A 72,089-nucleotide genomic window follows, 5' to 3' on the forward strand; every position below is an offset into this window, starting at 1 on the left:
ATGCCAGCATATCAGGGGAATGACCTGGTAAGTGATATCCGAGTATTGCATCAAGTATTTTGGAGCTATTACCCCTGCATTAGAGCATTCAGGCATTGTAAGCCAGTTGTCCAGGTGGACGGGACTCACTTGTACGGAAAGTATAAGGGTTGCTTGTTAGTAGCGGTCTCGCAGGATGGTAACAACAATATCGTTCCAATTGCATTTGCTATTGTCGAGGGAGAGACTTCTGATGCGTGGCACTTTTTTCTTAGTAACCTGCGTCAACATGTTGTGACTCGGGATGTAGTGGGCTTTATATCAGACCGACATGAGTCGATAAATGCAGCTGTCGAGCGCAGTCACGGAGCTTGGTCACCTCCTAGAGCTTTCCACATGTTTTGCATCAGGCATATAGAGTCGAACTTTCTGCGGAAATTCAAGGCACTGTACCTACAAAAGCTTGTCGTCAATATAGGTAACATTGATTACTTCGACGTTTGTTAATAATGAAACTGCGAACAATTTAAACATCGTGAATCACTCACTTTGAATGGTATTTCATATTGTGCAGGATATTCGAGGACGGTTCGCGAGTATGAATTGCGTTACCAATGTTTACGAGAGCGGGGTGAGGCGTACAGTAACTGGTTAGACCGTATTTCCCGTGAACAATATGCATTGGCATTCGATGGTGGTTACCGATGGGGTCACATGACGACTAAGCTAGTGGAATGCATAAACTCAGTCTTGAATGGTGCACGCAATCTCCCCATCACTGCACTTGTGAAGGCAACATTCTACAGACTTAATGAGTTGTTCACACGTGATGAGGAACTCCCTGAACAAAACCAAACTATCGTCTAAACCTGTCGGTGGCATGCCATTCAATACACTCAAAAGATACCAACGGGACCGTTGCACTCCAAATCACCGCGTGCATGTACATGTCAGCGGGAATTATGTCCGGATCAACACGATCAACAGAATATGCAGTCCACAAAAACTGGTAACAATAAAGCAAAGAAATAATTAAAATCCAAACAACTAAATCACTAGACGTGACCCAAATACAACGGTAGTGCAAACACACCTGGCCTTCCTCAAGATCATCAAAGGCCTTCCTAAAATGAGCAAGCTTAAGATATCTATAGACTCGGTCTCCACGCTCCCAATTTCGCCACTTAATATAACGCATCTCATTAACACCATTGGAATCTAAATATGAAATTAAAATATAATTGTAAGATAGTGTTACCTGTTTGCAAGCGGGAAATTGTGGCGTTCCCTAGGAACCGGCGATAGATACGGTAGCCGCATCCAAGCCCAACAAAGTAGAAGTGTTAGCGGTCCATCTATTTCCTTATAGTCATAACGTGATGCCCTGCATAAACTCCTGTATAGGTGTGCCAGGCATGCTGATCCCCAGCTGTACTGTCCAATACTAGAAAAATCACTGAGCAGAGATAGAAACTTCCAGTGCACAGATGCCCCAGTCTTGTCTCCAAATAAGATCGTACCAATCAACAACATGATGTGGCGCTTGACGTACACCTGTATACTGTTTTCATCACTCAAATGTAACCGTTCTTTTAAATCCCATAGCCACGTAAGTCTTATGCCGTTTCCTCGACACTGCAACTTTAATGGTGCGACCCCAAATTGGTTTAGACACTCCGCCTCTAAGGTTTCGAAACTACTCAAAGTCATCCCTGTAACTGGAAGACCGTCGGTTGGAAGACCGAATATCATAGCCACGTCTTCCAGTGTCACGGCACATTCACCAACCGGAAGGTGAAAAGTATATGTCTCCGGGTGCCACCTTTCCACTAAAGCGTTTACCAGTGCTTTTTGACATTGAACAACCCCAATCTGGACGACATGGTAAAAACCAGTAGACCGTAAATACTCCTCCACCCTCTGGTCATACCGATCCGGCGGGACAAGATGATCACATGTCAACATCCGTTTACCCTACACACGCATAGCAAATCCCGGTTGTTATTACACAACTATCATGATTCCACAAAAATTAAAGAACGAAATTGTTACAGTTAACTAATTAATTTTTCTTACTAATATTATTAAACAGAATTTAAAACAAGTCATTTTTATTACTAATCTACTATGTTAAAAATAATTCTCCACAACACTCCATTAATTACAATTAAGCACACTTATTGCTAACTATTATTTAAACATATAATTCTAAATTGTTAAAAATAATTATAACAAGTAAATAAATACTTACTTAACTCTCATTTATAATATTATTACAAAAAATTATAAACAAGTCATTTTTAGGAACTAATCTATTATATTGAAACAAAATTGTAAACAACAATTAATTATACTTAAACACACTTATCTATCTAAGTATCATTCAAATTCTTCTTCCTAAATTTTTTAAAATAATTATTATTCTTAAATAATTAACTATAATTTCTACTATTGTTAAAAATAATTCTAAAAAACTATTTCTTTATTTCTAACCCAATCTATTTACCAACCATTGGCTTACAAGAATAACGCAAATTACACATATACATTTTCAACTACATATATTCCTAAATTTCTACAATTAACTATAACCACTTAATTATAACTTCTAATATTACTCCAATAATTTTCTAAAAATGCTTGTTTTATTTATTTATAACCTATTATATTATAAACCATTTTAAACAAGACTCAAGTACATATACACTTTTTTAAGACATTTATTTTTAAATTTCTATCAATAAAATTATAAACTCAGTCATTCTCAGTTCAACTAGTAATAATAATAAGCTTAACTAAACTTTAAAACTAATAATCACAATTATGAAATATGAAAAAAAATTTAACAAACTGGCTTACATAATCAGAATAGCTGAGATATTTTATAATGTGAAGCTCCGGCCAATCAACCTTTCTTCGCTTTGGTTTTTGGGACTTTTTCCAAATTTTTCCGGTTGCAGACGGATTTGAGGCAACAAGGTTTGAGGTTTCAGGGAGGAGGAATAAGACATGCAAGCCGTTGGGTGGGGAAAGTGACGATGAGAAAAGGGTTTCTTTGGGGTTAAATGGGCCACCGAACTTGGGAGCTACAGGGAGGCGACGCGTGGAGAGATCTGGGACAAATCGGACGGTCCGCGTCCTCACTACAAATCCCTCGGTCTGACTTGTCACTAGGAAGTCCCTGGGTCCGATTTCTCTTAGAGCTGACACCATACGCATGTAAAGCTCTCCTCCTCTCCATAACGCCGTCCAGCACCATCCTTAACTCCATAACGAAATTAATTTCCGCTTTTATTTACCGTGTATCAATGCATATCTGCTTCCATAGTTATACTCTTGTTGCGCATATTAGCCATTTTTTTTTTGTATCAGGGTATCTATCAGGCCGGAAACCCAATAACTAATCCTTCGTGTACTGCAGAGGCACATAAAGTGGATGATCCTCCCAAGCAAGCAAGCTCCATTTCCATCCTCCAATAAGTATCAAACTCGGGAGAGATGGTTAAGGGACACAGACCCTCATCCATCTGTGCCAACTTGCGTTGGTTATTAGCCAGTTTTTTATATAAAGGGGTGTGTGTTTTTTTTTTCTTTTACCTTTATTATTCTTTTGGTTTGTGATTAGTGGATCTAGACTTGTGTTGGAGGCCGAAAGGAATTTATGAGATGGACCATGAAGATGAAGGAGTACAATCTTAAATCATTCAAAGTTCCATGCTCATCCTCAAAATTATTTTTCACATTTATGATTAAATTTTGAGAAAATTTCACTCTCTTTTTCTATGATATGCATAATTTGTAAAATATACATTTTCTTCCCTTATAAATTTTAAAAAATATATTATTTATTTATTTATTTTAAATTTTTTTTGTTTTAACTAATGTTAAATTTATTCATTTAAAAAAAATAAATTATTTTTTACAAAAATACTCTTTAAAAAAAATTTATCCACTAAATTTTGCTTACAAAAATATTTTTTAATAAATTTTTTTATTAATTAAATTATATTTTTACAAAAATATTTTTAAAAAATTTAATAATTAAATTATTTTTTCTATGATATCTTTTAATAATTTTTTGATTAGTAAATTGTTATTTTATCAAAATTTTTGTCAACAATTATTTTTATATTTTACTATTAATTTTTTGATATTAATATATATTATTTTATCATTAAATAAAAAAAATCTTATCATTATTAATATGTATAACAATTAATATATATTAATATCGAAAAATAATCTTAAAAAGAATTTTTTTATTTATTGTTAAAATAATATATATTAATATCAAAAAATTAATAGTAAAAAATAACTAAAATTGTTAACAAAAATTTTAGTGAAATTATAATTTAATAATTAAAAAATTATTGAACGGTATCTTAAAAAAATAATTTAATTATTAAATTTTTTAAAAGATATTTTGATAAAAATATAATTTAATTAATAAAAAATATTTTATTAAAAAATATTTTAGTAAGCAAAATTTAATAATAAAAAAATAAAATTTTTGTTAAAAAGTATTTTTATAAATATAATACGACGTGATTTTTGGGGTTAAGAAAAAAGAACTGGTCTGGGTTTCAAAAACTTGCTAGTGCATCAGTTTTCAACAAAACTAGCTAGGATCGAGCCAATTTTTTTTATCGATTCTTTTCATTTTTCGATTCTGTGCTCAATTCGAACCAATTTTGAGATCGGTTCACTGAGTTTTCAATGAACATCTTTACAACTATGATATAAAGTTATTTGGAAGAAATGATGTATAAATGACTATAAATTTATTTAGAGAATAAAACAATTATAAAAGTTCAATAAAATATTTTCATCTTCTAATAAAATTCGTTTGGTTTTTGTTTATCTCAAAATATCTATCAAACATTATTTGATATAATTAAATGCTTATATAATTGATTGAAGTAAACCATTTGTTTATAATTTTGAAAGAAAAATAATTACTTTTTCACAAATTCCTCTAGTGCGAAATATTATATTTTGTACTTGTTACAAGTCTTTTCTTAGTTTATTTAGTGTAAATAAAAAAATAATGGGTATTTTATGGTATTCGGTCTCAAATTTTGAATTCAAAAGCAGAGATAAATTTGACTAATTGGTGGTCTTTCTATGCAGGGCTGGTGGACAGTTCAAATTCAAAGCGAAGTTTCAATGTATATATAATCAAAGTACCAGGTAGAAAAAGAATTGACACTATTGAAGTTTCTATATTTTGAATTGACAAATTTATTGTTCCTAATTATAAATATCATAACACAACATTAACTTGGGCTTAGAGTAAATCCAAGTCAAGGATTTCATTAGTTATATGCTAATCAAATGACAATCATCACAAGGCTCAGAAATGGAAGGCATTGCAACTCTTTTCTAGCAAAGAAGAAAGAAAAGATAAAAAGGAATTTTGCTGTCTAGCTTCAAAAATAACATGCAGAGTGAGACACAAAAGTTATGATTTTTTTTAAAATTTATAAACACAAGAGTACAATTTAATGAGACACAATTTACACTCGGGCCTTACTAATGATGCATACACTAGACCTTAATTGTTCTTGCTCTCTATACATCTCACACCTGCACTTGACTTACTCACTCACTCACTCACTCCTACTCTTTGATTATCACTCTCCCCTTCACACTTCACAATTCACCTCGTACACACAATTCAAAGCTCCTAGTAGTATTTTATTTATAGGAACTTCAAGTCAACGACATAACCTCCTATAGCAACTAGAACTTTCTAGCCTATACACTACATAATGAATATAAGGTTTTCACAATCCTATAGCAAGAAGCTTCGATGTCGAATCTCATCTAATAAGATGTATAAAGTTAATACTTCTAGAATTAGTGGAGTTTAAAGATATGTTGGAAATTACATACAATAGAAGAGTGGCATTATCAATTACAGTGCGAAATGTCCACTCCCCTCTTAAAGTACTAACATACAAAAGGATGGTGGACGAATTCTAGAATGGATTCCATAATCAAATTCAACCAACCATGATTTTGCATTTTGAGGCATGATGTTCGATGAATAAAGAGCATTTGAGACAGTAGTGATCAAAGGAGATTCACATACTTCAAAGCAAAGAAAAACATACTTGCTGCTTCCCCAAATCCTACCTGACATTTAAAATAATAACTACATTAGACCCAAAAAAAACTCAACACACACAACAATTGGATTGTGCTAGGTTTGAAACTTGGGAGAAATATGTAACAGGTTTTTGTGCTAGCAGGATCCTTCTAAACAATTGCACTACCAAAATATTAGAAAGAGATTTTGAAATACTGAACAAAGATCTTTCTTTAATTAAAATTCTAAAAAGAAACATGAGGACGGAGCTGGAAGAAAAATAACTTTGCAAAGACAAGTTCATAATGTTTCTGAGATAAATAGTAGCCAAGTTTAAGTTTAAGAAGACAGATACTTGGTGTACTATAGTTCCAATTGATGGCCATAATTTATAGTTATTTCTCAAAACCAATTTCAAATTGCTAGCCGCAGAAACAATGCCTATTTCAGTCTCTCATATTTCACTTATTCAACCTTCTGAAATATTGTTCCCTGGAAGATCACTAAAAAATTACTTCTAAGAAATGCTACACTGTCCAAAAGCAAACCAATCATTTGAAAAGCTAAAACAGATCAATATCTACAACCATCTAAGGAACATTTGTTTGTGCAACCAAGAAAGTGAGGATTAAACTTCTCTTAGCCAATGTGAAAGGAAAAAACACACATACACACACACAATGAATAAATTGGAAACCAGGGAATGTTGCTATTACTGTTCAGATTTTTTTAAAAAAATTTCCCATAAAGGTATCACTAGCCAGATTCAAAGTGAAAGAACATGAATGATCATAGTAATTCCAACTACACTCCCTAAATATTCTAAACATAAGAAATTAACCAATGCACAAGGTTATAATAAAATTTGAGGACATAGGAATGTTTAGACTTCAGCAATGATATAGCCATGAATAGTCCATCCTCCTTGACATTAAAGCAATAAACTTTTTCAGCTCACCTAGCTGGTAGGTCATGCTTTGTCAATCCTCAAGTTCCATTCTAAGTTTTTATATATGTTGGTTTGATTTCTACATATTTATACTGCACAATCATGTATAAACCACCTTGTAAGCACTTGGCAGTCTAGGAATTGGTCCTAAGACAGAGCCGAATCAAATCTTACTCTAAACCATAATTTGATGAATAAAAGTCATAATAAAACTTTTCAACATAAAAAGAAATAGTTTTAGTTGAAAAACAATAATGTATTACCTTATTTTATCGCTTCAACAGGCCTATAAAGATTATTTTCCAAAGAAGCTTCTCTGCTTTTTCTTTTTCATTTTTCTCAAGAGCATGAACAGTTGCGAAAGCAGTTACATCATCTAGGGCACAACCATTGTCATCCATTTGATAGCAAGCTTGTTGCTTTGTTGAACAAGCCCTCCTTAGTCCTTACACAGCCCATTGATCATAGCATCAATTGCTTTGACATCTCGCCAACCATTATTATGGAGAAGGTTGAAAACCTCTTTAGCAGTTTTATGTCTCCCGTGATTATAGAATCCATCGATCAGTATGGTGTATGGCATAAGGACCAACCCCCCTTGCCAAAAATTTTCTGAAATAATTCAATCGCAGCATCAAGATGACTACCTTTACACAAACCGGCTAATAAGATATTGTAAGTAATAATATTTGGGGGCTGGCCTCTAGCATACATATCCTCAAGAAGCTTTTGCACATCAGGTATTCTCCCTGATTTGCAAAAGCCATCAATAAGAGAATTATATGTTACAGTACTTGGAACCAAATTTCTCTGGAGCATCTCCTTAAAGAGTGTTACAGCTTCATCCAATCTTTTGTGTTTACAATATCCATTTATCATAATACTATAACTCCAGACACAAGGAGCCAGACCAATTTTCTTCATATCACCAAATAAACTTGCTGCTTCATCCACTTTGCCAGTTAAAATGTATCCATATATTAATGCATTGTATGTGACTACATCAGGCTTGATTCGTCTGTCCATCAACATATCAAACACTTGTTTGGCTTCTATTATTCTTCTTTCTTTACATAATGCATTGACTATAATGTTATAGGTACATACATCTGGGTTAATGTCTTTAACAACCATATCATTCAACAATTGAGTTGCTTCTTTTAAACGACCGGTGCAACACAAACCATGCATCAGAGAATTGTATGAGACAACATCAGGATAAATTCCTCGAGAAATCATCTCTGAGAACAAATTTTGTGCCTCATTTACAAGACCATCTTTACGCAATCCATCAATAATTGTTCTGTACATTACTATGTTAGGCTTAACTGTATAACTCTCTAGCTTTTGCAAAAGCTCCATGGCGACTCTTGCTTGCCCCATTTTACATAGACCACTAATTAAGGTCCCATAACTAACCTCATCAAGCTGAAAACCTAGAGATATTAGCTTGTCATGAAACCCTAGGGCTTCCCTAACCTTGCCATTTATACAGAACCCTTTGATGAGTGTGGTCAGTGTTATAACATTCAATTCATGACCCATCTTGATAATCTTGGCCAATGCAGAGAAAGCAGAGTTCATTTGACCCAAACGGCAAAAACAATTAATCAACATGCTCAGACTAATCATGGAAGGAGCAATACCCTTAAACTCCATTTGTGCAAAAAGAAAAATAGCAGTGGGGTATTCTTTCATGTTAACAACAGACATCAAAATCTTACCAAGTTCGAGTTGAGATGGAGTGTGGTGCTCATTGATGAGGCGAATGAAAAAGGCAACAGCATCATCAATGTTAGTGTGGAACCCAAAAACACTCTTCTTAGCCGTTAATGTTGCTGCCAAATGGGAATCAGGTTTTGCATTTGAGAAAGAGTGAGAAGCATTACGAAGAGAAACAAGTTTGAGAAGGCCACATCTTCTGTTGTTTATCATTGCAATTCGGCATGTTACTTACGGTTCTCTTTCTCTTTCTCTTCGCTTCCCAATAAGGTTTTGCCTGCTATGAAATAAAGAGGATGTGTTAGTTGGTGGTGCACATGATTTATCACATACTAATTGAGTACATAGTTATCTGCATTGCAGAATTGGAAAAGAATTTGACCCTATGCGTTACAAATTATTGTAACATTACTGTCTACAAGAGAAATATATATTGTGTTTATTTTATGTCTAAACTAATGGTATCTTTCTTGGATTGCGTAGGAGGAGTGGCATGAACACAGCATGGCAGAAAGAGAGATATGGTGAAAAATTGAAAATACAAGCATAGCTAACATTGATTAACAAACAGAACTACATATATCAACAAAGACTAACAGCCAACAACATCACAAAATCAAAATCAAATTCATGAAGCAACATAGAATTTTAACACAATTAAATTACATTATCAGAAACATATTATTAATTGGGATAAAATCAAATTCAAGAAGCAAAATGCCAAATCCAAGCAGAAAATCAAAGAGCAGTGAATCTTATTAGGGATGGGGGAAGAAGTGGCCAGAGAGGCGAGGGCTGCCGGCGAAGAGGCAAGAAGAGACGCAAGTGGCAGAGACGCTGGTGGCAACGACACGGAGTAGTGATACAGGAGGAGAAATGGAGAACGGTGATGGCGCAGGAGTTGGACGGACTCAACGGATTAGCAATGCAGAGAGCGGATTGGGTCGCAGCATCAATCTGACATACAGAACGCGTACCTCCAACAGCAGTGGCCTAGCGTTGGAACTTGGCCACTTGGGCACGTATTGGGCAAGTAGGGTCTCATTCTTTGTCTGTTTAAAACTTTAAACGACAACCAACTTGGGTTGGTCAGTCACTCGTCCACTTAAACAAGTGTCGAAGATTCGAATTCCGTCTTATGCATGCAGCAACCCATTAGCTAGCGACAAACCCTTAAATGGAGCTCAGATCCGCAATGGATTCATCCTTATCTTGCCGGGCTGAGAGATACTGTGGGCAACCAAAAACTTTAAACGACATAGTCTAAGTTTGTTTTTTTTTTTTAAATAAAATAAAATAGTTCGCGCATTTCCAGCAGGTTCAATAATTGTTATCTAAGTTATATTAAGAGTAAATATTATTTTTGATCGTTCATTATTTTGCCAAAGGATAAATCGTCTATCCATAAGTCGAAAATCCTTAATTGACCCTCCAACCATCTGATTTAAGCAACTTCTGTAACCGGTTGCCAAATGGTGATATATTAACATGTCAAATAGTAGGTGGATGCCACATAGAAATAACTTTTAAATATAAGGAATAATAAACCCTTTAAAAAATTAAAATTCTCTCTCTCTCTCTTCTCCAACTTAATGTGCCCTTCTCTCTCTCCCCCATTCCTCTCTCTCTACCTTCTTTCCTTAAACTTCTCTCCACCAACAAGTTATTACTTGACCACCAAGTAATGTACCAAAATTAACCATGAAAAATTACAACACTGACAAATCTAAGCATAAAATAATTAAAATTAACTTGTAACCATAAAAGATGAGTTACTCGACAAAACTATTCAAATTCTAAAAAATTATCTAAAATTTCCAAACCACTCTTCTTAACTTATTCTCCCAAATTCTAACACTACTGCACACCTCTCCCAACCATAGTTATCAGAATCAGTCCAGTGATCAAACCAGTAAGTCGGTTGAACCGGTTAACCCGGTCTTATTTAAGTAAAAGTAGTCAAAAACTTAAAATTAAAATTTGAAATATATGTCTTTACTAATATTTGAACAACAATTAAGGCTCAAATTCTAAAATAGACATAAAATTAGTTAGTACTACTTCAATAGTATCTTAATTGACACAATTAAGAATAACAATCCATAAACTATGTCCAAAGAGTAATTTCAAAGTCTAGTTATTTATCTTCATCTGATGTTCTTGGGATGATGATGGCTTTAAAATCCCATAAAAAGAAAAAAATTCAATCAACTAAGTAACTAATAGCAAAACAAACCAGCATCATTACAGCAACACTAATCAACAATCAACTAAATTCATAATCAGTGAAACCAATTCAACAATTAACAAAACCACTGCATATTCAACAATTAAACTATATTCATAATCAGCAAAACCCCTGCATATTCATATTCATAAACCAATTCAACATTTCAATTCAACCACTTCCATATTTATTTCTAATAAGCTCATAAACCAATCAACATTAAAATTCACAGCAATAACATCAATGAATCAACTGGGAAAAAAACTGGAAAAAAATTAAATACTTACCTATTGTTGCAGAGGCAGAAGGTGGACGACGAGCAGCAGTTCAGACAGCAACAACCACGGAAGGAGGCGAGGGAGGGACGGAGCCGCGGGGCGGCGAGACGCGAGCACTCACCAGGAAGCACAGCTGTAGGAAGAGAGGCAAGACACGAGCAGTGGAGCACACTAGGCGTTGGGTACTGTGATGGCGGACGACGATGATGACACACTGCACGGCTGCAGGAAGCACAGCTCGAGCACTCACCGCCAGAGGTGCGGCGAGACGCGAACGGCCGAGCACACAGCACAGACGGAGGAGACAGGCGAGATGCGCCTCGCGAGCACACGATCCAATCGTTTAATTAAACTGCAGTTCAGTTTGGTTCGATTTTTTTTATCGAAATCATCCGAACCAAACCAAACCAATTAAAATCATATTACCATACTATTTTATAAAGTCATAACATTGAAATTGACAAACACAAATACACAATAGCTAACAAAATCTTGATCCAATAAAATTTAACGACAAAAGGAAATACGACAACTAAAGAAGTTTAAAAGTTCAATAGTCAACACAACTGATCTAAAGTTAATCTTTTCAAGCCTATCATGTTATCATGTTGTTTTACTGCTTAAACAGGACAAGACAATAACTTCAGTTCTATACACATGCTTATGTTTTTATTTTATTTATTTATTTTGTGGTTACATACATAAGAATATGAAATCCCAGATATATTAGTAATTAGTTATGGAAAACAATAATAAGTATATTTAAGTAGCTTCATATAACTGAAAATTAGCAGACTTGTAATTATATTACATAGCCAATATAATAATAATAAACACAACAACATTAACAACTAGCTTACATAGGTGATCTATGCCTGGAAAATTTAATATAAGTATTGAAAAATGAGGGGCTATGGAAAATTCGTTTCCTGCTTAGAGTACAAGTAAAACTTTTCATGTTATTCAGGATTATTAAAGTGTCAGTGTTCTTTGCCAAAAAAAATTTATGTTGATACTCTGGTTGATTTTATATCTGACTTTGAAAGGTAGCAAAACATGATACACTTTCTTATACCATCTGTAACTTTTATAGAGAGCATTATTTCATATATGCCCAAATGGGAAGATTATTTATTACTCAGACTCTAACAAACCTACAACGTAATCCATAATGGAACTTATAAGAATAATATGGCTGCTATATTATATTAGTATGTCATATCTAAACTCCAAAAAATTGTCCTCTGTTAAGAATATGCTGCTTGACTCATATTTTATCTATCATTAAATGGGACAAAGATTTCACTTAAATTTGATTCACATCTCATTTAATATTAAACAAAGTGTGAGTCAATACAATGTTCCATGTTTTGTACATAACATAACTCGAGCTCAAAAGTGACTAAGAAATAATCAATGTAATATTATTCATATATAAAGGTAGTTGATATTGAAGTTGTGGAGGGTGACTCACCATGAGATAGAGGAAAGAAGAGGCCATAATTGTGGAATATTTGTGCCAATAAGCATCAGCAATGGGTGCCACCAACAAGGGCACTATGGAAGTGAAGCCACACCAACTATTAACCATTTTTGCAGCAGATGAGTTCCTTAGCTTCACTACATCAGTTAGGTATGTAACCAAATTTGATGCGACCCCTTTATATGCAAACCTCTCTATGCCTGCAATTGCTGCAATACCCAACACCAATTAAACATTAAAACAAAAATGCTTCATAAATAAGAATGACAACTATATATAACCAGAGAGATATTTATAATAATTAAATAATTAAATATACATACCTATGAGGAGAATACATGACTTGCCGTGCTGTGTTGTGGGTGGCTAGAAACGCTGCTGGGTGGTGCTGGGCTGGACTGCTGGGTGGCTCGATGCTGCGGATGGCCAGAAACGGTGCTGTGGGTGGCGCCGGGTGTGGTGCACTGCTGGCTACTGGATGGTGTTGGGTGGTGTAGTGTCGACGACCGCGAGGGTGGTGCTGTCGGCGAGGAGGTCCTGGGAGAAAAGGTTCGGCAGCGCTGGGAGGAAGGCTTCGGCGGCGCTGCGAGGTGGTGGGAGGAAGGGCTTCGCCGGCGCTGGGAGGTGCTGCAGGAAAGTGGGTTCGCCGCCAGTGCAGAGAGCGTCAGAGCGACACTGACAGAAGAGAGCGGCTAGGTTACGTTTGGGGGTGGGGGGGTTAGGCACGTTTGGGGATGGGGGCCTATGGGGGGCAGGGGGGTGTGGGCCTGTGGGGTTGGTTTTTTTAGTATTTTACTTTTTTAATCACGGGATATAATTAGGAAATTGAAAAATAATATTTACTCTTATACCAAAGAGATAAAATTAATCGTTTCAATTAACCACTAATACGGATGAAAAATTTATTAATATTCATTAATTGACTATTAAGGTCCTCTATATTTCCTTGTTAAACCCTAAAAAAACACAACAACGACATAATTTTGGTAGCCTGAATTTAATTTTAATGTTATATAGTGTTAGAAATTTTTTACAAAAATCTAAATGTGTATTATCTATAAAAATAATTAATTCTTAGATCAATTATTTATAAAATTATTTGAATATATAAATTTGATTAGATTTAAAATTTTTGATATTGTAGAATTAAAATTAAATTATTTTAGTATATAATATTAATTTTATTTTATTTCTCTGAAAAATAAAGATTTTGTTTTATTTCTGAAAATTTTCCATATGAACAATCTAAAAATTAATTTGAGAGAAAAAAACAATGCCGGTGGTTTAATTTGGACTTTGGAGGTCTGGGTGGAATGGGGGTCGTGGATCAGTTGAAATTGTAGCAGATTATGTAATATCAGTTCATGAAGATGGATGCCAAAAACAAAACAGAAACAAAAAAATAAAAATTGTAAACAGCGGCGGAAGACGAGCAACGAACGACGATGACAGAAGATGAGTGAACATCGCGGGTGGAGGAACAAAACGACGAAGGAGAGGACTCTTCTGGTGGTCTATGTGTTCTTGCCTATACACCTAGGGGCAAAATAGTCTTTTCGATTTTAGATTACAGTCTCACTTTCTGGCCAGTGGGTTTTGCAGTTGCAGTGAACGAGCAAGACGAAGAAGCTTCGCATTCCATCGTTTCGTTCCAAACTGACGGAATTTTCAAATAGCGAATAATGAGAATCAAGACACGTGGCGGACGTAGAAGGCTTTCGTGCTCTGCAGATCCTCCTTCTCCGATCACCAAGCAGGTTACCTCTCCCTTCAACTTCAACTTCAACTTTTAATTTCCGAACTCGATTTCTCTGTATTATAAGCTCATTTGTTCTAACGGTTGCTGATAGTTTGTCTGTTTTGCAATTCGCAAAATTTCGTTGTCTTGTTAAATGGCATACGCCAATTTTCTTATTGTTGTTATACTTGTTTTTGAGAAGAGAGGAAAGGGAAGGGAAGGGTTTATGAAGTAAAAGTTGTCCCATTATTCATGAATCCCTAGTTATGATGGTAATGTATTTAATTGTTTAGCATTTTGAACAGGATGAATACGTTGCAGCCGAGTTGGAGATATCACATGGGGGTGGTGGTGATGATGCAAAAGATGCTCCAATGGTCGATTGCATTGATCAGCATTACAATGAAAATCACCTTGATGTTCTCAATCATGAACAGGACAAAAACTGTGCAACCGAATTTGAGACATCACATGGGGGTGGTGATGATGATAACGTGAAAGATGTTCCAACAGTTGAATGCATTGATCAACATTACAATGAAAATCCCCTTGATATTCTCGATCATGAGGATATTGATTTTCTCGACAAGAGTATCTGCTTATGCTGCAATAAACGTGGGGGAGTGTTAGTATGTAGTGGAAGTGGTTGCCCTGTGGGGCTCCACCCCAAGTGTATCAACTCCGAACCTAAGTTTGATGATTTGGGTAAGTTCTACTGCCCTTATTGCTGGTACAGTCGGAATGTCAATATGAATCCAGAGTTGAAGGAAAGGATCTTCTCAGCGAAGAATGCTTTGTTAGGCTTGTCGGATAAAGATGTGGTTATGAATGACAGATTGGTGAAGACCAAATCGGCTGATAAGAGGAAAGAACCTGATGATGGAGGTGGGATCCCATTAAGCAGTGATGGTAGGCAGGGAACGGATGAAGTCGGTGCTCAGCTCTTGCAGCCAAAGGTTGACCTACCAATAAAATTGCAAAAAGACGCTAGTGTTCAATGTGATATAGCACTTGAAGATCAAGCTTATTCTGATGGTGATTTCAGATCCTGTGGTGAAGAAGTTATGCCAGTAGATATTAATCTGGTTGAGGGTTCTTTGGACCAGGACAAATTTGATAGACCTGGAAAAGTCGAAACAGATGAGACAAAATCTTTGGAACTGAAAGAAAGCTTTGAAATAGGTGACTCAAGACTAAATAAGGAGGATGTACATGAAAGAATTATTAATGGCAGAGAGGAAGGAGGACATTTGGATGCTTTGCATTTGGGAAAGCATATTGAAGGACATTCAAAGGATATAGCATTTGCCCAAGGGACACAGGAAAGTTCTGTAAAATCTGGAGATAAGGGGAGGAAGACTGGCAAAGAAAAGATGCCCCTTAAAGAAAACGAGGAATCTGCAATAGGTAGTTCTGTGAATGAAACTAATAATTCAGATTCTGATACCATCTCAGGGAGAAGCTGCTGTAGCAAAAGGAAGATCCAAAAGACAGAATATCCTCAGGATGTTTACAAGAAACCATTATTACAGGGGAATAACTTCAAAGAGGAAAAGGGCAGTGACATAAATGAGGAAGTTACCAGCTGCAGATTCCGAAGACGATCACAGAGTTCACAAAAGCAAGAGTGAGTCATTCATTTCTCTGTGTGTGACTAAATGCTTGCTTCATTATTCATTTAAAGTTACCTTCTCAAGAGCATTACCTGTGTGCACTGTTAACTATTTTTTTGGCAAACTTTTGCTCCCTCTTAGTTATGTAGCAGACTTAAATGTGTAGTCTTTCTTGCAGAATAAAAAAATTTCCATTAGCAAGACGAAACATGTTAATTTGGACGGCTGAAGAAGAAAAAATTCTGCAGGTATAAGTTTTTTTTTTTTTTTTCAAGTCATGTGTTTCTATAACCGACTGAGTTATTGTTGCTATGCTCTAACCCTGCCACGGGGTTCAAACCAGAGTCAGTTATGTGCACATGCACGCACACACACCCACCCTGCACCATTTGAATGTTTGGTGGGTGCTTTTCAGAAGTAAAGATGAAGTTCTTACACAACTATAGCTGTTGTATGTGTTAGTATAATGTATGTACATATTTCTGGTGGTTAGGACTTGGGACTAAACATGAGGTTCATTTCAATTAGATGTTTATCTTTTTATTTGTTTTTGGGTTACATTTAAGATTTAGGACTGATACTACTTTAGAGTGGTTTGCTTAGGCTGATTGTCAATTAACGGAAATTAGGCTGATGTAGGGCCAATAAAATGATTGGAAATGATCAAACAATGATTGGAGGAAATGATCAAGGAAATGATTGGAACAGCTTGCCTTACTGAAAGTACAGAGAATTATTTAATAAGAGTGACAAGATAGGTTGTTGAATAAGGGTAATTTCTATAATTGGTAAAAAGAATAAAAAGTGAAATTTTTGAAAGTGGACAATTACTTGATGTGTAATTCTTATATACATCACGAAGGAAGAACGATTCTTCTTTCACATTAATTTATCACAACAAAATGGTTGAAGAAGAAAGAGAACATATAATAATAAATAAAAGATAAATGATTAGTTGTCAAACAATGTGGAGTATAAATTTTGTACTCCATGGAGGATAATTGAAACTCTCTTGATTGATACCCCAGGGGAGTACAATATATGACAAGGCACTATTGCACTGTTAGTCCTTAACTCTTTATAGCTGACCGCCTGACCCCTCCTAGTGAGAAAATTGCAATCAATGTTGTTATGGTTTAGCCAGAACACTGATGCAACTTTGAAGGCAAGGAAGGAGAAAGGAGAGAACAAAGACTGAAACTGACTGGCGGGGCTTTGAAGGGTAGTCGTATGCGATATTAGAACTGATTCAAAGATATGGTGTTATAGGAACTCCTAAATGACCAAAGGCCAACACAAGGCCTCAATTTCTATTACTCACTGTGGAGAGACTGTTTCCAAAATTTTATTCTGTTATGCTCTAGGTCACAATGCAACAACCATCCTCAGATGCAAGGTTTACTCTTCCAAATCATAATTGAATTAATATAAGAAAGAATAAAATCTAAAGAAATATAGATTTTGTTTGTATGAAATAATTTAAGATGCTCTATGATGTTTCCATGATACGAGTAGGTCAATAAAGATATATCTATGATATGCTTTATTTGGTATATCGGATTGCTTAGAACTTTTGACAAGTTCCTGTCGACTAATACTGTTGGTTTGGGAGAAGGACCGAAGCCAAATCTTTGACAAGTTCCTGTTGACTAATACTGTTGGTTTGGGGAGAAGGAATGAAGCCAAATCTTTGTGGCAGTGTAAAATCCACCGTCATGTGCATTTGGCCAACAACAGATATTCAAATATGCTAGTCTTGCAGGATCGGATTTGACATTTGGCTTCTAAATGATGCAAATAGAATGATTTTATAGACGCGATAACAGAAAAAAAATCCAAATTTTGGAGAACTCAGCAATATAAGAGATATCTTTTGATATACTGTTGATATTTAATATTTTTGACACTCCATTACTCAAACAAGTTTCATATCTGTAATCTTCAATAGCATTAATTATGATTCTAACATTGCAGGAAGGAGTGTTAAGGTTCTCAAAGGAAAATCAGAGAATCCCTTGGAATAGAATTCTAGAATTTGGTCGTCATGTTTTTGATAAGACCCGTTCACCTATTGACCTTAAAGACAAGTGGAGAAATATCAAGAAAGGTAAATGACTAATCATACATTTTGGTTAAATCTATTTATTGCTCCTTGCCTCCTTGTACTTTCATTGGCATGTCAAAATGGTCACTATAAGGTAAAAGGGTGCCAAATGCATGAGATTCCTACCTTGTGAGGTCTACAAAAGTATATTTAAAGCACCCATGCCCTTGCGAGTGAAGTGTCTACTTCTAACTGAATCCTTATAATTTTATACATTACACCCTTTGGGTGAAGTGTCTACTTCTAACTGAATCCTTATAATTTTATACATTACACCCTTTGGGTGCGGCCCTTCCCGGGACCCTGTGATAATGCAGGATGCTTGTACACTCGGCTGTTTTTTTTTTTTTTTTTTAATTCCCTGTTCACGTACAAGTGTTGACTGTTAGTATGTTGTGAGGAAATATATGAGAATTAAGATAAACTCTATGGACTCATTCAATTGCATAGTAGGTTCAAATATGTTTATTGAAGATATGATGCTATTAATTTGCCCTTGCAGAACATTAAAATGTTCGTGTAAAATGGTTTATGATATGGTAGTCTCTGTGGTTAAGTTGATTTAGTGCTTAATCATTGTTATCCTCCTTCTTCTAAATAAAATAAGTTGAGTTTCAGCACAAGATAGGTGAGTTGTGCAATGTCTATGTTTCAAGCCCAAAGGATTCTAAGGGTGAAGGTGTGCAATAAGATATAAAGTTTTGAGAAATAGTTTGTGACAATGTATTTATAGTTTAGAAACTTTTGTTTAGTAAAAAATTGTAAGATTTGGAAAAAAGGTAAAATTTGAGGATTTAATTACAATTTTTTAAATTATTAGATTAATTTAACCTACTTTTTCATGATGATTTATGTTTGGCAGATTTATGGTCAATTATTTTGGTAGTTCGTATTCTATCTTTATGCTCTTGAAACTTTTGCTTTTGGGGCAAATAAAATTATAATAATAAAAATAAAAAAGAATTTTGGCAAATTATTTTCACCTGTCTTTATTAGGTGCTATTCCTCCTCTCACTGTTCTCACTGCTAAGATCTCATGCTGCATAGTTAAGCAATGACATTTCTCTGGAACAATCTTGGGTTCTTGAGGAACACTCTGCATGAATTGAAACTTTGGACCACCTGTTGATGGTTCTGCACTTCTGTATCTTTATTAGGAATGGGAAACAGGCCAGCCTATCTTGTCCCGTGCCTCCAGTAAGCACGGTGGGCCAGCCTGCCCCACCAAAATAGGCACTCTAAAAATTATAATCCGCCCCCTTTTTTTGGTGGGCTGCCCCGTCATGTTTTAAAAAAAATTGTAATGGCATTGTCCTACTTGTGCTTATGCACTCATTTTGTTCATTTTGGAGGTGGGGGGCATACTGACAATTTCACAAGGATCTCTGCCTCTAACTTGCTAGGAAAGATCTATGTTTATGAGTTAATGACATTTTTGTTCAGCTAATGCTCTTATCAAATTGTTTCATCTTAGCTCTAATCCATGTAGAGCGATATCACTGCCTTGCTACTTTCTTGAGCATTAATTTTCTAGTTGCATTTATCTTCTAGTTGTCCTCTATACTTCGGTTTTGATGTATTGATGGCAGATTTCCATTTCATATTCTTAAAGAATCACTCACTACTGGGGTGTTGAAATTTGGGAATATAGTTAGACATAAAAACACCATATATTTGCTATTTTATTATTCTGTTGTCTTTGTCCTGTTACAAGGCCAGAAAGAGGTAGAAGATTTATTCCATGATGTACTGAGATAATCCAATAGGATCTTTGCATAATTACGTCAATAACTTCTATGACATCTTTACCATTATAGATTATCTTGGTGCAAACTTTGTTGTGCATTTAAGATTATTTTCAACTATGCATGTAGAATGGACAGGTTGAGTTGTCTTTATGTGACCTCAAGGTCACGAGTTCAAGCTGTAGAAACAGCCACTGATGTAATTATCACTTAGGTTGCATACATTACACCTTTTAGGTGCGATCCTTTTCCAGACCCTGTGTTTAACACGAGATGCTGTGCACCAGGCTGCCTTTTTATGTAGAAGGGACAAGTTGGTGCATACACATTTTTCAACTATGCAAATGTGCATGTAATTAACAAAATAATAGCGATATATGACTAGGACATGGATAACCAAAGAACTGCTTTTAGATTTCTCTGTTAAATAATAAATGGTGTTTTAATATATGCAGGACAAAATAAGAAACAGATGAATGGATAGCCTTAGCAAAGCAACTGTGTAGCTGTGGAAAAACACGGGGTTTTTTTTTATTATTATCAAATGATGGTTTGTTTTTTTGTTACCATTTCGCCAGAAGTTGAAACATGTATAGAACTATATTGAGGTCTGTGTATAATTGTAGGCGCTTCAATAGGCAATAGTTATACTTTAATCAGGTAGTTTCAGATATTTTCAGATATACCAGGTATATGTCGGCCTACTCTGTTCTATCATTATGTCTTGTTATTCATATCCTAATAGTGCTTAGCAATAAGATATTATTTCCCCCATTTAATACTAACTAGAAAGAGAGCTGCTGGTTGAGCAGCATGTACCATGTAGATCAAGCATAAAAAATGAGTTGTTTTGAAGTATACAAAAATGTAAGATGAAAATTTTGTGGAGCAAATTTGATCCCTAAATTTTTATCTTTTAATTAATTTAGTTTTTAAGTTTAAAAATGATCAATTTGGTTCAGAGTTTTTAACTGAGCTAAGTTGATCCTACGGTCACCAATTCAATTAAGTATTTATTTAGGTGTTATTAAGTTCATGAAAAAATATTTTTAAATGAAAAAATTAAAAAAAATTTTAAGTTCACCCAAACAAATCCTAGTGTTGATGTCATTGTTATTCTAATGTTTAACATATGATAAACCGTCCCTAATAGGGATAAAGTGAATTTTAACCAACTAGTTGAAAAACAGCCCTGTTACAAAACAAAAAAATAATAACCCGTCACTATCTTAATATTTCGAATTTCAAAATCAAAAATAAAAAAAAAATGGATTTATTTGGCTTATATTTAGTTGGCTCTCTAGATTTTTTCTATTTTCACCTTCTGGTTCTCTGTTATAGTTAGTATATATATATATATATATAGAGTACACTTCTAGTTGAATAATTAAGGGAATATAGTGGAAAGAAATAGTACTCATATACTAAGAATTCAAAAACTTTTTAGCTGTACAAAGTCTTTGTTTTTTGTTTTCTCTGTCATGATTTATTGCAAAATCAACTTTTCACACGGTATCAAGAGTTTAAATCTTAAATTCATGGCGCTTATTGTTCCTGCTTCTACAACCAACAACAATAAATATACACTCAATCTCATTATAGATAAATTGGATGACACCAATTTTGTGACATGAAAACAAACTCTCTTTAAAATTAAGAGCCAGAATTTAAAAGATTACATTGTTGAAAGAAAAGAACATGCAAAGCATGCCTCTAATGCTGAAAAAGCTATTGGTACCATCTCAAGTAGGTACATTGAATGGATGCAAAATGATTCTAATCTTTATTTTTGGTTTTTTGCATCTGTTGATGGTTCACTCAAGAATCAAATTGTACATTGCAAATCTGCTATTTAAATTTGGCACAAACTTCATCAAATATTTGCTAAATCCACCAAAACAAAGATCAAGCAACTAAGAACTCAGTTCAAGAATGTCAAGAAAAACTCTCTCACCATCAACCAGTATCTTGCTACCATAAAAAGACTTGTTGATTCTCTCACTGCTCTTGGGTATGATGTCCTGAATGAAACACATATAAAAGCCATATGTGATGGTCTTCCTGAAGATTATTCACAATAAATTACACTTATTCAAACCAAACCTAAACTCTTTACCATTGGAGAGGTTGAAACTCTCCTTATTTCTGATGAAGAAACGCTGGAAAAGTTCAAACAACTTTCTATTAGACTAGCACAAGTTCAGTTAGCTCAATCAAATTTTTCCAATCCAAGATTTGCTGGAAGAACCTCTGGAGGACGAAAAGGTGCTTGTGGTGGAAGATTTGCACGTGATGCAAGAAATTCATGGCAAACAACAAATCGTCTTTACTGCCAAGTGTGTAATCGTCCAGGCTATTTCGCTTTATACTTCTTCTATCGATTTGATCAAGTATACAACGGATACTCTTCAAATTTAGCCAATGCTGGTTCATCTAATTCACCACCTCCTCTTTCCTCCTCCTTTCACCAGCCACAGTCCTACCTCACCACCTCTTCCGTTGCACACTGTATGGTACCCCGACACCAACACAAGCCACCACCTCACACATGATTCTGTCAAGCTTATATCTTCAGCTGAATATACTGGCCTGTTCAACTATATATAGCAAATGGATCTAGTATTTTTATCAAACACACTGGTTCTTCTTCTTTGCTTAATCCTCATAGTAATCATCTTTTTACTCTTAAAAATGTTTTACACATTCTTGAAATTGCAAAGAATCTTATCAGTGTATCAAAATTTTGTTTAGATAACAATGTTTTCTTTGAATTTTTTCCCTTCCATTATTTTGTTAAATCTCAGGTCTTTTCAAGGAATTCTTAGACATGGAATTCCTTTGATAATTTGTGTGTGCCACACCATTATATGCTTTTTTAGCTTATTGTAATCTCAATCTTGCTTTGTGGCATAGAAGGCTTGGACATCCTTCTAACTCTATTGTAAAAAGTGTTCTCAAACAATGTAATATTCCTATTAATCAAAATTCAGTCACTAATTCCTTTGTCTGTGATCATTGTTGCATGGCGAAAATGCATGCTCTTTCCTTTCCCCTTTCTCAAACTGATACACTTCTCTTTTGCAACTTGTGTTTATTGACATTTAGGGTCCTCCTCCATCAGTTTTTAGATCCAGGTTTCATTATTATGTGAGTTTTGTTGATGCTTTTATATGCTATACTTGCTTATATTTGATGCAGTCCAAGTCTCAAGTTTTCTCTATTTTTCAGCAGTATAAAAGTATTGATGGAAAGTCAAACTGGCCACCCTCTCAAAGCCATTCAAACTGATAATGGCAAACAATTCCTTTCTAGCACATTTAGGACATTTTTACAAGATCAAGGTATTGTTCATCGCCTATCTTGTCCTTACACGCATGAACAATAAGAGTTGTTGAACGCAAACACAGACATGTGATTGAGATGGGTTTAACTCTCTTAGCTATTGTTTAATTGTCTCTTCTCTATTGGGAAGATGCTTTTTTTATAGCTGTTTTTCTCTTAAATCGGCTACCAACTAAAATCTTAGATTTTAAATCACCTTTTGAGAAGCTTCACAACATTAAACCCAACTATGACATGCTCAAGATTTTTGCTTGTGCATGCTACTCTAACACTAGACATTTCAACCATCATAAACTAGATTTTAGATCTCAACAATGCATCTTCCTTGGCTATGCTCCTCTATCCAAAGGCTTCAAATGTCTTACTCGTGAAGGAAAAATTCTAATTGTAAGAAAGTTATCTTTGATGAAAAACTATTTCCATCTTTCTTTTCATTTAATTCTTTTGCTACATCTGATTCTTCTTCTTTGTCTCATACAATTACCTCTGTGCCTCCTATACCTCTTGTTCCCAATTCTAATTCTAATTCCTTACCTATCACATACTCCACTTCTTCTATTTCTAATTCTACTCTTAATACTAATACACTTAACACATATGATGTTCTTTATTCTGCTTCCACTTCTCCGTCCACTTCTAATATTAATGTATTGAATTCACCCCAACTATCCATATTTAATTTTGTTCCTTCTACTTCCTCGGATCAGCATGCTACTCATGATTCTATAACTATATCTGGTCTTGAAATTCAGTTACCCAAGGCTCTCATTCTTACTTCTTCACCTACTCCTAAATCATCTAATACACATAGAATGGTTACTAGATCTAAATTTGGTGTTCTTAAACCAAAAGCTTTAGCTGCTGTCTCTAACATTGATCTCACTCAATATCCTTCCAAGACTCTTTTTGAGGCTTTATCCTCTACTCATTGGCACCAAGCCATGATTGAGGAATATGATGCTTTGATCAAGAATCATAGATGGCATCTCATTGACCTTCCTTCTAATTCTACTATTATTGGATGTGACGTGTACCCCGTAAACTCGAAAACAAGTTCAATATAAAAACTGACCAAATAATCCGAAGATAATAACACAGAACTCAACCACTTGATTACGGTTTCACACAAGTCAAACATCATCTCTAGTCTGTTATCAACAACAACGACACTCACTATACAACCGAAAAGATCGGAACAAATAAAAGGGAAGTTAACACTTCACTCGTCTATATAAACAAACTAGATAGCCCAGGAGAAGACATGTCACAAACACGTTTCATTTTACACTCATATTGTTTCTTTAATATCTCTTTCTGACTTGAGCGTCGGAGTGCTTTTTGCAGGTGCTCCCGTCGCTGTGTTTTGCATCACCGATGTGTTCCATCATTCTTCGCAGATGACAAATAGCTCTCCTCAGAGCTGAGCGATCATGGAAGGAGTTCCTATACCTTGGTCACGCTCGAACGGAACATTTGGCACTCACCGTAGGGCCCAGAAAGACATTTATCTGACCTTTGCCTAGCTTTCGTATTCTTTTTTTATTCTACAAGATTCCAAGCATGGCCGACAACGGAGTTTAACAACCCATGCAAGCCGAGCTCCTAGCCCAGATTGTTGAACTCCAGGAAGAGGTTCAGAGGAAAGCTGAGATATCCTCTACCGGAAACGGGGGAAAACATGAGGAAGGAAATTCTAAAGGCTCGGCTTAGGACAACAAAGACCTGCTAAGCATCAGTCCGCCAAAGAAAAAGCTGACTTTAGACAACCCTTTCTGCGAAGAGATTACCAAACTTCAGATGCTGAAAAACTTCGTGCTACCTACTGCCCTTGAGCCATACAAGGAAATTGGTGACCCCTGGGCTCGTGTTAAGAAATTTCAATCTATGATATTTTTTAATGGCGCTAACAATGAACCTGTGCTTTGCAGAGATTTTTCTACTTATCTTGATGGCGCTATATTACTTTGGTTTTCTAAATTGTCTGCAGGTTCGATCTCCTCATTTGAGGACCTGGCGAGTTCCTTCATCGATTACTTCGCAGCATCAAGAATATATGTACATGGATCAAACTACCTGGGTACAATCAGACAAGGACAGCACAAAAGTCTAAAGGACTACATAACTCGGCTTGTTGAAGCAACCATGGAAATTCCAGACTTAGATCCAGCAGTCCACTTACACGCCCTTAAGGTCGGCCTCATGTCGGGTAAGTTCTGAGAAACAATCGCGGTGACTAAACCAAAGACGCTGGAAGAGTTTCGAGAAAGGGTCGCAGGTCAAATGGAGATCGAAGAACTCCGAGAAGCACAGAAAGCGGACAGGCAACCCTCTAAGAGAAGAAGATAAGACTATAAGATCGTCGAGCAATAAGGAGCCAAGGAAACCATTCAAGCTAACCCCAAAATTTGATATCTATACTAGATTCAACACAAAGAGAGAAAAAATAATCAAGGAGATTCTCAATGCCAAAATAATAAAACCCCCTGCCCGAGCAGGGAGGTACCAGGACTAATGATTCGTGGACAAGACCAAACATTGTGCCTTCCACCAAAAGTACGAACACACAACAGACGAATGTATAATCGCCAAAGACTTATTAGAGAGATTAGCTCGACAAAGCCTCCTTGACAAATATGTCGAAGAAAGTAGAAGCAAGGAAAATGCTCGAGGTCGAGAAGAGCGTAAAGGAACCTCGGAAGAAAAGGATGACAACAGAAGCTACAACCCTAACCCACCAAAGGGGCTCATAAACTACATATCCGGAGGATTTGTTGGGGGAGGCGAGACAAATGCGGAACGCAAACAAAGCTACCGAGCAATGCTGGTGATCGAAGGAAAAATACCTCAAAGGAGCAAGGACACAACAGACCTAAAAATTACCTTCAGCCAGGCCGACATATCCTTGCTGGGCCCAAACCTAGACGACCCAATGGTGATTTCCATCCAAACAGGTGAACTATTAGTAAGAAAAGTCCTCTTAGACCCAGGTAGCAGTGCAGACGTCCTTTTTTACTCTACCTTCCAAAAAATAAAATTATCTAAAAAAGTCATACAACTCTCATGTGGAGAATTGGTACGATTCTCCAGAGAAAGAGTCCCAATAAAAGGCTATATATGGCTAAAACAATAATAGGGGACACCCATTATCACAGACCATGGATGTCCAGTACCTTATAGTGGACTGCCCAGTCCTTATAATATTATTCTCAGAAGACCTGCTCTAAATATATTCAGAGCAGCAGTGTCTACCTTACATTTATGTGTTAAGTTTCTGGCACAGGCCGGCGAGATAGTGACAGTCCACTCAGACTGCCAACAAGATCGGCATTGTTACAATGCAAGCCTAAAAGGAGCGAACACAAAAAGAAAACATCAACAAGAGGTCAAGGCTATACACAGCACAAATGAAGTATTGTCCCTAGCAAAGCTCGATCCTCGGGAAGATTCTTAAGAAAGACCTCAGCCAGCAGACAAACTCCAAAAAGTCCCCCTAACCTCAAAACCAGAACAATTTACATACATTGGTCGAGCTCTTGAAGGACATGAACAACTAAAACTTATAAAAGTGCTACAAGACAACGCCGATTTATTTGTCTGGACTCCGGCAGACATGCCAGGGATAGACCCAAACATCATTTGCCATAAACTCGCCATTGACAGAGCAATCCGACCTATAGCTCAAAAGAAAAGGAACCTCGGAGTAGAAAAGGCAAATGCAGCCTTGGAAGACATCAAGAAGCTCCTCAGCGCCGACTTCATAAAAGAAATCCGCTTCACCACGTGGCTCTCGAATGTGGTAATGGTAAGGAAAAACTCAGGTAAGTGGCGCATGTGCGTCGACTTTACAAACCTTAACAAGGCATGCCCAAAAGATGCCTATCTACTACCTTGTATTGACAAACTGGTAGATAATACCTCAGGATTCAAAATCTTAAGCTTCATGGACGCATACTCTGGTTATAACCAGATCCTTATGCATCTAGAAGACCAAAGCAAAACAGCTTTCATAACTGAACACGGGAATTTTTTTTTATAGAGTAATACCATTTGGCCTAAAGAATGCAGGTGCAACATATCAGCAACTAATGGATAAGGTGTTCCATCAACAAATAGGTCGGAATATAGAAATCTACGTGGACGACATGGTGGCCAAGACTACACCAAAAAGATCGCACTCCGATGACCTCGAAGAAATATTCAAGCAAATCTGAGCATATAATATGAGACTCAATCCAGAGAAATGTACTTTCGGGGTACAAGGAGAAAGTTCCTCGGCTTCATGCTGACCTCACGAGGAATCGAAGCAAACCCCAAAAAGTGTGAAGTAATACTTAAAATGGCAAGCCCGAAAACAATAAAGGAAGTACAGCAACTGGCAGGGAGAGTAGCCACTCTGTCACAATTTTTGCCCACAGTATCAAACCGATCATATCATTTCTTCTAGACAATCTCCAAGAATAAAAAATTCGAGTGGATAAAAGAATGTGAGACAGCATTCGCCGAACTTAAAGCCATCATGTCCTCGCCACCAGTACTACAAATTCCAGAAATCGGTAAACCTTTGTATTTATATTTATCTGTTTCTAATTATTCTGTAAGCTCGGTTCTTGTCACTGAGGTAGGGAAAGCACAAAAGCCAGTATACTTCGTCAGTAGAGTTATGCAACCAACAGAAAGAATGTATCCCAGAATAGAACAACTGGCCTTGGCACTAGTAACAACAGCAAGGCGGCTAAGACACTATTTCCAGAGTCACACAATAATCGTAAGGACGAACCAACCACTAAGGCAAATACTGACAAAATCGGAATTGGCAGGACGGATGACTAAGTGGTCTATCGAGCTTTCTGATTTCGACATTCAGTTCCAGTCAAGATCGGCTCTGAAATCACAGATCCTGGCAAACTTTGTTTCCGAACTTACATCTGATGAGAAGCACCACAAACAAACTTGGGAATTGCATGTAGATGGAGCATCAAACCGAGAAGGAAGCGGGGCCGGGGTAGTACTAAAGGAAGGAGAAACAATAATGGCCGAACAATCCCTTCAATTCCACTTCTCGACAAGCAATAACCAAGCCGAATACAAGGTGCTCATAGCAGGTATCAAGCTCGCCCTCAGCTTCCAAGTGCAAAGCATGATAGTGCATTGTGACTCCTTCCTAGTGGTTCAACAAATCAAAGGAGATTTTCAGGTAAAAGATCCTATGTTAGAGCAGTATTGACTCATAGCAAAGGATCTTATTTCAAAGTTTGATGAATTTACCATATCACATGTGCATAGAGAGAAGAACACTAGAGCGGATATATTATCAAACTCGCCGCTACTAGAGCAAGTACACACACATCAGCACTATCACAACTTACACTAGAAAAACCTAGCATCGAATCATTGTGCATAATGAACATCACTCATACAAATGACTGGAGAATACCTTTTCTTGAATATATTAATACAGGAATTATCCCCAAAAACGAGACTAATCCTCAGAATTTTAGGCGAAAAGCAAGTTTTTTTCCAACTATGGCAGGAGAACTATACAGACGAGGTTTCTCACACCCATTACTAAAATGCATCGGTAAAAACAAAGTAAACGAAGTCATGATCGAGGTCCACGAGGGCATATGTGGCAACCACATATGAGGACGAGCCCTGGCGGCTAAGATTATCCGAACAGGATATTACTGGCCAACCATGCAAAAGGACTGCATAGCAAAGGTTAAAACATGCGATAATTGTCAAAAGCATGCCGCCATCTCAATGAAACCCGCCGAAGTAATGCATAGTATGGAGGTAAGCTGGCCTTTCTACAGATGGGGGCTCGATATCCTCGGCCCATTCCCAATAGCACCAGGATAGGTAAAATTCCTCTTAGTCTCAATTGATTATTTTTCCAAACAAATAGAGGCACAACTACTAGCAAGAATAACAGCTGAAAAGGTACGCTCTTTCATATGGAAAAATATCATATGTAGATTCGGAATACCTAAACAGATAATATCAGATAATGGTAGGCAATTTACAGACAATAAACTTGCATCATTTTTGAAAAACTTTAACATACAACATCATTTTAGCTCGGTCGAGCACCCACAGACAAATGGACAGGCCGAAGCTGCTAACCGAATACTCTTGCAAGCAATGAGAAAAAAGCTCACTGATGCAAAAGGTGAATGGGCATATTTGATCCCAGAAATACTGTGGAATTATAACACGACAATACAAACTACCACAGGCGAGACCCTATTCAAACTAGTCTACAGAACAGAGGCGCTGATACCGATCGAGGTTGGCATCCCCACATTAAGGGCCGAACTATACAATCAAAATCACAATATCGGTACAAAGAAGGCCGAGCTAGATCTCGTGGAAGAAGACAAAGACGTCGCCGCTATCAAACAAAGAGCGATGAAATAACTAGTAGAAAGAAGACACAATAAAAAGGTAGTACCCAAAATATTTAGCGAAGGAGACCTAGTCCTCAGAAGAACAGACGAAGCAAGACGACCTCCATCACACGGCAAGCTCGCCGCAAATTGGGAAGGACCATTTCGGATTGCAAAAGTGCTCGGAATGGGGGCTTACCAACTACAAACACTACAAGGTGACTCATTATCAGGAAATTGGAATATCTCTTCACTAAAGTTGTATAGATCATAACCTGTACAATCCGCAGATGAAGGTACTCTTTTTCCCCCTTAGAGGTTTTTTCCCAAATAAGAGTTTTACTTAAGGAGGGTTTTAATGAGGCCGGATGCCTAATATGTCAAATCATAAAAGTCATACAATGTACCGATATATGAATGACCGATCTGTTACTTACTTTCTCTCTTCCCCTATTCTACTTTCAAATGCAAAAACATTAAACTAAGCATGCATAGCTATATATATTATCAAAATACTAAAATGTCAAACTGACCCAAACTTGGTCAGCGCAAACAAGAGTCACTTCAATCCGAAAAAGACAAACAAAACAAACTAACTACAGAAATACACATAAGTTAAAAAGGAGGAACGTTCTCATCGTTGTCCTCCACGGTTCCATCCATGACCAGCTTCCCGCCAATAACTATCTTGGTCACATCAAGCTGACCACAATCAAACTCGGGGGCTAACACAGCAATTTGACTGACAGCACGGTCAAACCCGGAGGAAAACATTTCCATCCCCTCTTCCTCCAACTCATGGACCCTAGAGGTCAGCTGCCCTTTAGATATATCACTTTCTTTCGTTTCGGCCTGCAATAGCCGAATCTGATCTCGTAAGCGGGTAACTTCCTCTTCAGACTCCTTCATCTTTGCCGTAACATTCACAATAACATCATCCTTCTCTTTGGACGACTTCTCCAGCTCGGCAACTTTCTCCTTATACGACCTCTCCAGGTCAGAAATCCTATCCACAGCCACTTGCTGTTCAGCACCAAGCAGTTCAGTCGTCCGGCCAACACACATCAATCGCGAAGCAATGATGTACGACCAAATACATGCACTATGTAAGCATAAGACATCAAACAAGACAAGCTACACACACACACACACACACACACACACACACACACACACACACACACACACATAATGCCGACCTGAATAAACTTTCCCATTTCCTCCATACCAATTCGGCAAGTCATGAGCATATCACCAGGATACTGAGAGACCCTATCAGAAAGCTCGGCAAAGAGAAACTGATCGCTCCACAATGAGTGAGGACTTGTAGTAGGGATGAAGCCATGAAGCATTTTCTGCTTGTCAAAGGCAGACTTACTACCACCAACAGCTTCCTTGTCGCCCTCAAAAATAACCTCCAGGGACTTCTCGGTGTCATCCCTTTTCCTCTTAAAAGAGGATGCCGGCTGAGCGGCAGACTAAGCAGCGTCCCCACCACCCTCCTTCAGAGTCCCAGAGCCACCAGCATCCTTCTCATTCTTCTTTTTCAAAAACGACTGAAATCGCGAAAGATCAAGAAGAGAAACTCGCCCACCTACAAACAGAAAGCAAAAAGTGAAGAAAATGAAAACATGATAGCAGAAACAACAACCAGCATTACCTATGTAAGCTTTCAAACCCTCATTGTCACGAGAATCATGAAAACGAAGAACTTTGGGAATGGATAAACACTCCCCATCAGCAAAACTCTCTATCAAAAGGTCTAAGAAATAGTCTTCCTCCTTGTTCCGCTCAGTAGCCTCGAGAATTTGGATCGGCTCCGAGCACCAATAAAGAGGGAACCTTTCCATAAGCTCGTCATCCAAATAGAAGGGATACTCGGTCTATACCGACCGCACTTTAACAAACATAAATTTAGAGTTTTTGAAAGAAGATTTATATAACAGGAAAAGGGAACGCCCAGAAAAACTACTCAAACATACCCATAACCCCTTTCGAATCCCTTTCGATTGAAACAATGAGAAAAACACAGACAGAAAGCAGGGAAAAGAAAGAAACTCCATCAAACATTGAAACGCACGAAGAAATGCCCAAGAGTTTGGATGCAACTACAAAGGCGCGCAGTTGAGTTGGGTCAGAACATCACACTCAAAATTTCTAAAAGAAAATGTTACTCGAAGTTCAGTAAGGCATGGGGTGTACATGTAGAAATACTGCCAATCCCCCCTCCTCTCGTAAACCCTATCCTCACCAGAACAGTGGAGAAGCTCAACAACTACGCCCGAACCCTCTTTGACAATTTTCAAACACTTAAGCTCACCCATTGACTCGATGTCCACATACGACGACGAACGCGTCCTAACATCATCATGTACCCAGTGATACAGGTTGTCTTTTTTCACTTCAACTACCTTCTGCTTTTCTTTCTCTTTCTCTTTTGCCATTTTAAAAACAGAAGCAAAAGTAACTTTAGGAAAAGAAACTAACCTTTAGAAGTCATGATTGGAGTCAACTGGTAAGAGGAATTTGAAACAGCAGAATGTCAATTCCAAAACAACGAACAAATATTATTGCCAGCCCACTAACTTAGTGGGTAACTTAATTGATAACTGCTTAAAGCATCAAAAACCCAAACGATAACGAGGCGTATTAATCGCAGAACATTTCACAAGGAAAAAAGTCTCTTGACCTTCTTTTGATCTCTCCCATATTTCTTTTTATTTCTTTCTTTTACTTAAACGCAACCTATGGAGGGCCAACATTGCAAAAAGAATCGACACATCACAAAACTAAACAAACCCACACGTGCGGTAAAGACATACACAAAGTCTAAGTATATTAAGCTTGCCTGTCATTCTTGAACAAAGCCAGACAAGCTTGGGGGCTATGACGTATACCCCGTAGACTCGGAAACAAGATCAATATCAAAACCGACCAAATAATCCGGAGATAATAACGCAGAACTCAACCACAACTTGATTACAGTTTCACACAAGTCAAACATCATCTCTAGTCCATTATCAACAACAATGGCACTCACTATCCAATCGAAAAGATCGGAACAAATAAAGGGAAGCTAACACTTCACTCGTCTATATAAACAAACCAGATAGCCCAGGAGAAGACATGTCACAAATACGTTTCATTTTACACTCATATTATTTCCTTAATATCTCTTTCTGACTTGAGCGTCGGAGTGCTTTTTGCAGGTGCTTCCACCACTGTGTTTCGTATCACCGAGGTGTTCCATCATTCTTTGTAGACGACAAATAGCTCTCCTCAAAGTCGAGCAGTTGTGGAAGGAGTTCTTATACCTCGGTCACGCTCGAACGGAACAGGCTGTAAATAGGTTTATACTGTTACAAGCGGTCCTAATAATAGTATCAAAAAATATAAAGCCCGCTTGGTGGCCAAAGGGTGTCATCAAGTTGAAGGGATCGATTTTAACCAAATTTATAGACCTGTGATTCGTCCTTCTACAATTCGGATTGTTCTCTCCCTTGCTGTTACATATGGTTGACTGCTTCACCAATTTGAATTTAACAACGCCTTCTTAAACGGTGATTTAACGAGAATGTTTTCATGTTACAACCTCCTGGCTTTGTGTCCAGCAACCCTTTATTAGTGTGCAAGCTTGATAAAGCTATTTATGGCCTCAAGCAAGCTCCAAGGGCTTGGTTTGCTAAATTCAATTATGCTCTCTTCACTTATGATTTTTCTAATACCAAAGCTAGAATCTCTTTGTTTGTTCGACATACTAAACATTCTACTACTTATTTACTCGTCTATGTGGATGATATTTTTATAACTGGCAATAACAAGACTGAAATTGATGCTCTAATCATTGACTTGAACTCTAAATTTTCTCTTAAAGACTTAGGTGGTTTGAATTATTTTCTTAGTTTAGAATTTAATATGCTTAGCACTGGTGAATTTCAGATTTCACAATTAAAATATATTCTTGATCTGTTAAGACGTGCAGGCCTCTCTAGTTCAAGCTGGTCCCCACCCCTATACTATCCTCTCTCAAGTTGATTTCTGACGGGTTTGAACCATATGAAAATCCAACTCTCTATAGGTCTCTTGTTGGAGGGTTGCAATATGCAACCTTAGCTCATTCAAAGATCTCCTCTGTGAATCGCGTTAGTCAGTTCATGAAAAATTCCATGCAATATCATTGGACAGTCTTGAAAAGGATCCTGTGTTATTTTTCAGGTGCGTATCATCATGGATTGTATTTTCAAAAGTCTACTGATCTTCGTGTTCTTGTCTTTGCGGATGCAGATTGAGCAAGTGACATTGAAAATGACAGGTCTAAAATTAGAGAGTTTTAAAAATTTTAGATTAGACACTTTAGTTTTTAACAATTTTTTTATTCTCAAATTTTGAGAATTTAAGGTGGACTGAAGATTATTTAAATACAATTTGGTTTGATTTGTATTAAGTTTTATAAGAAATTTACTTATATGACAATATTCTTTTATATTTGGGTTACATTTATAATTGGATGAAAATTCACGTGTAATTATTTTCATGTGAAGTTAATAGTTGAGAATAGTTAGATGATTTAACATATTTAAGACAATTGCATGTGAGTTTCTATTTTATAAAATATATTCTATTTTGTTAATAAGGTATTTTTTTTTAACCAACTTAGCTCAATAATCCGTTTAAGTAAGTGTTAGAGATTCGAATCATGCCTTATACATGTAGCAATCTATAGTCAGCAACAAGCCCTTAAATAAAATTTAGATCCGTGACAGATTAAATTTTTGTTTATCGGACTAAATTATACCGCAGAAAACCAAAAAATAAAATATTTTTTTATTTAAAAAAAATTGATTTTACAACAGTAGACATCACTTAAAAATGTCTCTTTACAGTTGCGAAGTGATTGGATATTTTTATTATAATATTAATGGCTACACTTAGGACTCATTTGAAAAACTTTAAAAGTTATTTTTTTAACTTTTAACTTATAAAAAGTAGTAGTATTAATGTCGATGTAATTTTTAAAATCAAATTATAGCTTTCTAAGAAATTATTTAAGTGCTCAGAAGTTAAAAAAAACTTCTCTCGTAATAAAAAAATTTTTATCATATTTTTTTTAAATAAATGCTTTTAGAACTTAAAAATCAAATACAAAATAAATTATTTATAAATTAATTTTAACATAAATATTTATTATTTAAACTATTTTAAAAAAAACTTAATTAAGTTATTTATTTAAATTTGGCCTTATTTTCTTTTGAAAGTTTAAAGACAACTATTTTTCTTTGTTTGATCATATTTTTATTGTTTGGATACACAGTATATGTGCATTCTAAGTTTAATTAGATGTAAATAATATAAAATATTTTATGCATAAAAATATAAAATATTTTATATCATCATTCAGTTAAATTTAAAAATTAATTTTAATATAAAATATTTTTTATTTATATATAATTATTTAATGTTAAGTAAAAAAATATTTTTTATATGATCGGATTGGACGGTTATCCATGACTGATTGTAACGTTTTACACGCACTCATTTTCACTCACCAAAGTGACCTACACTCATCTTTCACTGTCCCCCGTCACCACTCCTCCTCACTCTCAAATCTCGGAACCGCGCTCATTCACTCGTCGGAACGATTCGCTCACTCGTTCTCTGTCAGAACAACTCGCTCTCTCTTCTCATTGACGAAGAACGACAAGCTGGCGATGGCGATGGCGAACTGCCTGGAGAACTGAGATGGCAGTGATAGCGAGCTGAGACAGTAGCACCAAACAAAGATGGTGTGTATGGATTTTTTGGTTCTGTGAATTTTTTGGGGTTTTGGGTGTTCTTAATTTTCGGGGTTTACTAATTTTTTGAGTTTCTGGTTCTTGCTTCATTAGGGTTTGCTTTCTGATTTTGCATCTTGCTTTGTTAAGGTTTGTTGATTTTGCATTTTGCTTCTTTGTGATTTTGTTAAAACATTCTAAATTATTGTTTGCCTGTAGTTTAACTGCAATGGTCCTAAAAGAATCTACGATCTATAATAATCGCTTCATATTTGATTAAGTTCCTTGTGAACATTATGATTTCCGGTGCATCCTAGTTTCATTATGGAGAGAGGTGAAAGTCTATGTTATAAAACCATGCTGATCATACAAAACTGTTTGAGCTTCATGATAATGTGTTATTACACATTAGGAATATTAGGTCTCTTGATCAAGTATTTATAATAAATAAAACAATTTGGTTTTTGTAAAACATTAAATCTCACAAGCTATTTGATTTACTTGTAGATGAACAAACTATTATTATATTCTTTAAAATCAAAGTCTCATGAGATATTTTTGCTTGAAACTTTGAAAGTTACATTTATTTTATGATATAATTATTTTTTAGTTTATAATTTGATATCTTTATGTAATATTTTCTCTTGTATTGCCACCCTATTTTGTGCAAATTTGTAATACCTCATACCTCTACCCATGTAGCATAGTTTAGGGAGGATATCAGACATTTATGTCAAATATTGGACCCTGTTCACTCTAAAGAATATCCTTTTCCATGATCACTCTCTTAAAATATTATATTGGGGCTATTCACTCTGAAGAATGTCTCCCCCACAATCCCTCACTTTCAATATGTTTGATGTTTTATCCTTGATTCCTTGTTTACACTGATAGTTGGTGTCTCCAAAAATTGGATAATGTATGAATGGTATTGCTTGTGATAAACCATAGAAATGGATTTTATTAGGCTCTTATAGCTTTGTACAAAATGTTGTTGTATGGAAGTAGCTTTGATGTTGTATTATGTACTTAGTGTATCATATTATGCATTGCTTATAAATCTGTATAAATTTGCAATGCTGATGCACATAACTAAACTATTAAAGAAACTATAAAATCATATAATTATAAGTCACTAGCACCTGATCCAGTGAAGATGGCTCTTGGTAATATGATTTTCAAATTTTATTCTCATCAATCTGAAAACTTGTATTCATCTTTTAAACTGTACTATTAGATTCTTAATTAATGTTTTTCGGATATATTTTTGTTAACTTTTTAATATTGATAAAATTATAGTTATTAATTATAACATGGTTGATAGACTATATATAAATTATATGTTCAATCTTCTTTTTGCATTTTCCTTTTTGAAGGTTTGAAGCTTCAACCGAGTTTAAAGGACTAGCTTGGTTCTACTTCAAAAATGATGGTCTTTCAAGCAAGATCTATACGACATGTAGAAGCCGTTCGACATACGTGTGGATCTAGATGGTCCTTTACACTTTATTCTCATTACTCAGATACACCTCACAAGAAGTCCAAGCTTGCTCCTTTACAGGTTGAATCTCCAATTTATTATTACTATTACTACTAATAATCTCTACTGGCTTAATCCATAAAAAATTAGAGATGTTGATTGTGATATATTTTCTGTTTCTATGCACTGTGTTGGGCTTTGTCCATTTTGGTCTTGTAGGAAAGAAAAATGATAGACAGGGTCAAGATATTTGCGAAAGGCGGAGATGGTGGGCATGGTTGCTCCAGCTTTCGCCGTAGCCGACATGATCGCTTGGGCAGACCTGATGGTGCATTCCCTTTTCTCTTTTTGAAGTCTTAATGTGTAATTGTGTATCTTGGTGATTTCTTTCAAAATACAATGATATTTCCAATTATAGTTTCTATATATGCTTTTTAAGAAAAACATAAACACTACACAGCAGTTGTCATCTATTTATTAAATAGACTACTGTGTAGTAAAACTTGTGTTATCCATGATACTATCAAATTTTTTGGTAGGAAATCTGGATAGAGTACAATGAAACAGATAAGAATGATACTTTGATGTCTGCGTTCAATTAAGGTGGCAATGGTGGCAGAGGTGGAGATGTGATTTTGGAATGCTCTCCTAGAGTTTGGGACTTCAGTGGTTTACAACGTCACCTTGTATGCACTTATTCTTCTAAGATATTTCTCCATAATGATGAAATTTCTTGTATGAAAAGTTAATGGCAGTATTGGTCTCCCTGTAGATAGCTGAGAAAGGAGGACAAGGAACATCGAAGAATAAGATAGGAACAAGGGGTGCAGATAAGGTAATTGGTCTTATCTGTAAAATCTGTTCTCTATGCATGTAACATGTTTCAGAATTTCATTTCCTTTGTTTGACCATCTGTGTGCAATACACAACTCTGATTCCATTCCAAAATCATGTTCTTTTAGTAGGTTGTCCATGTCCCAGTTGGTACTGTACTGCATCTTGTTAGCGGTGATAGTCCTGCTATGGTCAAAATTCAACCCTCAGCCGATGTTGATCCTTGGGAAATTCCTGGTGCACTTGTTGGTGATCTTTCTGACCCTAGCAACGATGATTTAATATCCACTGTTTCTGGTGCGGAAAGAGTCAATGAAATACATGGTAGCTTATCAGAAGCTGTTGAAACAAATGCTCAGAAATCTGTAAAATCAAGACAAGTTGCACCAACAGATGAATTTTCTCAGCTTTCAACTGCTAGCGGAACTTCCGAATCTGATGCAGAGGATATAGGAGAAAAACGAGACATGCTATATAATGTTGCTGAAGTAACAGAAGAAGGTCAACAAATTGTCATTGCTCGTGGAGGAGAGGGTGGTCTGGGCAATGCATCTACTTTCAAAGATTCAAGGAAGACTTCAACTGCAATGACAGGGTCATGTCAAGACATATCTAATGCCGAGGATCATGACGGCGGTCACTCCTCTCCGAGAGCCGGCTTGCCTGGTTCCGAGACTGTTCTTGTATTAGAGCTCAAGAGCATTGCTGATGTTAGCTTTGTAGGAATGCCAAATGCTGGAAAAAGCACTCTGCTTGGAGCTATATCAAGGGCTAAGCCTAGTGTTGGTTCCTATGCTTTCACCACTCTTAGGCCTAATTTGGGAAACCTGAACTTTGATGATTTATCAATAACTGTGGCTGATATTCCTGGTCTTATAAAGGGTGCACACCAAAACCGTGGACTCGGACATGCATTTCTACGCCACATAGAACGTACGAAGGTTCTGGCGTATGTGCTTGACTTGGCTGCTGCTTTAAATGGAAGGAAGGGAATTCCACCATGGGAACAGCTGAGAGACCTGATTCTTGAGCTTGAGTACCATCAGGAAGGTTTATCAAAAAGACCATCGTTGATTGTGGCAAATAAGATTGATGAGGAAGGTGCAGACCAAGTATACGATGAGTTAAAGAGAAGGGTCCATGATGTTCCTATCTTTCCGGTGTGTGCTGTTTTGGAGGAAGGGATACCAGAGCTTAAAGCTGGCCTCAAAATGCTTGTCAATGGTGAAATGTCATGTGGTCTTTGCTTAGATCAAATTTTGCTTGCTTAGATTGATACTCAACTCAAAGTCTAGGGTTTAGGGTGTAAACCAAGATAAACTCTAAAAAGCAATAATCATTATCTAATCAAACCATTTGATATGTCCAATTTTTTTAATGAAATATTTGTTGCTTTCCTCTAATGCAAGTAATAGTAATAATAATAAAACAAAAATTAGACACCGTAGTTCCTCAAGAATCTAACAAGTCAACAATAGAGAATAAATATTACACACCGTAGTTTAAGGCCGTTTAATTTAATCTAACAAGTCAACCACAGAAAACACGTGATTAAAATTTAAGGCGGTTTAATCTTACATTCAGCGGACCCACTCACCCACTAAGTATATTAATAATATTGTGTTGGTTGATTGACTTCTAAAGACCAAAGTTGTTTCTTATACATTGAAAATAAAGTCTCTTTTTGTATGTAAAATTTTAGAAAAAATTTAATATTTCTGTTTTAATGTTTTAGTTTTATGCTTAATATTTTAAATGTTTTAATTACATCTTTGGAGGTTGATGTAAAGTTGCTTATGTGACGATTCTACCATGCCATGTTTGCTGAAATCTATTTCAAAAAATTAGTTAATTAATTTAAAATAATATTCAATATTTAATTTGAGTTGAGATCCCTTTTTTGCAACATGTGTGTAACGTTAGATCCGCCTCTCAAAAAAGTTATATAAGTATATATTTTTTTATAATATTTTTTGGGTAAAAAACCATATTAAGCCAAATGAGTCAAAAAATAACGTAAATACGCCAAAGTAAAAATCGTTTCAGCAATAAGCCAGAAGCTATTTTTATATAATTCGAACCAGCTTGGTTCGAACTCCATTTCTACATAATTCGAACCAGCTTGGTTCGAATTATATACAAACACATACACACACATAATTCGAACCAGCTTGGTTCGAATTACACATAATTCGAACCAGCTTGGTTCGAATTACACACAAACACACGCACACACTAATTCGAACCAGCTTGGTTCGAATTACACACAGTAATTCATGGTATAATTCGAATTATGCTGTTAAAAAATTAATAATTCATTAAAAAAATTTATTAAAAAATTTATTAAAAAAATTAATAATTAAAAAATTAAAAAATATATATTTTTATTTCATACGTTAAAAAAAAGTTAACAAAATATTTAATTACGAGACTTCTTTAAAATATTAATGAGCTATCAATTTGAATTCCATACAATACTTTTCTGTCCATTTTTAATAGTTCATGAATATTTTTTAATAAATTTTTTTAAATTATACTACAAAAAATATTTTATCCTATGCAAAACAATTTAAAAAAAATGGCTTAAAAATGTTAGGAGTACTATAAAAATTTGTAATGTTATAATAACTTAGGTAAATACATGCATGTACTCAAATTTTAAATAAAATACTCTACATAGTCAATAATAATTTAAAAATGAAAGAAAATATTTTATTCCATACAAAATAATTAAAAAATATATTTTATTCTATAACAAATAATTTTAAAAAATGGCTTAAAAGATGTTATGAGTACTATAAAAGTTTGTAATATTCTAGTGATTTAGGTAAATACATGATAAAAATATTTTTTCTTTAATTTCTAAATTATTAGTGACTATGTGGAGTATTTCTTTAATGTCCTAAGTCATTAGGACATTACAAATTTTTATAGTACTTCTAACAGCTTTTAAGCCATTTTTTAAATTATTTTGCATAAAATAAAATATTTTTTTGTGGTATAATTTAAATAAATTTATTAAAAATATTCATGATAATTTTTTAATAAAATTATTTAAATTATATGGTGAGATATTACATGATTCGAATTACGCATAGGGAAGTTCGAATTACTCTGATTCAAATTATATGGTGACCAATTCGAATTCTATACAATACTCTTCTGCCCATTCTTGATAGTTCATAAATATTTTTTAATAAATTTTTTTAAATTATACCACAAAAAAATATTTTATTCTATGCAAAATAATTTAAAAAATGGCTTAAAAGCTGTTAGAAGTACTATAAAAATTTGTAATGTCCTAATGACTTAGGACATTAAAGAAATACTCCACATAGTCACTAATAATTTAGAAATTAAAGAAAAAATATTTTTATCATGTATTTACCTAAATCACTAGAATATTACAAACTTTTATAGTACTCATAACATCTTTTAAGCCATTTTTTAAAATTATTTGTTATAGAATAAAATATATTTTTTAATTATTTTGTATGGAATAAAATATTTTCTTTCATTTTTAAATTATTATTGACTATGTAGAGTATTTTATTTAAAATTTGAGTACATGCATGTATTTACCTAAGTTATTATAACATTACAAATTTTTATAGTACTCCTAACATTTTTAAGCCATTTTTTTTAAATTGTTTTGCATAGGATAAAATATTTTTTGTAGTATAATTTAAAAAAATTTATTAAAAAATATTCATGAACTATTAAAAATGGACAGAAAAGTATTGTATGGAATTCAAATTGATAGCTCATTAATATTTTAAAGAAGTCTCGTAATTAAATATTTTGTTAACTGTTTTTTAACGTATGAAATAAAAATATATATTTTTTAATTTTTTAATTATTAATTTTTTTAATAAATTTTTTAATAAATTTTTTTAATAAATTATTAATTTTTTAACAGCATAATTCGAATTATACCATGAATTACTGTGTGTAATTCGAACCAAGCTGGTTCGAATTAGTGTGTGCATGTGTTTGTGTGTAATTCGAACCAAGCTGGTTCGAATTATGTGTAATTCGAACCAAGCTGGTTCGAATTATGTGTGTATGTGTTTGTATATAATTCGAACCAAGCTGGTTCGAATTATGTAGAAATGGAGTTCGAACCAAGCTGGTTCGAATTATATAAAAATAGCTTCTGGCTTATTGCTGAAACGATTTTTGCTTTGGCGTATTTACGTTATTTTTTGACTCATTTGGCTTAATATGGTTTTTTACCCAAATTTTTTAATTTGAGTTGAGATCACTTTTTACAATATTTAATTTTTTTATAATTTTTTTGCAATATTTAAAAATTATAATTACCGCTCTTAAATTTAGTAGGTTTAAAGTATTTATTATTTATTGAAGAACTTTATGCATTAGAATTTTTTAATAATTTGTTGTTCATTTGCAGTTGATTTTGATATATTCTTAAATATATAAAAATTTGTTGGTGGATTTAGGTATTACTAAATTATTTATGGTCATATTCAATATATATGTCTGATTTATTAAAAAAATAGATTACTAAAATCGGTTAATAACTATTTTAGAGTTAACACAAAAGAAAAAACAAACAATGCATAACTTATTACTTTTTTATTAGTCAAATTATTGTAATTCAAATTAATTTTAACAAAATAACTTAAAATTATAATTTCAATTTTATTACGTGCATGATACGGGTAATTACACTTATTTTTTTTTATTATATATTTGTATAAATTTATAAAAGAAGAATGACATGTCAATGACAATATATATTTCTAAATACAACAATAACAGCAACAACAAAGTCTTGTCTCACTACAATATATATTTTTAAATATTTATTCTTAATATATAAAAGTAGATGGATAAATTTACCCACATTATTTTTAAGATATCTTTCTCTTCCTACTAATGTCATGTCAGCAACATTGCTTTCTTGGCAAAATTTTATAATCAACCACTCAATTTTTGTTAAATCAACTATTATTTCTAAATTAGCAAAAAAATAAAATATACAAAAAAATATACAATTAAAGTATATGCAAATTAGGCTACAAAATTACCAATTACAATCATTATAAATTAATAGTGCTTAACCAAATTTGTAGCATATAAGAATCCATATTCCTACGTTTATTATATTTTACCGTTATAAACAATACAATAAATTTATAACCCCAATAATTAATTTATTTATTTATATAAATAACTCATTAAATGTAATAAACATCTATATTACAAATATCATAATAATCTATTAATCAGAATAAATTACACATTACAAATATTCAAATTTCATACTATTTGAACTACTTATATAAGTCTCTTATCACTATTTTTTCAAATAACATCAAATTTAACACAAAAAATTTGTTTTCGCACTACACAGCATCTCAAACTTACTCAATAGAGCATCATTCTTTGGACAATATCACCAAACAAACACACAATTGGTTTATCAAAGTTCCCATGATTCATTTATGGAAAACATTAACACCCACAAATGAAGAAGAGTCTCATTACTTAGGAATGATTATATTAGATGAAAAGGTATAAAACAAACATATTTATTGTATTTTTAAATTGGATTTACAAAAAAATATTTTAATTATTTTTGCTTTTTATATTATTTTATAATACTTTATATATAATTGTATTTTAATATCGTTAAAATTATACTTCTTTCAACATGCTATTCATTGTTTCTTTTCTAATAACTTAAAAAAAATAAATATAGTCAATTTTTTTAACTAATTATTAACTATAATTTACTCATGTAATTGTGAAGAGAAATTTATGAACAAATTCAAACATTTGTTATAAGAAGAAAAAGTCTATACTATAAAAATTTTAAAAATAAAAGATACAAATGATTTGTATAGACCAATTAAAGGTACCATAAAAGTAAATTTTTTACTCACAACTGTTGTGAAAGAAATTAAAGATTCAATTTTGAATATTTTTTAACATTATTTTGAATTTGCATCACTTGAGACATTGTTTGGAGTTAGTCAAAGAAAAATATTAACAGGTAATTTCACTTTATACTATTTCAATTATTCTTATTAAAATTAACTTATTCAAAAAAAAATCTACACATTTTTATTTTTTTTTATTGTAGATGTCATTGGAAAATTGCATGCACATTAAGAGATTAAGGAGAAAAAAAACTATACAAATTCAAGACACTATCTTCGAAAGAAGAACATATATGCAAAGATGGAACAAACAATACTATAGAAAGTGCTACAACTCAATAATTCATAAAGAACATGCCTTCACAAGAATCTACGACAAAAAGAAGAAAACAACAATTCTAACAATAACCAATAAGAAGAAGGAGGACGAACGGCACAAAATAGGACTAAGTCAATCAACTAAAACAAATACAAAAATCAAAACCATCAAATAAAAATATTACTTTATTCAACTCCAATATTTAAATTTTTTGTACAACAAATTATTTTAAACAAAATATCTTTTAAATTTAATTTTAATTTACTCATATTTAATTTAATTCTCTAAAATATAACTATTTTTAATATTTATTATATATTATTATTAATTTACTGTGCATCGCTCACAGGTCTCGTTATAGTGTATTGTAAATATTAATGACAATAAAGTTTTACAATCTCTCTTTAATTCTCGCAGACGCAGTCTTTTGCCTACTTCTCAACAATGGGTGATAATTTCTGATTCTAAATCTTTTTAGAAACAGAAATTTACTTATTTTTTAAAGTAAGTACTTTTTTTATGAGAAAGGCTAATACGTTTAAAAAAATAAGTTTTTTTTATTCTAAAAGTACAAACACAAGTATAATAATTTTAAAAACGATATTACACAACCAAAATAGTAGAATTAAAATTTTAGACAAAAGTGTTAACGAAATTATACGATAAAAAGTACTGAGCCATACTTATTTATTTAAACGTTAATGATGTTTCCAGCAAAAAAGAGATGATAAAAGTTCTAATTATCTAAACTTTTTCTATAATTTTTTTCAACAAAACTTTTAATAAAATAAAGCACTTTTGAGATAAATACGAATTTTAGATGTCATCCGTACAAGAAAATTCTGTTCTTATTGTGATTCTGAATTTGACTTTTGCCAAAAGAAAATGTCCAAGTTTCTCACCTCCGCGATTTAGAGGTATTTGGCAGAACACAACTGCTGGTAGATGGGTATTGCGATTTTGATGCAAGTAATTAATGGCAAGGAGCAAACACAAAGGTGATTACGCAAGCTAGGACATAAAAGTCTCATTCAATAAGCTTACCTTCTTTTGTTTTGGGTTTGAAAGGCTGCGTTTATTTACAAAGATAGTATTCTGAGATAGTGAGATACAAAATTATGTTTGGTAAAATAGATAATGTATCTAGAGACACTGAATTAGTGTATTTTGTGTCCATCGTGACACTAAGGACACGAAAACATTAACAAGAGACACAACTTATTTTTTATTTTTTCTTTCATTATTTTTATTAATTTTTCATAATTATATTTTTTATTGTTATATTTTTATCTCAAATTTTTTGAATGAAAAAAATGAAAATAAATTGAATTTTCATAATTTGTTCTACTTTATCATCAAACAAAATATAAGAATACAAAATTTTGTATCTATGTCTATCAGTGTCTTATCCTATCCTGTTCTTAAAAACAAACGTAATCTTAATAGACTTTAATTTTGATGCAGTAGTACAATTATATTCATTTTTTTAAATAATTATTCATGCGGTTAACAAAAATAATTATTATTTTTTATATTGTAAGTAACATTACATGGATTTATATTGTGGCACGTATAAAATTATTTTTCACTGCATCAACTTTTAAATTCTTTTAGAAATGTATTAACAAATTGTATTGAATTAATTTTTTATCTCGATAGAATCATGTTAACAGAAAGTCAAAAACCTAATAAACTAAACCTGAACAAAGATCTCATAAAAGAGACTCGCACAAACATCAAATTAGTTCCTCACTCTAAAATTTCAAACATATTACTTCCTAAAAAAATGAAAAGATTTAATTCTACGATTTTTAAAACATGATAAATTGGGTTTCTTATATATAAAAAAGTTATATTACGTGTACATTAAAATAAGCTACCAAAACCAGTCACTAGTATAAAATACATGCTGAAATACAAATACATATTAAAAATAAATTAAACCACACATGTATTTATACATAAATACATTAGTGACTGATTTTAGTAGCTAATTTTAGTGTACAAATAACATTTTTAATAAAAAAAAATCTTAATAAACAAATTAAATTGTCTAAAAATTTAAGTGATAACTGACTAATTCATTTTTTATATTGAGCATTTTAAAATTACAAAGGCTTGTTTATTACATTCCTTATAAGGACTAATTTATATGAAAAAAAATTGATAGTTATCACCTTGGATATTTAATTTTAATATAAATACTCTTTTTATATCTAATAATTTTTAGTTTTCAATTTTATTTAAAAATAGCTGTACGTAAGTTTACCTTTAATTTTATCCTTTTGTCAATTTTGTTAGTTAAATATTAGTCGAAATTTATTTTCACTTTTATCCTTTTCCATCCCCAAACAAATGCCATAAACAAATCCAATGCCATTGCCACCCCAAACACAACTCCAATGCCATAAACAAATCCCCATCTAAAAATTGATGAACATGTTTCTGTCCACACTCCTCTTGTTCTCCTCCACCATTATTTCCGACACCGATCTCGCCTCCAACACATCCACCCTCCTAACCCTACGCAGGATTGTTGGTGGCCACGCCCTCTTGAACCACACACAGCATAATCCCACTGCTCCCTCTGAACAATGCACTTATAATGGCAATATTGGTGCCCAACTTATCTTCTCTCTTCTATCTTTTCCTTTTCTAAATTTATATTTCTTTCATTTTATAAATTTAGGATTTTTTTTCCTGTTGTGTAGTGATGGTGGCAGTGACCGTGATAATGGCAATTACAGATGCAACTGTATTCGATGTTCTCTGGTGATGGTGGTGGTGGAAGTTGTGGCAGTTGTATTTGCTGTTGTGTGGTGGTGTTCTATGTAATTTTAACTCCATGGCTTCATTTGTACAAGTTTTTTCATTGTAATACATCCTAATCCCTAAACTTCAAACACATAAAAACAAAGACACATGGATAGATAGATAGATTAAGAAAATGTGTTTAAATTTCAAGACAATTATACATCTTAGGATCCTGGGATACAAATGTACTTCTCTAAACGCTGCATAGAAGAGACACAAATTTTCTATCTTTCTATCTCTATTATCAAATGCATCCTAGCGTATCCGAAAGAAACGCATGAGCTAGACATGTAGAAATAAGTCAAATAACACAATTTGACTTTGGTATGAAACCTCACAATCCCAACTAGGTCTAATGAGGCAATAGGTTTCATTTACTGCTCAACCCATTATTACTGCAACTTTCAACAACTCAATTATGCACACTTATGCCATACATGGTTTCCACTAAATCGTTCATAACAAATAGCACTGCTTATAAAAGTAGTGATAGAAGAATAACTTATCTTGTAAACTATATGCCTCTGTCCTATGGTGAGAGGTGTGATAAATCCCAAGGTTTCAACACAAAAAAGAGACAATCTATCTTTTCGTTTAGTCCCCAATTGAACTATCAAATATCCAGGTTATAAGAACCTGACTAACCCAACCCGACTACTTGAACGAAGTCCTATGAAGGGGTAGCCAGGTAGGCGTCTCCAAACACAACGTTTTTCCATTTCTGAAACTCGAAGTTGAAACTTCTTATTAACCTACCACTTTGACTGATTTCTATTGGTAACATCTATCCAAGTAGAGGCATGAAATGCCATGCAATATAGGAAAGCAACCAACAGAGGGATAAGCTAATTAACTAATTTAATGTAGACAAAGGGGTAAAACACTAGCATACAGGAAAGAAATGAAATTTAAAAAAAAAAACTCAAAAAAAGATTGTGGTAACCACATTAACAGCTAACGAGGAACAAAGCCTTGTAACTAGTTTCTTTTTCAAGAAATTCCAGTGCGCGAGGAACTTCGAACAACAAAAGTGTCTCATTTCGAGATAAACAGTCACATTGTCATAAATTAAGCCATTAAGATCCTCTTGAGGCCCCATCCAACTCTACGAACTAAACACAATATCCATAACTCCCAAGCAGGAAACAAGGATAGCATAACGCCGGACTTTAACCACAACTAATCGCCACAGGTACCTTAGGAAATATTTGTTGTATGTATATATGTAAAGATATCTGAGCAGCAATGAACACCAAAAGACATGGAATGATGAGTGATGAGTCAGTGCACTGAGCCACGAGGTGCACGAGAACGGACTGGTGTCTTCGATGGACTTACCCTGCATATTAAACATAAAAAAAGTTTAAGTAATATGAAGGGAGATCAAGAGTTTATGGACATGGCTAAAATTAAGAGAAGTCTGTTAATCGAACCTTATCGGCAGCGTACCCAAAATCACACCACTACAGTTCAGAGCAGCAATTGCACTTTCAGCCTGCAAAAATGACGGACAATCTTTAGACAGTCAAATAACAATCCGTATTTGAAAGAAAGGTGTTAATTTTTAGCCGCAACGACATGGAAATACTACTACAATAACAACACCTAAGCATTGTGCCACTGGATGAGACGAATTACATTGATCAAATATTGCTTGTGTCCACATTCAAACCATTATAAAAACCTATCTTCTTTATTAGTTTCATCTATAGTTTTGATGAGTTTTTCTCTACCTCTAGCTATTGGATTACCCTGAACTAATCTACTGGCATCATTGAGATTCCAATCAAGGCAAAATTTGACCACCTTTTTCACAACTGGTGCTTCCCTAAACTACAACATGGAACTATTTAAACCAAGAAATAGAAAAGCAAATCAAGTGATAATTTCAGCCATAAATTTCTTTTCAAAAGGCTGAAGGTATTTGACAGAGAAATATAAATGACTATGTGTTAACATGTTCCCTCAAATAAGAACCCTTTAGGATTCAAGAGTGGACAATGTATAGGCATCCTTATCTTGTGCTGAAATTTATCTTTCTTATTTATAAGAATTAGAGACAACAAAGATTGTACTCTACATCACTTCATCATAGAGACTGCAATACCATGCCATGAATCACTTGTCCAGAAAATTTCAATTGTTAGACACTTAGACTGAAGCACATAAATGATGTTATATACTTACATTTAAACAATATCAGTGATATAAAGCTTACAATCTTTATGCACATACTACATTGACTAGGGACAAATAGGCCAAGAACACCCAAGCGAGAAACAAAATCCAACTCCATAGATGCATCATACGTGGGGGGAAAAAATGTAAGTTGAGCCGTACAAAGCCTAGATGATAAAAGGAACCTAAAGAGAAAGGTAAGAGAAGAACCATTTTGATGAGTGGGAGCTTTAATGCATTTAAATTATTATGGTGCAAGAAGAAAAATTTTGATCATTGTAGAAACAAGATAGGGATGAAACCAAAAAACACCTCATTGGGCAAGCAACAATATCGAACCAATATGCAAGCAACTAAAGATCAGCCCTGACTAAGCAAAACAACAAGACTTAAATATAAGCCTATTCATAAAATAAACTTTATGCAGACCACACTTCCATGAAATCTGTCTGCTCAAATTGGTTCATCCTTTAAAACAGATTCTTGTGAAGTAAGGCTAATTGGCACCATTCTTTCATGGCCCAAAGTTAAATTTCACCAAAGCATCATACTGAAGCACAGTAAACACAGTATAATGAGTAATAAAGCAACACTATGCTTATCTATTTGTTATCTTAGAATAAGGGAAATGCCAGTGACAGACCAGACCATCTATACCTCTTGAAACCTTTTGCATAGCACATTATTAATTTCGCCAACTCCCAATCTCTCTTCTATTCTGTGGTAGCTCTAATGACACCTTACACAGTTACACCACTACTTATGTCGACTGCATGGACATCAAAGGTCTAATTTTCAATCTCTATCACACGTATAGAAAAGCAAGCGGTCACAAACAAGCAATTGACAAAGTCTGTAAGCCTAGATTACAGATAATATGTAGAAAATTGTAACAAAGTTGCACCAATAAATAACTTTATGTGCTTCTCATGAAATCTACTATTGAATCGAAGTTTACATCATATTGATCATTCTCATAAAGTTTCACATTAACTGTCAAAAGAGTGCCAACAAAAATTATATCAATATGATATTGTTCAATACATTTATTATGTATCAAGACAATATATATTTCAAAACATACAAAAACCAAGAGCTAGCCCCCCCCCCCCCCCCCAAAAAAAAAAAAACCGGTTTTCCATTTTTTGACAAAAAAGGTACATGATAGATAATTCTACTTCAAAAATTGGATTGACAAAAAATATATTTGATATAAATTTACTGAGTGGTGTAAGTAATTCAAGTCTTATAATGTTAAGGTTATCATGTATCATATTCATATATATACATATAAAAGCAATGTTAAGTCATTTTAGTCATTCATATGCTGGAAAAATGATTATTTTGAGAAAAAAGAAATTTTGGCAAAGAAATCACGACAGGAGATATCAAATATTGCAGCACAAAGAGAATCCAATTTTAGGGAAAGAGAGAAAAAAGGGTAGCATTCCACTATGATAAATGCAAAGCCAACAACTTTCAATGTTAAGAGTTATAATTTGAATAAAATGTAAAACATAGAAATCAAGAAGTAAATGAGTAATTACTATTGTGAACTCGACAAATGCAATTCGAGTCGAATGATGGTAATCCCCAAGAAGCCTCAAGCGTTGAACCTAGATAAATATACCAAAATCATATAAATCATAAGATAATTGAACCAAAAACAAATAAGCATGTTGCGGTGAAAATCTACAAAGTACAAACCTCTCCACAAAGAGATTCAAAGAAGAGTTTAACGTCAGCTTGAGTAACCTGCATTAATAACAAGAATAGAAAATTCAAGAATTATGAGCCACATTTAAAGCCAGACATGAAAAAGACTGATTAATTGTTCTTATCAAGATAATAAGACAAGGTTAAACCTTAAACTACCTTTTTGTCAATATTTGTGCAATAAATAGTTCTTGAGCACATCTCCCTTTCATCTTCAGACTGAAAAGTATAAAACCATTACAAATCCAATATAGAAAAGGAGAGATTGTTAGCTCATTCGATCATCTTCACATGACTCTCAATATCTTCAATAGCTTTAAATGGCAATCTAAATATCACGTGTTAGTCATTTCAACGAAAAACTTACCCTGGGCAAATATGACGGATTAACAGGTGCAATGGCAGTTTTAGATGGCAGCACTCTCACCGGGTAATATCCAAGCATGGTGCCAGACAAGTTCAAAGCAGCTCTTGCACCATCTGTGGGAATAGGACAGTTAAGTACAGTGAAATGTCTATATTTGCACCATATGAAGCAAACATATTTGTCAATTATGTTTTACCTTCATCCGTAAACTCAATGAAGGCAAAACGAAGAATAGAATTTGGATCCCCGCATACACGGCAATCAACAACCTTCACACAATGAAAAACGAGTTCACTAGCATGGTCCTCCATTATCGCGAATGAAAAAACACATTATACAAAACAAAAATTTACCTGGCCACAGTTAAGAAAGAGAGCTGCCAGTTGCTCTTCAGTGACCTAATTACAAACAACGGGTAAAACAAAGCCATAAAACAACCACCCTCACCCGACAATCATCGCAAGCTAATTAAAACAAGAGAATCCACAAGACAAATAGAGTTCTAATCTCACTTGTTGATCAATATCGGAGACATAAACAGTCCTCCTAATCATCTCTTCCCGTCTCTCCATTTCTATTTTATGATTTGCTCTTTGCTTCCCCTGGTTATTGTAGCCATTCTTTCTCTGCAACATGTTAGTATCTTAATAAACCATAGTGAAACAAACCTCTATGCTAGAAGCATAGTTTCATAACCAATATAATGTTCTAAAGAAACATTACAAAACAACCAAAATTCTATTCATACCCTTCTATTAGGCTGTCCATTAGCATTGCCAAAATTTGCAGGAAGTAGCAAATTGTTAGGGAAACCGAACCCTCCAGCTCCGGGCAAGTACCCATGATTCTTTGCAAGTGAAGAGGGCACAAACTCCTCAGCCATAGGGTTCAACTTTGACAAGAGCTCAGCCAAATCCCTCATTTCGCGTTTGAAGCTCTCGCCGTCCTCTCCTCCATTCATCACTCCATTACCTATCTGATGGCCCATCTTAAAACCACCTCCGCCGCCGCCATTGTTCGCCACAACCTGCTGCCCCTGGACACCACCACCGTTTGTGTCCAAACCATTTTGCATCTGACCCATTTGGGGTTTGTGATTGCCGTTAGGGACTGAGACAGTGGCTGCAACGCCATCAACACCATTGAGATTCTGATCGGTCTCTACACCGTTTCCAACAGAACCATTTCGGGGTTTCGGTTTCTCCAGTTCTTCGTTTGGGGCATTTGAGTCAGATGACACTACACTTTTTTCCAAATCTTCACTTGAAGCACCGATTTTGGCCCCGGCATTCTCAGCAACAGCCATAATCCAATAACAGAAACAACAAAAAACTGGGGAGAGGAATAAAAAAAAAAGAGTTTTATCTTTTTTTATTTATTCTTTATTTTCACCTGTCAGAGTTTCAGGTCTTCAATTTCTTTTTTTCCTCTGAAACCAAAACGGGAACGACAAAAAAGAAAATGATCACATGAGAATTGTCAAGAGATTTAGCTAAACCGAGACCCAAAAAATAAGAAAGTTAACGAATTTTAAATCAGAAAAAAAAATAAAAAATTAAAACAGCATTTGGAACAAAAAGACAAGGGATACCTGGGTTTTGTTCTAGAAGATTCCCATTTATATTAAGATCAAGCTGATCCTGAAGATCGCCGAGTACATAAAATACAAAAACAAGAGAGTGAAAAATAATAAGAAAATAAAAATAATAAAGCGTTATATTTACTGAAGAGAGAAAAGGTTGTGAGAGTGAATTGAAGAGAAAAATGGTGAAATGTAGAAAACGAGGTTTGTCTTACTGATGAGTTATTAGTGAGAAATGGTAGAAGAAGAAGATTATTCTAGAGAGAGAGAGAGAGAGAGAGAGAGAAATGAAAAAGGGTATTCAGTATTCTTCTTCGGATCGTCCGTTTTCGCTGCACTGACTTTTTGGACCGTGTTGCTGAGAACGACTACGTTTGATGATGAATCATGAATGATGCACATATCAATGCATATGTATGTGTGAAACAAAGAGTTATTATGGACCTCAATATTATATTGTATTTTATTTTATTAAATACTCCTTTGCTGTCTGACCTTTTGTTCAAGTGACAAAAAAATCCAACTACCATGAAAATTTATTATTTTTAATCATTAATTAATTATTAATATTTAAAAATATAAAATAAATATATTATTAAATTATTAAAATAAAAAATTAAATTAATAATTAAAAATAATAATTTTTATTATTTCTTTTTAAGTGATAAAACATCTTTTTATAATTCAAAAATCATCTAAATAATTTATGCAAATAGTTTATGTTACTAATTTAAGCTGTCTTTATAAATAATATATTAAAATTATATACTAAAATTAGTTATTAATATAAAATATATATTAAAATATAAAATATATATTAAAAATAAATTAAATAAAATATGTATTTATATATAATTATATAATAATTAATTTTAATATATAAATAATATTTTTATATAAATAATTACTTTTTTATTTACAGGAGGACCAAAGGTTTAAAGACAAAAAAAAAATATATTCTTTTTTTTTTCTTTATAAACACCGAAAATCAATCTATTGAAACCAATAAAAGATTGTCGAAAAAAAGAAGATTTCATCACCAGAAACACAACAAAAGTAAAGATGAATGAGGCTAATTAGTATGAAGATCTATGAAAGACATAAAGAACAAATCTACAGAAACAGAGATGGAGTCAGATGAAGCTCCTATAACCAATCAGCATATTAGGGATACCATTGTCCTGCAAACTGGCCAACAGCCGAACAAATCATATCGTGACATGGTAGTTAATAATGAATTTGAAAAATTAAATCCGGATAAAATTGTTGAACTTGTGGTAGAAGACTATATCAGTGAATTCGACTCCATGGATATGAATAAGGAGAATCAGACTCTTTCAATCCAAAGCCTAATACTGAAGTGTCTCTAGAAAAATATGAAAAATGGTGTCAACCATGGAAGCTCTCTATGATTGTCAAGCTTCTTGAAACACTAATTAATCTCCAAACTATAAACCGATGGGCGCAGTGGGCTAAGAAAGGCTTTATCCGAGTCATGGATCTAGTAGGAAACTTCTTTCTCGTGAGCTTCGGAAGTCAAGAAGACTGTGATCATGCATTGTTTGAGAGGCCATGAATGATCGTGGATTACTATCTTCTTGTGCAAAGATGGAGACGTCTCTTTATGCCAATGGAGACACAAGTGCAGAAAATTGTTGTGTGGGTGCGCATTCCTAATTTGTCAATAGAGTTGTACAACAAATATTTGTTCTGGAAAGTTGAAAAATCTTTGGATACGATGCTTAAGGTTGACAAATTAACCTCCATCCACTCTAGAAGAAAATTTGCTCATATTTGCGTCGAGATTGATCTAAGGAACACGTTAGTGCCCTCTTTCTCAGCTTTAGACAAAGAATTTTACATCGAATACGAGGACCTTCACCAAATCTGTTTTAAGTGCGGGAGATACGGTCACAAGCTTGATCAATATCAGAATCACCAGGTGACAGACCCACAGTGGCAGCGGCAGCGACAGCGGTCGGTGGAGATGGAGGTTTAGTGACAAATGTTAAAAAGGGAAAGGAGCAAAGTCAGAAACCATTAATAGTAAGAATCAACAAAATAGGAAAGAGTAATTAATCATACAAAATCAGAATCTGGACATTAAAATCTCAAAGAATACTTCCAAAAAAGGAGAGAAATCTGCTTTAAATAATGCGACTGTTGCTGTTGGAGCAGAGAATCAGGTAGAAAATTTGTTTGGTCCATGAATGTCAGTTAAGGTTGCATTTGTTTCTGAGAACAGGACAAGACAAGACACTAAGAATAAGACATAAATGACAGAGACATAAAATTTTGTGTTCTTATATCCTGTTTGGTGATAAACTAGAACAAATTATAAAAATCCAATTTATGCTCTTTTTTTCATTCAACAAATTTCAGATGAAAAATATAATAATAAAAACTATAATTATGAAAAATTAACAAAAATAATGAAAGAAAAAATGAAAAATAAGTTGTGTTCTTTGTTAGTATTTTTATGTCCTTCATGTCAGGATAAACACAAAATATATTAATTCAGTGTTTTTGGACATATTGTCTCTATCTATGTCTTTTCTGTCAAATACGATTTTGTATTTCTGTATCAATATTCTATCTCTATAAACAAATACAACTTAAAAAAAATAAAAAATATATAAGTAAAAAATAAAAGATACTCCAAAGAAAAAAATAAAAATACATTCAGATTTCAGATTTTGGCAGAAGAGTATTAAAAAAAAGGATCAACATGCTCACAGCAGAGGAAAAAATAAATAATGGCTTGTTAATATATCAAAATTGCTTAAACTAATAACAAAAATTATTTAAATTTATTATTTAAATAATTAAATTTAATTTAGAATTTCCCAATTGTAAAAAGACGCTTTTTCTTTGGAATAGATGTTAGATGACATGAGATGAGAAAGAATATTTACCTTTTATTTTATTGTTTTTATTTTTCATTTGATAAGTTCCATAATGCCCATTTGATAAGCATACGTTTCAAGAGGAAAAGGGTAACATTATCATAACAACGTTATATTAGGCTACGCCATTCTAAAATATCTATCAAATTAAACATAACGATATAACATTAAAAAATATATATATATATATATATATATATATTTGGATTATACTTTATTAAAAGTTTTGGTAATAAGTGTGTTTATTCCATTTATTTTAATAATAAAGTTATCAATAAATAATTACTATCAAAGTTATAAAATTTAAATTTTTAATATATTTATTAAAAAATACAAAACAATGAATTAATAATAATTTTAATAAATGCTTTGAAACACTTTTTATTTAAATAATTTATTGAATTACAGTTAACAATTTTAGTCTACAAACACTTATGATATTAATAATTTGTTCAATTTTTATGCTCTTTTACTATAAAATAGTTTTATGTAGACACCTAATTAGTATTATTATATTTATAAAAATAATTAATTTTTAAATTTATAATTTCAAAAGTCATTTAAATATATGAATATAATTAGATAGTTGTACAAATTTTTTTATATTGACAATATATCAAAATTAAGTTCTAATAATTTAGCTCTCAATATGTCCATAATTCCTAAAAAATAATAATATTTGAAGAAATATCTAGTTAAATTAACAATAAAATATTTTTTACGATTAAGTGTGTATGTATTATATATTAGATTGTAGGGTAAGTTATAAAGAATACCCATTATGTTTTATTTGTTTAAAATTACAATTTTTTTTAATAATGTTTCTTCATTTCTCTTTCAACAATAGTTATATCTCTCTTTCTCCCCTTTTTTTCTTTGGATTCTTTTAAATAAATAAAATAAATTTTTAAATTACAAAAATATATAATTTATAGCGTTTTTATCGATTTAAATTCTATGTCTTATCTCGTTTATAGTGTAAACGAAATAAAAATGTACGTATTTCGTTTACACTGTAAACGAAATGAGGCACGGCATGAGGTAGTTATATGACGTTAGCACATGTGGTATGTAACATCAATGTAAACGAGATAAGTGATAGCAAGCGTGTTTATATATAGAACTCGTTTTCAGCGTCGTTTGACTTCTATTTCCATTCATTTTTTATACTTTTCTCCCACTTCTAATATTTTCTAATCATATTATCAAAGTATTCGGAGATTATGGTGTACGCAAATACACAGGATGAAGACATCAACCGCATGAACGCAACGTGACATATCATTGAGATAATCAACTTCCAGGTTAGTATTATTATTTGAAGTTAAGTTAAATAAGCATATATTTATAGTCATTGTAAGGATACTTTTATAAATTAATATATGTTAGGTGGTACAATGTATTATTCTTAAGTGTTACTTGATAAGTATGGTTTATGGTTTAGTTAAATTATTTTATAAACTAAATATTTATTGTTTTATGTTATTTATTTAATTTGATTTCTATATTTTTAATTTTAATTTTGAAAAATTGGTAGATATCTTTTTTTAGTCCAATTAATGGATATGTATAATTTTAGTTATTAGTTAGATTATAAGTAAATCGTTATTTCATGTTGTTTTTAATTAATTTAATTTCTATATTTTTAATTTTAATGTTGATAGCGTTATATATCACCTTTTTTAAGTGTTGTTCAATGTTAATTATTTTGTTTCCAACTGAGTTATGAAATGTGGAATACTTGTTTAGTATATTCTTTATTTTTTATTTCAACTTTTAAATGTTTACTTTTGAAATAGATTTCTTATTCCATTTTTTAATTTTTTAACAAAAGCCTCGCCTACTTCTCCTTAGGCGAGTGAGCCACACGCTTGCACCACCGGATCCCATTGTTCCTTACTTGAGGGAGGCTGGGTTTGGCAACACGGTGTTGCTCAAGGACTTCGTGTTTGACAACTCCTTGATCACGACATTCGTTGAGTGCTGGCGTTCGGAGACTCAAACTTTTCACCTGCCATGGGGTGAGTGCACCATCACCCTGCAAGATATTGTGTACCACCTCAGACTACGCATGCATGGAAAGCCAGTGAGTGGATGCTTTCGTGATTTTCAGACGTGGTATAGGCACTCGACCTGGGATTGGATGTAGCAGCTACTTGGTGCCAAGCAACCTCATGGTCAATAGCAGGGTGCGCAGAGGAAAGAGTCTTTCTCCATCAAGCTGGCATGGCTTTGGGATCGAGTTTGGCATATGCCCGATACCGCTGATCCAGCCACCCTACGACAGTACATGAAATGTGACATACTATTGCTGATTGAAGGTTACCTGATGATTGACAAGTTAAATAATCAGGTCCATCTCCGGTGACTGCCATTATTGGATTACTTTCAGAGGTGCCGCGGTCTGTCTTGGGGGTCCGTTGTGCTTGCATTGATGTATCACTCCCTTTACTCTACAACCTATCAAGACACCACAGACATTGCCGGATGCACTCCGCTGATAGTTTCGTGGATATACTATAGATTTTCTCAGTGGTGTCCACCTGAGAGATAGGTTCTGCGTATCCCATGGTTGCAAGGCAACTAGTAGTACTCATGGTTTTCTACTTCTTTATTTGTCTAATTAATTGATCTGTCTTGCCTAAATTAATACATTGTTATTGTTGCATATGTCCACAGGTTGATAGGTATGGCCCAGCAAAGTAGGCACCAGCACAAAGAGTCCTCCAATGGCATCTGGCGTTGGATCAGTTACAGTTACATGAGGTATGTGAAATTCTATTATTCAGTTACAACTAAATACATTACGTATCCGGCGTAAGTAACTAACACTGATGATTATATTACATCTTACGTTGTAGTTTCTATGGATACTGTATGACGACCTTGCACTGCATGCCCTGTGCCCATTATGGCTAAAGGAAGAGGCAAAATAGGAAACATGAATGTCTGTTATTCGCCTCATCTATTTCAACGTTGTCGAGTTTCACCACGTTGATTGGGTGAAATGTCAGTTTGGTGGCGACCAGCCACTGCCTGAGACCCCGGTCAATGTCGACAGGTTCCTAACCACCATTGGATGGGGTGAGGACGTGTAGTGGCCTACTTGTCATCAGGAGTGGTATGATAGCTACAGGGTTCAATTTGAGGATGGACATTGGATCTCTATTCAGCCGTTCACATACTACCGACCGATGCAGGAGTATTGGGCCTAGTTCCGACAGGTTTGCCGCATCAAACATCACAATGCTGTAACCATATTTCTTTGTTAAATCTACCGGCCCAGTCCGCTATCTCACATGACAAACCTCTCAATGCATCCATGTACCACGCATACCCAGCCTTGCTTTGACTATAAGCAGCATTAACGAGATATCGCTTGCCTTGGACAGACTTGAAATGAGACATCACATGAAATTTGCAGCCATGTGCCTGACATAATAAGCATGGAACGCTCTGGGAGGGTGCCAATGCAGCCTTAATTGCCTGACATCTATCAAATATAATCAACAGGCCTTCTTGTAGAGTCACATATCATCTCAAGTTGGTTAGGAAGAACGGCCATAACTCCATACTCTCAGACTCAACAATTACAAACACTACTGGAAGGATATTACTATTCCCGTCTTGTGTCATCCCAATAAGCAACACACTACCGTATTTGCCATATAGATGCGTGCCATCGACGGATACAAAAGACTTGCAATGCTTGAAAGCCTCTACACATGTAGGAAAGGTCGAGAATGCCTTATAAAATTGGCTACAGTCGCGAACCACCAAGTGCCCATCATAGTATGGTACTGTCCTGAAGTCATATATTGTTCTGGGACAGCAACCTTGCAATGCTTGGAGCAACCTCGGCGCCTTATTATATGACTCCTCCCGATCACTAGTATATATGCGCAATTGCCTTTTGCTTCGCCATACATACCTTTCTGTATTAGGGTTTAAAGTGATAGATTTGCCTAACTGCACCTTGTAGAATAGAGATACTGATGGATGGGCTAGACTGTATTAAGGGCATGACGACACTGTAGATGAGATTGTTGTCCAACTGTTGATGGTCCTAAGACATGGTTGGTGCTAAACATGCATGCACACCTCCCTAACGACATAAAATATACATGATAGGTATTTATAACAAATATAATCATGATAAATAAGAAACTACACCCCAATTAAACTTGAACTCACTAATAACCGAGATTCTCTCGGTCAATCTGAAACTACACACCACCGTCCTGGTTGTAATCATCTCCACCCATGTTAGAAATGGAGTTTTCTCATATATCGCGTCCAGATCCAATGCATGATAGTGACTGGGTACAGTTGATAAGGCTGGAATTGGGTATGAGAAAGGCAGAAGATACCGAACTGATGCGTCGACTGGTGTCTCTGGTACAAACTTCTCTTCATCATCATCTTTAGAAGAACAACTATCATTGTTATTGATGGGGAATTTAAAGTCCACAAACTAACCGACAAGTGCATCGCGTCGTACCAAGTAATACCTCAGGTGAGTGAGGGTCGATCCCACAAGGATTGATGGATCAAGCAATAATGGTTGAGTGTTGTACTTAGTCAGACAAGCAGAAAATGGTATTTGAGAGTTTAATAGCATTAAATAGTAAATTCAGAGAATTAGAAAGCAAGCAGTAAATGGGTTGTGATATATATATATATATATATATATATATATATGAGAAAACAGTTAAGGTTTTAGAGTTGTTTATCTTATAGATTTCTATTTCTTACCAACTATTTTAATCATACAAGATTCAATTCATGGTAAACTATATTTGACTAAACCCTAATTCCTTAGTAATTTAGTCTTCTCTAACCTAGTTAACCGCCAATTCCTTGGTCACTTAATTTCAATTAGAGGGTTAAGTCCAATTCTAGTTTATTAGCCACAAAAATCCTAATTACCCAAATATAAGATGATTATATGTCACGTATCCCATTAAGTTCAGATAATTAGTGATTTAGGAGAAATTATTTTCAAGTTGTTGTTCAAGTAATTTGCTTTTCCAAGGATTACAAGAACTCAAATAGAATAAGGGTTATTCTTTCGATCTACCCAAATCCGTAAGATGAAGAACGAAAACAATTCTTGAAAGTGAAATCAATGTACTAATTGAAATATAAGAGTAATAATATCAATCCATACAATAAACAGAGCTCCTACAAAAACTTGATGCGAAATTTAAAGTCCACAAACTAATCGACAAGTGCAACAGATCGTACCAAGTAATACCTTAGGTGAGTGAGGGTCAATCCCACAAGGATTGATGGATCAAGAAACAGTGGTTGAGTGATATACTTAGTCAGACAAGCAGAAAATGGTGTTTGAGAGTTTAATAGCATTAAATAGTAAATTCAGAGAATTCGAATGCAAGCATTAAATGGGTTGTGAAATATATATGAGAAAACAGTTAAGATTTTAGAGTTGTTTATCTTCCAGATTTTTATTTCTTACTAACTATTTTAATCAATGCAAGATTCAATTCATGGCAAACTATATTTAACTAAACCCTAATTCCTTAGTAATTTAGTCTCCTCTAACTTAGTTCGCCGCCAATTTCTTGGTCACTTAATTTCAATTAGAGGATTAAGTCCAATTCTAGTTTATTAGCCACAAAAATCCTAATTACCCAAATATAAGAGGATTATATGTCAGGTATCCCGTTAAGTCCAGATAATTAGCGATTTAGGAGAAATTGTTTTCAAGCTGTTGTTCAGGTAAATTGCTTTTCTAAGGTTTACAAGAACTCAAATAGAATAAGGGTTGTTTTTTCGATCTATCCAAATCCATAAGATGAAGAATGAAATAATTCTTGAAAGTGAAATCAATACATTAATTAAAATAGAAGAGTAATAATATCAATCCATACAATAAACAAAACTCCTACAAAAACTTGATGTGGAATTTAAAATCCACAAACTAATCGGCAAGTGCACTTGGTCGTACCAAGTAATACCTTAGGTGAGTAAGGGTCAATCCCACGAGGATTGATGGATCAAGCAACAATGGTTAAGTGATGTACTTAGTCAGACAAGTAGAAAATGGTGTTTGAGAGTTTAATAGCATTAAATAGTAAATTCAGATAATTAGAAAGCAAGCAGTAAATGGGTTGTGAAATATATATGAGAAAACAGTTAAGGTTTCAGAGTTGTTTATCTTCCGGATTTCTATTTCTTACTAACTATTTTAATCATGCAAGATTCAATTAATGGCAAACTATATTTGACTAAACCCTAATTCCTTAGTAATTTAGTCTCCTATAACCTAGTTAACCCGCCAATTCCTTGGTCACTTAATTTCAATTAGAGAGTTAAGTCCAATTCAAGTTTATTAGCCACAAAAATCCTAATTACCCAAATATAAGAGGATTATATGTCACGTATCCCGTTAAGTTCAGATAATTAGTGATTTAAGAGAAATTATTTTTAAGCTATTGTTCAAGTAAATTACTTTTCCAAGGTTTACAAGAACTCAAATAAAATAAGGGTTATTCTTTCGATATACCCAAATCCATAAGATGAAGAACAAAAACAATTCTTGAAAGTGAAATCAATGCATTAATTAAAATAGAAGAGTAATAATATCAATCCATACAATAAACAGAGCTCCTAACCTTAACAGTGGAGATTTAGTTGCTCACGGCTCAGAAAGAAAACTAGGGTTCTCCAAACTGTAAAGTGCGGAATGAGGTGCGTAAAAAAGAAGAGAGCTCGAAGGGCTGAATCTTTTCCTTTTTATATCTAATCCTAATTAATGTACAATATATTTTCTAAAACTAAATAATATCTTTTTCTATTTACAAATAAAAAATAGTTTAATCAAAATAAATTAATAGATCTCGTGCTGCTCCTTGAGGACGAATGGGGACCACTTATTTTCTTTAGGATGGTGCCATAGTTGAAAAATCCTAAGTTTGGCTTCACTTCAATGCAATGCAATCCCCATGGTTCTTCAGTTTGGTGCCGAACTTGGATAATCCCAAGTTTGGCGCTACCAAAGCAGTATGATTCTTGGAGATTATAGTGACCATGGCGCTAAGGCCATGATTCCATAAGAAATATGTAGACTATTATATATCGTTCGAAAACTCTGGATGTTAGCTTTTCAATGCCATTAAAACCGCGTCAACTGAACTTCTATACCTGAAGTTATGTCTGTTAGAGTGCGAGAAGGTCAGAGTTGACAGCATCATCCACTTTCTTCCTTTTCTTCTACACAAACCCTATCAAATTCATCCGAATGCTACCTGAAATAAACCAAATTGCACACAATTCAAAGTAGCATTCATAGTGGATGAAGAATACTTAAATCTTGATTAAACTTAACAAATTTGAATGCAAATTCACTAGAAAAAGATAGGAAAGATGCTCACACATCAGCTATCGGTAACATACTCCTCATCGGACTCCTCACCATCTACTTCCATGTCTTCCACTGGACTAGCACAGTGTAGTGTTGGTGGTGCAATAGGTAGATCATCTTGCACGAAATTCGAGTTGCCAGATCTACCATCATCGACATCACCAACCTGTGTAGAAAGCTCCATCACTTGTTCTGCCATGATTCTCCTATGGATGTCAAACATGAGGCACACATACTCGTTGCCATGGAGTCAAAACAGACAAAACTAAAAAACTCTATTTTTCATCGGTGCTAGCAACCTATACCCAACTCTTCCAACCTCTTTTCTTCTGCTAGCACAAACGTTCTTCAATATTAGACTCTTTAGCTCAGACAAATAACTTACTCGCCGAGTGCACAATAGAATGAGATTATCACACTCAAATATCACTCCAGTGACACTGTTTCTCATATGACATTGAGATACACACTTACATCTACATATTCACTACTACTATACATTTTTGCTTAATTTTTGGAAGAAAGACGGAAGAGAAGAAGAAGTAAAATGTTTGTGTAGAATACAAATAGTTGCATCTCCTTTTATAGCTGCTAAAAACTTGTCATACCGTATCTTATTCGTAGTGTAAATGTCATAACGTGTTCTTTATCTCGTTTACAATGTAAACGAAATAAAAATGTGCGTATGTCGTTTACACTGTAAACGAGATAAGACATAGAATTTAAATCGGTAAAAATACTACAAATTTTATATTTTCGTAATAAAAAAATTTATTTTATTTATTTAAAAAAATTCTTTTTTCCTTAGCCTCCACCACCAGAACAAAATCACATATTAGATAATCCTTATTTGAGATGCTTAATATTCAAAATAATTGGCTACACATCCAAGCCTTTTTGTATCCAAGTCCAACCAAGCAGGCTCAACGCCAAAAAAATCCACTCTCATTAAAGAGAGTGGTTACAAGTGCCCGAAAACCCCAAACATTACCACTTCAATTTGCACTTTAATATGAAAAATGATTCGTCCCTCAAACTCAAAATTGCAACAAAAAAATTTCTAATTTCCCTCAAAATCTCTTAAAAATCTTTTAAATTCTCTGTGGAAACTACTGCAAAATCTGGTGTTACGTTTGAATTCATAAAAAAATACAAAGAAAAAATAAGAACAAAGATTTTACAAGGTGCTGAGAAAACTATTGTTATTATGTTCAGTTAATTTCACGCAAATCTTGCATTTCTACTAGTTCAATTTAAGGTTTAGTGGATGGAGTTCGTTTATTTAGTAGATCGAATTTCTCTGATTTTATTTTTTCTTGTTTTTCTCCGTAACTAGGACATCGAATGAAACTGTGTTGTTAGTTTATTAGTTCTGATAAATAATTCGGTTCATCCCTTAGTTAAATTGAGTTCATTTACATATAGAAATGACTTTAATGCATTTTTCTTGCTGATTGAATGTTTATGACATTTTCTTCAAATCTGAACCGAATTCGATTCATTTGTGAATTGAGTGAGGTTCTTCACTTGATACTATTGTTAAATATTGACCATATTTGTTATTTCTTAAGAAATTTAGGTTCGTTTATTAGCTTAATTTACGTTCATTTGGTTTGGTTTTGCTTGAATCTGCTGAACTTGTTCATGTGGAGTTGTTTGGTTAGTTTTTGTTCAAATTTTGACAAAATTCGGTTCATTTGTGAATTGAGTGAGGTCTACTTGATGCTGCTATTAAATTAATGAATTTAATATATTTTTCTTACTGATTGACTCTTTATGACTTTTTTGTTCAAATATGAACCAAATTCAGTTCATTTGTGAATTGAGTGAGGTTCACTTGATGCTACTATTAAGTATTAACCCAATTTGTTATTCCTTAAGAAGTTTAGGTTCATTTCTTAGTTTAATTTACGTTTATTTAGTTTGGTTTTGCTTGAATTTGCTGAACTTGTTCATGTGAGGTTGTTTAGTTAGTTTTTGTTCAAATCAGAACCAAATTCGGTTTATTTGTGAATTGACTGAGGTTCACCTGTTAAGTATTGACCAAATTTTTTATTCCTTACAGTAAAAATAAAAAAGATGACTATCTCAAAAAAGGAGAAGCCACATTATAATGAAAGCATATACATATTAAATTAACTCTATTTTGTATTATAAATATATCATAACATATTTTTCAAATCCTTGCAGAAAACTCACGATTTGAGATGCTCAACAAGATCGATAGCTAGGGTGTTCACTGAATTGAGTGAAGAAAAGAAAAATATTGTTGAAGAAATTGGATTCGGTGCACTAAGACGTATCCCAGAATTGAATGTTTCGCACAAGCTCTTGAGGAAATTGATTCTTTGCTTTGATCTCTATCATGGATTCTTGGACACTCACTATGGAAAAATCTACATAATCCCTGCCAAGATAGGAGATGAGTTGGGCCTAAATTTAGGCGGTATTATACTTTCTATCTTTTACATTTGTATTTTTTCTTTTTGATCTTTTTGTTATTTTTATATTAATTTGTTTATATTAAAATATTTCGGTTCATTATTTTAGTATTGACAAAAAATTTTATTTCTTAAGTAATTTCGGTTCATTCTTTAGTTTATTTGAGGTTTATTTGGATATAGAAAATGAATTCCATGTGTTCTTGTTGATGATTGAGCCTTTTTGATTGATTTGTTTATATTAAAATATTGTAGGGGATCATTTTCCTAAAAAAGTTGCGTACAACAAACTGAATGAGCAGCAGAAGGAGATTGTTGACAGCTTCAAAGGTGCTACTTTGGCATCTATGACAAAATTTGTGATTGATATGAGTGTTGAAAGGGAGGAGAACTTGCTGAAATTCAAGATGACTTCATCGTTTTCGTCCAAAAATGCTTCTTATTGCTGACAACAATAAGCACAATCTCCTCAGTCCATAAGCCGCCTGCCCTTCATGTGGAGATAGTCCGACAATGGAATTGGGCATCTCATGCGCTGAGCTTCCTGATCAAGGGGATCAAAGCCAGAGAGTAGGACACAAACTTTTCGTTGATAGTTGCGTCTTTGTGTTAATGTTAATATATTGTCATGAAACAAAGTTCCCTCATCTAGAAGTAGATGATGCTCCCGGGCCACCATGGGTTGCGTACTAGACACGGAGAAGACTGGTCGAGCAGATTGTCCTTGAAACAAATAATAAAATGGTAAATAAACAAATCATTTCCCTTGAAATTTCGGTACAAATGCTTCTAAATTATTGTGCTAACAAAATAAGTTTCTATTTTAGGAATTGTGAAAAGAGCATAATTAAGGAGGGGGGAGATAGAAGAAAAGAAGGGGAAATGAAGGAAAAGAAGAAGAAAGAAAAAAAAGAAACTTGTCACCTTGCATTCATCTTCGGAAGAAGAAACCTTTTCTGAATCTGAGTATACTTCTCACCATCACTTATCGAAAACTATCTATTTATTTAAAGTTTTATATTGTTATATTAACAAAATTTTTGTATGTGTTGCAGAGAAGAAGAAGAAATGGAAAAAACACCACAAAAAAAAAGAAAACAACCACAAAGAGTGGCAAAAAAACAAAGCAAAAAAAGGAAGATTTTTCAGACGGATTCGGAAAGCAAAATTGAATCCGAAGGTGAGTAAGATTTTGAAATGGTTATTTTGTTATTATAAATATATATATTCTATTTTTATTGATTGAGTCTTTTTTACTGCTTGTTCAAATATGAAATAATTTCGGTTTATTTGTGAATTAATTAAGGTTCAGCTGATGATGTGATAAATATTGATAATTTTGGTTCATTTCTAAGTTTATTTGAAGTTCATTTGGTTTAGTTTTACTTGGATTTGCTAAAATTGTTCATGTGTGCTTGTTAAGTTAGTTATATACCTATGCTTCACTTGACTGCTTGTTTCTCTGCTTGTTTCCGAACATGGATTGTATGTTCAAATCATTTAAAAATTTTGGTTTATTTATTTTTCAATTAAGGTTCATCATGATTTTAAAATCAAAACCTTTTGTATGAATTGTTATAAGTGAAGAAGTAGAGGAGAAAAAAAAAAGAATGACGAGAAAAAATGATGGTACTGAAAAAACAAATGTTACTTCGGATTACCATGACTCGACGGACGCACGATATGATTTATCATTGACGTAAGATTGAGTTTCTTATATAAAGTTCTTTTTCTTTCTCTGCTAACTTTTCCTAAAACCTTATGTATTTTCTTTGGTTTTACTAAATAATATTTATTTTTTTGCTTAGACTGTTGACTGTAAATTTGGGCAGTGAACCTGTGTTACAAACACAGACGAGCTTGGCGTGGTCTATAAATGCACCGAGCAATACCAAGTAATTTCTCTTAAAATTTATTTACTTCTTCTACTTTTAATTAGAATATCTTGGTTGATGATTTTAATTTCGTATCTTTTTTATTAGAAAAAATACTCCTAAACCCCCGGTTACAATTTTTAGTAGAAAAAATGGTGTGGAAAAAAGAAAAAACAGAGTTTACAACCTCCAACTACATAAATTGAAATACTTACGTTAGTTATTTAAATTTAGGTAATAATTTTTGTTTAATTATTGATATAGAATTTTTGTTTAATTATCAATAGACCAACACCTGATCCTCAAGAACAAATTCTTGCGATTCGAGAAGAAATTCAGTCTCAACCTTTGGATATGTGAGTTTTTTAATTTATTTCGTATTCTAATCAATGTGCAACTTTCATTTAGTGCAGATTTTCAATTTACTTCCGGATTCTAAACATTCAACAATAATTCCTTTATTGTTTACCTTTATTAAAGTTTCTATTACAATTGCTCTTCCAAGTTCTCTTGTAGAAGAGATAAAACAACAAAAAAACCTTTAACTCTATCCCTTCGAAAATTCAAATAGAAGAAGCTTATGTTAATAAGTAAGTTGTATTTAAAATTTTTTTATTAATTTTGATGGTATATAATACTAATAATTTTGGTTCATTATTGAACACTTTTCTGTTTTATCCAACTACGCTCCAAAACCCCAACAGCAAGCCCCTGTAGAAACTTCGGCAAGGAAATTGGAGTAAGAAGCTCCTCTTAATGTGTAAGTTTTACTTAAATTTTTTTAATTAGTTTTGATAGTATATAATAATAATTTTGGTTCATTATTGAACACTTTTCTGTTTAATCCAGCTGCCCTCCGAAACCCAAATACCAAGCCTACGAAGAAACTCCAACAACGCAATCGGAGCAAGAGGCAACTCTTAATGTGTATATTTTACTTAAAATTCTTTTTATTAGTTTGATAGTATATAATAATAATTTTGGTTCATTACACTTTTCTGTTTAATCCAGTTGCCCTCCGGAACCCCAACACCAAGGCTGCGAAGAAACTTTGGCAAGGCAATCCGAGCATGAAGCTCCACTGAATGTGTAAGTTTTACTTAAAATTCTTTTTATTAGTTTTGATGTTATATCATAATGCTTTTTTATTATTACGTAAAACTTTCCTCTGTTATCTGGTAGTTCTCCCTGTCCTCGGCATTGGGAAGATGATGCACCTTCATTCAGCCTTGACATAAGTTCTCCGACCTCTCAACCAACAATAACACAACTTGAAATATTGGTTGAGGCGGTGATGGATATTGGGGTGACAACATCATTGCAATATGCTGAGGAAACTAGTGCAAAGTCGAGTTTGAGCACCCGTAAAGGGTACAAGACTCCGGTCAAAGAAAAAGAAATAACAAAGGAGTTGAGGAAGAAATATTATCAATGGATGACGCAAATAAAGGTTAACAAAGAAGAGGCAACCAATGAATTTGAAACGATATTCATGTTGGACCACAAAGCGCATTTAGAGGGGGTAGATGCCACTTCTTATCTCTAACACCCGGACAAGACGTAGAAAATACACTAAATTCTTCGGCTATTACATTAACATTAATGATTTTTCTAAAAAGTTATATTCCTATATATCTAATAAATTTTTGTCCTATAGGTGGTCTTTGCAATGTGTATGGTTCTCAACAATAGAAAATGTCGCAAATTTGATGAAGAAATATACTACGTGCTGACAGATATTATGGTAAGCCAAATTTTTTATTCCTTAAGTAATTTTGGTTCATTTCTTAGATTAATTGAGGTTTATTTGAATCTAAAAATAAATATGATGTATTTGGGTTGATGATTGAGTCTTTATGACTGTTTGTTCAAATACAAACTAATTTTGGTTCATTTCTTAGTTTAATTGAGATTCATTTGAATCTAGAAATGAATTTGATGTGTTTTTATTGATGATTGAGTCTTCATGACTGTTTATTCAAATCTAAACTAATTTCGGTTCATTTCTTAGTTTAATTGAGGTTCATTTGAATCCAGAAATAAATTTGATGTATTTTTGTTGATGATAGAGTCTTTATGATTGCTTTTTCAAATCTGAACTAATTTCGATTTATTTGTGATTTAATTGAGGTTCACTTGATACTGTTGATTAGTATTAACTAAATTTGTTATTCCTTAAGAAATTTGGTTCGTTTATTTGTTTATTTTGGTTCATTTTGCATAATTTAATGTTGGGGAAGCACAAAGATAAATACATTGATCCAAACACTAAGAAGGCCTACCGGATCCATGAATTTGAGGACTACCTACCTTTTTTGGACAAAAAAACTAGCATTGTATCCATTTGTAAGTTGTGATTTCTAAAACTTTTTTAATATTTTTGTCGTTTGCTATCATTTAGACTGAAATATTCTATCCTTTTTTCAAACTCCAACTGTTTGCATTAGTTTGCCATGGAGGCTATTGATGTTGTAGATTGGTGATTTAAGAAGAAGGCCTTCCATATGCTTGACGCCGTCAAGAAAAAAGATATATTTGAAGAAAGAATAGCTTTGAACAAATTTGTTGTAAGTTATTTACATAATACATATTTTTGTTGTAAGTTATCTCTTATTTCTAGCCATTATCAATCACTCCTTGTGCCTGATTGAGCAGTGGGATTGGTTTCGTTCAATTATTACTGAATTGAAGTGCACCTTTTGTATTCTTTTCAGGAGTTAATAGTATCCCAAATGAGAGTCTATGCTGGGACAGAACGTTTAGTGGACAACGAAGAGGGCGTTGAAGTACCGTATATTATGATCAACAATCAACGAACATCCTAGAAATCTTTCTTTGCTATAGAACTGTTATTAATATGTTTTACTATAATTTTCTGTGTCTTTCCTATTAATCATATTTTACTTTCTTATTTCTTTCTTAGTTATGATTGCGGTATATATGTGATAAAATGAGTGGAAATAATTGATTCTAAAAAGATCAAAAATAGAAAATATAAATGTAAAAACTGAAAACAGGTAAGTAATTTCTAAATTAATAAATTTTAGTTCATTTCTTATTTCATTTGAGTTCAAATTAAGTAATTTCTTTCAATTGAATTGTAGGAAGAAGTAGATGCCTTCAGGTGGGAATATCGTCCAACCATTCTCTTGGACAAGGTAAATAAATTGAGACAAAGTCATTGAGGCATCTGAAGTAATAAGAATCTCAAAGTTATCCGCTGCCCTCTCAAGTCCTTTTTGTAAATTCTCATCTGCGATATAAAAAGTAAATAGGTTCAATCTTTGACTCGTTGTAAGAAATTATAATTAACACTAATTTGTAAGAAATTATAAAGAGGCAAACACTTCTTTGACTCGTTATAAATGTAATGTATATATTTGAAAATCTTTTCTTAAATTCCTTTTGATTTATTTGTTGGAAATGTCCGCACTGTATTGAAATCACATTAATTGCAATGAATCTAGATTCACACTGAATAGGTTGAATGTATTTATCAAACTTCAAGATTGACAAAAAACACAAATGACCAAAAATTTTTACACGAAATGAACTGAAAAATGAACCCTCGTTATATGACTATGCAATTTAAAAAACACCTAAACTATTTGCCATAACACAATTATTGTATAAGCTAATTTGAAAAATAAAAAAAGTGACTATTCAATAAAACATAACATAAATAAAAAAATTAACTCTCATTATATGACTACAACTCAAATGAATCGAAATTTAGTCATACATGAATCGAAATGTATTCTAATAAACACCGAAACTTCTATAATCCTCTCCGGAATAATTTATATCCTGTGCATGATAAAGATTGGAGCTTGACTGAATCATTGATCCACCATCTAAAAAGTTCAACTGAAAAAAGAAAATAAATCATATATTAGTAAAATATACAACACATTTTTCCCTAATCAAAAGCAAATCAATGTTACCTCGCTTAGAGCTGGTTTTTTCTTTTTCTTTATTGCATTTGCGATCTTTTCTTCCATATTTGATCCTAGTCTATTCTTGGGATGTCCTCTTGTTCTAACACACGGGGGGCTTTGAAGGTCGTTAACATCATTCAACGTAGCGTCTTCGTGAGATAACGAACATTTACCTTTACTTTTTGAAGGATTACCATGTGTTCATAACACGCAGCGGAAGAAAAGAAGGTAATCCTAAAGATCTATTTTGTGCTTAAATTTTATTCTAGAGATAATACACAGACCAGATCTAAATACCTTTAGACGTTTTAGTAAAAATCACTTTCTCCTTTGATGGTACGAAGGCCCTATGCGTATCCACACCGAGACCAACCTTTGCTGTCAACTCCTTGACCAATGGACATCTGATCTAAATTGAGAAATCTCTTGCAACTCTTTGCACGCCATAAAATTCTTCTCCAAGAATCAGGCTCACATATGTTTATATGTGTAGAGGTAAAGGAATAAAAAACCCTTGTGTTTTTTTTTTTTCATCTCTTTCCTGTACTCTTGACGTACATATATATAGTATGAGATTTGTTATTGATTTTAAATTTGAATCTCAATTCAAATTTAAATCATATCTTGAAATTCTAAATCTGGATCCTTCAAATTTATGAATCATATTATAACTTAATTTGAAAACAGAATCAGTTAGGATCTCATCCAAATTTAGAAATAGAATAACTTATTATTCTCAAATCTCATTTAATATTCTCAATTATCATACTATTATTATATTCTTGGTGCTAGCAAAGAATATAATAATATTCCATTTAAATTAATATAATTATTTATTTGATCAAATCAAAATAATAATTAAATAATTCTACAGCAAAGATTAGAACGCTCGTTAGTGTGTGACCCCATAGGTTCA

General features: G+C 33.7%; 5 protein-coding genes across 11 annotated transcripts; 2 read left to right on the forward strand and 3 right to left on the reverse strand.

Moving 5' to 3' along the window:
* Window positions 1-842: 842 nt before the first annotated feature.
* LOC130934740 (protein MAIN-LIKE 2-like) lies at window positions 843-1,944 on the reverse strand. The gene is made up of 4 exons (XM_057864278.1): window positions 1,311-1,944; window positions 1,073-1,197; window positions 914-985; window positions 843-848 (listed from the first exon to the last, which is right to left on the reverse strand). The coding sequence occupies exons 1-4, from the start codon at window positions 1,942-1,944 to the stop codon at window positions 843-845; spliced, it is 837 nt and encodes a 278-aa protein (XP_057720261.1).
* Window positions 1,945-5,427: 3,483 nt separating this feature from the next.
* LOC130935980 (pentatricopeptide repeat-containing protein At1g12775, mitochondrial-like) lies at window positions 5,428-13,457 on the reverse strand. 4 transcript variants are annotated; one of them, XM_057865933.1, is made up of 6 exons: window positions 13,053-13,457; window positions 12,721-12,938; window positions 11,256-11,598; window positions 7,283-9,021; window positions 7,029-7,111; window positions 5,428-6,117 (listed from the first exon to the last, which is right to left on the reverse strand). In XM_057865933.1, the coding sequence occupies exon 4, from the start codon at window positions 8,952-8,954 to the stop codon at window positions 7,584-7,586; it is 1,371 nt and encodes a 456-aa protein (XP_057721916.1). In that variant the 5' UTR covers window positions 8,955-9,021; window positions 11,256-11,598; window positions 12,721-12,938; window positions 13,053-13,457; the 3' UTR covers window positions 5,428-6,117; window positions 7,029-7,111; window positions 7,283-7,583. The 4 variants fall into 4 exon arrangements, with proteins under 4 accessions (XP_057721916.1, XP_057721915.1, XP_057721914.1 ...); XM_057865932.1 differs by lacking the exon at window positions 7,029-7,111 and having other exon boundaries at window positions 7,283-9,018; XM_057865931.1 differs by lacking the exon at window positions 7,029-7,111.
* A 523-nt stretch (window positions 13,458-13,980) lies between these two features.
* Window positions 13,981-20,822, forward strand: LOC130936249 (uncharacterized). Of its 2 annotated transcripts, none has more exons than XM_057866292.1 (5): window positions 13,981-14,486; window positions 14,761-16,094; window positions 16,259-16,328; window positions 18,055-18,187; window positions 20,385-20,822. In XM_057866292.1, exons 1-5 carry the CDS (start codon window positions 14,412-14,414, stop codon window positions 20,411-20,413), a joined length of 1,641 nt encoding a protein of 546 aa, XP_057722275.1. In that variant the 5' UTR covers window positions 13,981-14,411; the 3' UTR covers window positions 20,414-20,822. The 2 variants fall into 2 exon arrangements, with proteins under 2 accessions (XP_057722275.1, XP_057722276.1); XM_057866293.1 differs by having other exon boundaries at window positions 14,773-16,094.
* A 14,360-nt stretch (window positions 20,823-35,182) lies between these two features.
* LOC130932422 (probable GTP-binding protein OBGM, mitochondrial) lies at window positions 35,183-39,133 on the forward strand. Its single transcript, XM_057861743.1, has 6 exons — window positions 35,183-35,440; window positions 36,805-36,989; window positions 37,128-37,236; window positions 37,512-37,594; window positions 37,681-37,743; window positions 37,874-39,133. The coding sequence occupies exons 2-6, from the start codon at window positions 36,855-36,857 to the stop codon at window positions 39,011-39,013; spliced, it is 1,530 nt and encodes a 509-aa protein (XP_057717726.1). The 5' UTR covers window positions 35,183-35,440; window positions 36,805-36,854; the 3' UTR covers window positions 39,014-39,133.
* An 8,492-nt stretch (window positions 39,134-47,625) lies between these two features.
* On the reverse strand, window positions 47,626-53,048 carry LOC130935042 (polyadenylate-binding protein-interacting protein 12-like). 3 transcript variants are annotated; one of them, XR_009067785.1, is made up of 12 exons: window positions 52,637-53,002; window positions 51,794-52,474; window positions 51,558-51,671; window positions 51,399-51,443; window positions 51,242-51,314; window positions 51,046-51,158; window positions 50,838-50,897; window positions 50,670-50,717; window positions 50,510-50,578; window positions 48,972-49,147; window positions 48,218-48,279; window positions 47,626-48,123 (listed from the first exon to the last, which is right to left on the reverse strand). XR_009067785.1 is itself a non-coding variant. In XM_057864587.1 (12 exons), the coding sequence occupies exons 3-12, from the start codon at window positions 52,349-52,351 to the stop codon at window positions 48,066-48,068; spliced, it is 1,200 nt and encodes a 399-aa protein (XP_057720570.1). In that variant the 5' UTR covers window positions 52,352-52,474; window positions 52,637-52,685; window positions 52,843-53,048; the 3' UTR covers window positions 47,626-48,065. The 3 variants fall into 3 exon arrangements, 2 of the variants coding, with proteins under 2 accessions (XP_057720570.1, XP_057720569.1); XM_057864587.1 differs by lacking the exon at window positions 48,972-49,147 and having other exon boundaries at window positions 52,637-52,685; window positions 52,843-53,048; XM_057864586.1 differs by lacking the exon at window positions 48,972-49,147 and having other exon boundaries at window positions 52,637-53,000.
* Window positions 53,049-72,089: the final 19,041 nt, after the last annotated feature.

This window comes from Arachis stenosperma, chromosome 6 (genome assembly GCF_014773155.1).
Source record: "Arachis stenosperma cultivar V10309 chromosome 6, arast.V10309.gnm1.PFL2, whole genome shotgun sequence".
NCBI lineage: Eukaryota > Viridiplantae > Streptophyta > Magnoliopsida > Fabales > Fabaceae > Arachis > Arachis stenosperma.

Bases quoted from the DNA above. Each gene is read 5' to 3' on its own strand.
- LOC130935042 (XM_057864587.1), bottom strand. From the start codon at position 52,351: ATGGCTGTTGCTGAGAATGCCGGGGCCAAAATCGGTGCTTCAAGTGAA. The intron at 51,672-51,793 runs GTATGAATAGAA...AACATGTTGCAG, and splicing joins ATGGACAGCCTAATAGAAGG to AGAAAGAATGGCTACAATAA. The intron at 48,280-50,509 runs GTAATTACTCAT...TCATTTTTGCAG, and splicing joins CATTTGTCGAGTTCACAATA to GCTGAAAGTGCAATTGCTGC.
- LOC130934740 (XM_057864278.1), bottom strand. From the start codon at position 1,944: ATGTTGACATGTGATCATCTTGTCCCGCCGGATCGGTATGACCAGAGG. The intron at 1,198-1,310 runs GTTGGGCTTGGA...TTTCATATTTAG, and splicing joins ACCGCTAACACTTCTACTTT to ATTCCAATGGTGTTAATGAG. The intron at 986-1,072 runs GTGTGTTTGCAC...TATTGTTACCAG, and splicing joins ATGATCTTGAGGAAGGCCAG to TTTTTGTGGACTGCATATTC.
- LOC130932422 (XM_057861743.1), top strand. From the start codon at position 36,855: ATGATGGTCTTTCAAGCAAGATCTATACGACATGTAGAAGCCGTTCGA. The intron at 37,237-37,511 runs GTGCATTCCCTT...CGTTCAATTAAG, and splicing joins TCGCTTGGGCAGACCTGATG to GTGGCAATGGTGGCAGAGGT. The intron at 37,595-37,680 runs GTATGCACTTAT...GTCTCCCTGTAG, and splicing joins GTGGTTTACAACGTCACCTT to ATAGCTGAGAAAGGAGGACA.
- LOC130935980 (XM_057865932.1), bottom strand. From the start codon at position 8,954: ATGATAAACAACAGAAGATGTGGCCTTCTCAAACTTGTTTCTCTTCGT.
- LOC130936249 (XM_057866292.1), top strand. From the start codon at position 14,412: ATGAGAATCAAGACACGTGGCGGACGTAGAAGGCTTTCGTGCTCTGCA. The intron at 14,487-14,760 runs GTTACCTCTCCC...TTAATTGTTTAG, and splicing joins CTTCTCCGATCACCAAGCAG to CATTTTGAACAGGATGAATA. The intron at 16,095-16,258 runs GTGAGTCATTCA...TCTTTCTTGCAG, and splicing joins CAGAGTTCACAAAAGCAAGA to AATAAAAAAATTTCCATTAG.